General features: G+C 46.0%; 4 protein-coding genes across 5 annotated transcripts; 3 read left to right on the top strand and 1 right to left on the bottom strand.

Moving 5' to 3' along the window:
• The first annotated feature begins 15,240 nt into the window (after positions 1-15,240).
• Positions 15,241-17,832, top strand: LOC125528378 (tonoplast dicarboxylate transporter). The gene is made up of 6 exons (XM_048692860.2): positions 15,241-15,803; positions 15,885-16,383; positions 16,581-16,624; positions 16,763-16,858; positions 16,955-17,465; positions 17,571-17,832. The coding sequence occupies exons 1-6, from the start codon at positions 15,354-15,356 to the stop codon at positions 17,606-17,608; spliced, it is 1,638 nt and encodes a 545-aa protein (XP_048548817.2). The 5' UTR covers positions 15,241-15,353; the 3' UTR covers positions 17,609-17,832.
• Positions 17,833-26,133: 8,301 nt separating this feature from the next.
• LOC147959167 (uncharacterized) lies at positions 26,134-34,756 on the top strand. Its single transcript, XM_087535860.1, has one exon. It carries the CDS (start codon positions 34,210-34,212, stop codon positions 34,753-34,755), a length of 546 nt encoding a protein of 181 aa, XP_087391986.1. The 5' UTR covers positions 26,134-34,209; the 3' UTR covers position 34,756.
• An 8,502-nt stretch (positions 34,757-43,258) lies between these two features.
• Positions 43,259-49,614, bottom strand: LOC125527461 (uncharacterized). The gene is made up of 7 exons (XM_087538038.1): positions 46,926-49,614; positions 46,475-46,833; positions 46,319-46,392; positions 45,831-46,225; positions 45,198-45,312; positions 44,829-45,116; positions 43,259-44,750 (listed from the first exon to the last, which is right to left on the bottom strand). Exons 1-7 carry the CDS (start codon positions 47,919-47,921, stop codon positions 44,569-44,571), a joined length of 2,409 nt encoding a protein of 802 aa, XP_087394164.1. The 5' UTR covers positions 47,922-49,614; the 3' UTR covers positions 43,259-44,568.
• A 187-nt stretch (positions 49,615-49,801) lies between these two features.
• XYLT (beta-1,2-xylosyltransferase) lies at positions 49,802-55,461 on the top strand. Of its 2 annotated transcripts, XM_048692862.2 has the most exons (4): positions 49,802-50,604; positions 52,870-53,019; positions 54,302-55,048; positions 55,143-55,461. In XM_048692862.2, the coding sequence occupies exons 1-3, from the start codon at positions 49,945-49,947 to the stop codon at positions 55,022-55,024; spliced, it is 1,533 nt and encodes a 510-aa protein (XP_048548819.2). In that variant the 5' UTR covers positions 49,802-49,944; the 3' UTR covers positions 55,025-55,048; positions 55,143-55,461. The 2 variants fall into 2 exon arrangements, with proteins under 2 accessions (XP_048548819.2, XP_087394166.1); XM_087538040.1 differs by having other exon boundaries at positions 54,302-55,461.
• The last annotated feature ends 16,018 nt before the right edge of the window (positions 55,462-71,479 follow it).

The following is a 71,479-nucleotide window of genomic DNA, read 5'->3' as shown; positions in this document are numbered from 1 at the left end:
ACGGAGCTCACGAGATTTTCTACTTTAAGCTTTGTGTTGTGAAGTTTTCAAGTTTTGGGTAAAGATTTGGTGGATTATGGAACAAGGAGTGGAAAGAGCCTAAGCTTGGGTATTCCCATGGCACCCCCAAGATAATCTAAGGACACCTAAAAGCCAAAGCTTGGGAATGCCCCGGAAGGCATCCCCTCTTTCGTCTACTTCTATCGGTAACTTTACTTGGAGCTATATTTTTATTTACCACATGATATGTGTTTTGCTTGGAGCGTCTTGTATGATTTGAGTCTTTGCTTATTAGTTTACCACAATCATCCTTGCTGTACACACCTTTTGAGAGAGCCATATATGATTTGGAATTTGTTAGAATACTCTATGTGCTTCGCTTAAATCTTTTGAGTTATATAATTTTACTCTAGTGCTTCATTATATCTTTTAGAGCAAGGTGGTGGATTTGTTTTATAGAAACTATTGATCTCTCATGCTTCACTTATATTATTTTGAGAGTCTTAAATAGCATGGTAATTTTCTTAGAATCCTAATATGCTTGGTATGCAAGATTAATAATAAAAATCCTCTTATGACTGTGTTCAATACTATGATAAGTTTGATACTTGATAATTGTTTTGAGACATGGATATGGTGATATTAAAGTCATGCTAGTTGAGTAGTTGTAATTTGAGAAATACTTGTGTTGAAGCTTGTGATTCCCGTAGCATGCACGTATGGTGAACCGTTATGTGATGAAGTCGGAGCATGATTTATTTATTGATTGTCTTCCTTATGAGTGGCGGTCGGGGACGAGCGATGGTCTTTTCCTACAAATCTATCCCCCTAGGAGCATGCGCGTAATACTTTGCTTTGATAACTTGTAGATTTTTGCAATAAGTATATGAGTTCTTTATGAATAATGTTGAGTCCATGGGTTATACGCACTCTCACCCTTCCACCTTTGCTAGCCTCTCTAATACCGCGCACCTTTCGCCGGTATCATACACCTACCATATACCTTCCTCAAAACAGCCACCATACCTACCTATTATGGCATTTCCATAGCCATTCCGAGATATATTGCCATGCAACTTTCCACCGTTCCGTTTATTATGACACACTCCATCATTGTCATATTGCTTAGCATGATCATGTAGTTGACATAGTATTTGTGGCAAAGCCACCGTTCATAATTCTTTCATACTTGTCACTCATGAATCATTGCATATCCTGGTACACCGCCGGAGGCATTCACATAGAGTCATATTTTGTTCTAAGTATCGAGTTGTAATTGTTGAGTTGTAAGAAAAATAAAAGTGTGATGATCATCATTATTAGAGCATTGTCCCAGTGAGGAAAGGATGATGAAGACTATGATTCCCCCACAAGTCCGGATGAGACTCCGGACGAAAAAAAAATAAAAAAAAGAGAAAAGAAAAGAAGCCATAAAAAGAGAAAAGGCCCAAATCAAAAAACGAGAGAAAAAGAGAGAAGGGACAATGTTACTATCCTTTTACCACACTTGTGCTTCAAAGTAGCACCATGATCTTCATAGTAGAGAGTCTCTCATGTTATCACTTTCATATACTAGTGGGAATTTTTCATTATAGAACTTAGCTTGTATATTCCAATGATGGGCTTCCTCAAATTGCCCTAGGTCTTCATGAGAAAGCAAGTTGGATGCACACCCACTTAGTTTCTTTTTGAGATTTCATATACTTATAGCTCTAGTGCATCCGTTGCATGGCAATCCCTACTCACTCACATTGATATCTATTGATGGGCATCTCCATAGCCCGTTGATACGCCTAGTTGATGTGAGGCTATCTTCCCCTTTTTGTCTTCTCCACAACCACCACTCTATTCCACCCATAGTGCTATATTCATGGCTCACGCTCATGTATTGCGTGAAGATTGAAAAAGTTTTGAGAATGTCAAAAGTATGAAACAATTGCTTGGCTTGTCATCGGGGTTTTTCATGATTTAAATATTTTGTGTGGTGAAGATAGAGCATAGCCAGACTATATGATTTTGTAGGGATAACTTTCTTTAGCCATGTTATTTTGAGAAATCATAATTGCTTTGTTAGTATGCTTGAAGTATTATTATTTTTTATGTCAATATGAACTTTTGTCTTGAATCTTTCAGATCTAAATATTCATGCCACAATTAATAAGAATTACATTAAAATTATGCCAAGTAGCACTCCGCATCAAAAATTCTATTTTTATCATTTACCTACTCGAGGACGAGCAGGAATTAAGCTTGGGGATGCTTGATACGTCTCCAACGTATCTATAATTTTTGATTGCTCCATGCTATATTATCTACTGTTTTGGACATTATTGGGCTTTATTATCCACTTTTATATTATTTTTGGGACTAACCTATTAACCGGAGGCCCAGCCCAGAATTGCTGTTTTTTGCCTGTTTTAGGGTTTCGAAGAAAAGGAATATCAAATGGAGTCCAAAAGGAATGAAACCTTCGGGAACGTGATTTTCTCACTGAATACAACTCAGGAGACTTGGACCCTACGTCAAGCCAACTAACAGGAGGCCATGAGGTAGGGGGCGCGCCTGCCCCCCCCCCCCCCCGGCGCGCCCTCCACCCTCGTGGGCCCCCTGTTGCTCCACCGACGTACTTCTTCCTCCTATATATATCCACGTACCCCCAAACGATCAGATATGGAGCCAAAACCCTAATTCCACCGCCGTAACTTTCTGTATCCATGAGATCCAATCTTGGGGCCTGTTCCGGAGCTCCGCCAGAGGGGGCATCAATCACGGAAGGCTTCTACATCAACACCATAGCCTCTCCGATGAAGTGTGAGTAGTTTACTTCAGACCTGCGGGTCCATAGTTAGTAGCTAGATGGCTTCTTCTCTCTTTTTGTATCTCAATACAATGTTCTCCCCCTCTCTTGTGGAGATCTATTCGATGTAATCTTCTTTTTGTGGTGTGTTTGTTGAGACCGATGAATTGTGGGTTTATGATCAAGTCTATCTATGAATAATATTTGAATCTTCTCTGAATTCTTTTATGTATGATTGGTTATCTTTGCAAGTCTCTTCGAATTATCAGTTTGGTTTGGCCTGCTAGATTGATCTTTCTTGCAATGGGAGAAGTGCTTAGCTTTGGGTTCAATCTTGTGGTGTCCTTTCCCGGTGACAGTAAGGGCAGCAAGGCACGTATTGTATTGTTGCCATCGAGGATAACAAGATGGGATTTTCTTCATATTGCATGAGTCTATCCCTCTACATCATGTCATCTTGCTTAAGGTGTTTCTCTGTTTTTACTTAATACTCTAGATGCATACTGGATAGTGGTCGATGAGTGGAGTAATAGTAGTAGATGCAGGCAGGAGTCGGTCTACTTGTCTCGGACGTGATGCCTATATACATGATCATACCTAGATATTCTCATAACTATGCTCAATTCTGTCAATTGCTCAACAGTAATTTGTTCACCCACCGTAGAATACTTATGCTCTCGAGAGAAGCCACCAGTGAAACCTATGGCCTCCAGGTCTATCTTTATCATATCAATCTCCTACTACTTAGTTATTTACTTTGCTATTTACTTTGCCTTTATTTTACTTTGCATCTTTATCATAAAAATACCAAAAATATTATCTTTATCATATCTATCAGATCTCACTCTCGTAAGTGGCCCTATAGGGATTGACAACCCCTATTTGCGTTGGTTGCGAGGATTTATTTGTTTGTGCAGGTACGAGGGACTTGCGTGTAGCCTCCTACTGGATTGATACCTTGGTTCTCAAAAACTAAGGGAAATACTTACGCTACTTTGCTGCATCATCCCTTCCTCTTCGGGAAAAACCAACGCAGTGCTAAAAGAGGTAGCATAAGGTATTGCACTAGCACTAGCACCCATATCACATAAGCCATGATAACAATGATCTCCTATTTTAACAGAAATAACAGGCATGCCTACCATAGGTCTGTTTTTATCTTTAGCACAAGGTTTAGCCATTCTAGCACTCTCATCAAGGAAATGAATAACATGCCCATCAATATTATCAGACAAGAGATCTTTAACAATAGCAATATCAGGTTCAACTTTAATTTGCTCAGAAGATGTATAAGTTTTAATATTGCTTTTACGAACCACAGTTGAAGCTTTAGCATAATCCTTTATCCTAACAGGGAAAGGTGGTTTCTCGACATAAGCAGTAGGAACAATAGGATCATTATAAGCGATAGTCTTTTCTTCAACTTTAATAGGTGCAGATACTTTTACTTCTATGGGAGGATGATATTTAAACCACTTCTCCTTGGGGAGATCAACATAAGTAGCAAAAGATTCACAGAAAAAAGCTACTATCTCAGAGTCAAGTCCATATTTAGTGCTAAATTTACGGAAAACGTCGGTATCCATAAAAGATTTAACACAATCAAACTTAGGTGTCATACCTGACTCCTTACCTTCGTCGAGGTCCCAATCTTCAGAGTTGCGTTTAATTCTTTCCAATAAATCCCATTTGAATTCGATAGTCTTCATCATAAAAGAGCCAGCACAAGAAGTATCGAGCATGGTGCGATTGTTACCAGAAAGCCGAGCATATAAATTTTGAATAATCATCTCTCTTGAGAGCTCATGATTGGGGCATGAATATAACATTGATTTAAGCCTCCCCCAAGCTTGAGCGAAGCTTTCCCTTTCACGAGGCCAAAAATTATATATATAATTGCGATCACGATGAACAAGATGCATAGGATAAAACTTCTAATGAAATTCCAATTTCAATCGTTTGTAGTTCAATGACCCCGTATCATCACATAGCCTATACCATGTCAATGCATCTCCCTTCAAAGATAAAGGGAAGACCTTCTTCTTAACAACATCTCCGGGTACACCTGCAAGCTTAAATAATCCACAAACTTCATCCACATATATTAGGTGCTCATCAGGATGTAATGTTCCATCTCCTGCAAAAGGATTAGCTAGCAGTTTTTCTATCATACCCGAAGGAATTTCAAAGCAGACATTTTCATTTTCAGTAGGTTCAGTAGGTTGAGGAGCAACTCTTTGCTCTACTGGTCGGGGTGAAGATACCCCGAACAAGCCCCTCAGAGGATTACTTTCCATGGTAACAAGTGACAGTAAATTTCAGCACACTATATAAATTTTTCTTACCAAATTCCACCTACCAAAGGCACTTCACTCCCCGGCAACAGTGCCAGAAAAGAGTCTTGATGACCCACAAGTATAGGGGATCTATCGTAGTCCTTTCGATAAATAAGAGTGTCGAACCCAACGAGGAGCAGAAGGAAATGATAAGCGGTTTCCAGCAAGGTATTCTTTGCAAGTACTGAAATAAGTGGTAAGAGATAGTTTTGTGATGGGATAATTTGTAACGAGCAACAAGTAACAAAAGTAAATAAAGTGCAACAAGGTGTCCCAATCCTTTTTGTAGCAAAGGACAAGCCTGGACAATATATAGAGAAAAGCGCTCCCGAGGACACATGGGAATATCGTCAAGATAGTTTTCATCACGTTCATATGATTTGCGTTCGGTACTTTGATAATTTGGTATGTGGGTGGACCGGTGCTTGGGTACTGTCCTTACTTGGACAAGCATCCCACATATGATTAACCTCTATTGCAAGCATCCGCAACTACAACAAAAGTATTAAGGTAAACCTAACCATAGCATGAAACATATGGATCCAAATCAGCCCCTTACGAAGCAATGCATAAATTAGGGTTTAAGCTTCTGTCACTCTAGCAACCCATCATCTACTTATTACTTACCAATGCCTTACTCTAGGCCCAAATAATGGTGAAGTGTCATGTAGTCGATGTTCACATAACACCACTAGAGGAGAGACAACATACATCTCATCAAAAATCAAACGAATACCAAATTCACATGACTACTAATAGCAAGACTTCTCCCATGTCCTCAGGAACAAACGTAACTACTCACAAAGCATAATCATGTTCATAATCAGAGGGGTATTAATATGCATATAGGATCTGAACATATGATCTTCCACCAAATAAACCAACTAGCATCAACTACAAGGAGTAATTAACACTACTAGCAACCTACTAGTACCAATCCCGGACTTGGAGACAAGAATTGGATATAAGAGATGAACTGGGGTTTTGAGAGGAGATGGTGCTGATGAAGATGTTGATGGAGATTGCCCTCTCCTGATGAGAGGAGCATTGGTGATGACGATGGCGATGATTTCCCCCTCCCGGTGGGAAGTTTTCCCGACAAAATAGCTCTGCCAGAGCCCTAGATTGAATCCGCCAAGGTTCCGCCTCATGGCGGCGGAGTTTCGTCCGAAGAGATGGCTTATGATTTTTTTTCTCATCGAAATACTCCATATAGCAGAAGATGGCCATCAGAGGGCCACCAGGGGGCCCACGAGGTAGGGGGGCGCGCCCCCCACCCTCGTGGGCAGGGTGTGGCCCCCCTGGTGAACTTCTTGCGCTCAGTATTTTTTATATATTCTGAAAACGTCTCCCGTGAAGTTTCAGGACTTTTGGAGCTGTGCAGAATAGGTCTCTAATATTTGCTCCTTTTTCAGCCCAGAATCCCAACTGCCGGCATTCTCCCTCTTTATGTAAACCTTGTAAAATAAGAGAGAATAGGCATAAGTATTGTGACATAATGTGTAATAACAGCCCATAATGCAATAAATATCGATATAAAAGCATGATGCAAAATGGACGTATCAAGGGGGCACCTAGAAGACACAAGTTTCTCTTAACTGTGTGCGGTGCCCCCTCCATAGATTACACCTCAGATTATATAGTCGTGGTGCTTAGGCGAAGCCCTACGCGGATCACATCAACAACATCGTCACCACGCCGTCGTGCTGACGGAACTCTCCCTCGAGCATCTGCTGGATCAAGAGCTCATGGGACGTCATCATGCTGAATATGTGCTGAACACGGAGGTGTCATACATTCATTACTTGGATCGGTTGGATCTATGAAGACGTTCGACTACATCAACCGCGTTACTAAGGCCCTGTTTGGTTCGGCTGTGGATTTCTAAAAGAAGCTGTGAAAAATCTGCTGTGGAAAAACAGTTGTGGAAAATCTGATGTAAAATAGATGTAGGTCATTTGGCAAACCAGCTGATATAGCTTTTTCAGATTTTGGCCCGCATCGGAATCGGATTTTGGAAAGCACGTCCTGGGCTGCTTTCGCTTTTGGTTCAGATTTTGACAGCGGATTTCTGGAATCGGATTCTGCTGGGTTCGCCCTTTGGTTCAGATTCTGCTGCGCGGCAGCGGAATCCGTCGATAAAAGCTGAACCAAACAGGGCCTAAACGCTTCCGCTTTTGGTCTACGAGGGTACGTAGACACACAATCCCCTCTCCTTACTATGCATCTCCTAGATAGATCTTGTGTGATCATAGGCAAAAATTTTGAAATACTGCGTTCCCCAACAGTTGGGACTCCACAGCTTTGTTGTATCTTCTGCTATATGGATTGAGGTAATAGTTTTTACGTTACTCTATACATGTGATTTACCTCTGTTATAAATCCTCGAGTACTGTGTGTGTGAGCATACCGATCCAGGGATGACACTTAAGCACAGAGACTTCGATCCATTCGGGTCGGGTCGCTATAGAAGAAGGCCTTGGCGAGTCTAAGCCTATGAACGAAAGCAGCAAGGGTGTGTGGAGCGACTGATGTTGTTATGTTATGCTCCAACTTCAAGTATAAAGAGGGAGGCTAACTTCTGACGAGCGAGCGGAGCGAGGCAGGTCACCGGTAGGCTTGGACCGAAGCAGAGCATAGCGAGTCTGGAGTTAGCCCATGGGCCACCACCCCCGACAGAGACCGCGGTACGGATCAGTATTGACCTAGGTCACCTATGTTATATATACCTCTTGTAAGCCACCGCACAGGATAAGTTGATCAATTATAAATCCCCGGTGTGTGTAACCTCCCTGATATACTGAAGTTTGGCTAGCTGGCAACCGTAGTGTTGGAGGGGTTTTCCACTTTAAAATCTCATGTCCCCTGCTTGTTCTTCGTCGAGTTGATTTGCTTGTCGTATCTCTAACATATGCGGATGGGGTCGGCGGTTGAGGGAGGGTTGCCGACCAGAGCAGTATGAGCAAGAAGCTCGAGAAGGTTCAGGTTTGCCTCTACATCCTCTCTCTCGCCCCACTTTCTCTCATTGACTAGGGCGTCGGTTGTAGGGGCACCACTTTGTCTCATCAATTATATAGCCTCTAGCAATGCGATTTGATCTAAAGTGGTCACTGAGGCCTTTGTATTCTTTGATTTGTAGATTGGATACAAATGGTTCAGCAAAGAGGGAGTGTGCAACCGCAACAGAGATAAGGCCATGGAGCAAGAGTGTGTGGCTAGGCTGTGCAAATTTTCTCCCTTGAGGTATGCCTCCATCTCATTGGGACAAGGATTGACTTGTCTGCCACAGTTTTGCTTCGTTCATGTGTTGCATATATAGTCCTGATTCCGTAAAAAGAGAATATGCAGTCCCATCAAATATGTTCAGTTTGGAGGGCCCGATGGTGGTAGCTATCATGTTGTGTCTGTTCCATGATTTCTTCAAATGGTTCAGGTGTAAATCTAAGGCCATTTGCTGCCTCCTTTTTCTAGGTCTACCTTATGCAGAAATTCTCTCATTGTTCTACTTCTATCTTATAGAAAGCAAGTATTTTCTGTTGATGAGCTTGTAGTGGGAGGAACTAGGAAAGAAGCACAAACGACAAGCTGCTAATATATCTGTAATAAATTTGGTATGTGAGTTTTTGCCATATTCCATGCTCTCTTGAATCTGGAATCAATAGGTGTGCATTTTAACTCACAAATTTCTTTTGATGTGTTGTAGCATATAGCAGAGGGGTATGGTACTTGTTGTTGACATAAAGTTGTCCGCCTTCAAGATTTTTACTTTCTGATTATGAAAGTTGAAGCATAGTTGTCAACGGGGTTATGGTAATTGTTGTTCACTTAATGAATATAAATTAATAAATTTCATAAAGATGGCTGCTGAGTGGTAAAATTATTATTGTTTCACATTGAAGCCAAGGTCAACCTATGTGTTTTTGCATGTTCATCCATTCTAATGCGGTCTTTTGTGTGGATATGTTGCATGTTTTTAATTGAAGTGGGCTATGATTCATGATGCTAGATGTTTCGTTTTACTTCCTCTATGTATTGGCATGCTGTTTATTTGTTTGCTGATGGTATTGATAAACCCGTGTTCAGCCGGGGCATTGTGCTTTGTTCGTCCTCGTGTTTGTCACCTATTCTTTACCATGGCTCCCCTTTGTTCCATATGGTCTAGGAACTGCAAGGTTGCTACTTATCGTGGCCAAGTTTTTTACACGCGTAGCTAAATCCAAAGTTGTTTCCGTATTCAGAATAATATGAACAAAATTTAGTGGAACACAAGTGTGCAGGCTGCCAATTTAGTGCTCAGGTGCATCCACTCTTGATTTGTAGTTCATTGGTTAATTTAGAATCTAGAAATGAAGTCCTCTTTGCTTATGGATTCTCCACTTTTTCCAGGGGAATTGTTTTCTAAGTACATATGGAGACACTGATGTTTGACTTACAATGTTGTTTGACACATTGCTCTGCTTAAAGCTCTCACTGATGGATTTGCAGTATGCCTGAACTTGGACTCTGCCCAAACCAACAGAGTTGTGAATGAGCTCTGCTAGCTATGCTATATATATTTGACCATTTCTAGATTGTCTCAGCTCATGCCATGAGCTTGGGTAACGTGTCACTATAATGCGTAATGTCTATTACTTCGAAGCACATTCAACTCCCACAATCAGTAATCAACATGAAAACTTAAGAAACAAAAAGTTTGTTTGACAGAAATCAATGTTCAGGAAAGCATGAAGCATAAGCGAAGCGACAGGCTGACGCTTAGAGCAATGGGCTCTTAACCATTTTAAAAAATAGAACTGCAGGTTTTGGAGGTTGTTGACCAATAATTAACCTGAGTAGACGATGCAAGACCTTGGGAAAGTTGGTCACATATTTCCTGAATGTGTATTGGCCTGTGTTGTCGCGATAGCATAGAGTGGCAGTGTGAGTAATCCTTAAGCGCTAATATTGGCTCTCAAGTTTCTCCTACGTGTATATTCAGTTCTGAAACATGCACATACCAGAGGGAATCCATGGTAGAATAAACTGAGAACCAAAAATCTAAGCATCCTTTGAACCTACTAATGAACACTACCTGGGCACTATGCAAAGAGACAAAAGAAAAGGCATTAATAAATTTCTAGGTGTGCCAACTTTTAGTGTTATCCTTCATATGCCAATCTCTATACGCTCTAATTTAGCCAATACATACCAAATCATTTTAGTTTGACTTGTTTTAGTTTTGCATAAAGCAAGCAATTGACACAATGTTTGCCGCCGTATCTCGCTCATCGTCTTCTCTTTTTTCGGTAAGCTACCACGGCCACAACAACACGAACAAAACTATCCTTGGGCACATGAAAATACAAGAAAATACTGAACCTACTCTATAGTATAAGAGGGCTCAGTTATCACCTCAGCTCACCTGGGAAGCAACACTCTGGCAACATGTATGCCTTATTCTCCAAATATACAGATAGGAAAAGGCAAAGTTCAACAATGCCATAATAGTATTCATGGACATCACAAATCACTGGTCAGTGCAAAAACTATACAGAAAACAAAAAGGAACAAAACACAGACAGATTTTTACACCTAAATGGAATTGTCAAATGCAGAAATAACATGTGTCCATTTTTCTCCAAATGAACAGATAGGAAAAAGGCAGGTGGAAGTGTTAGAGTGTAGCATTTTTGTAAGCATAATCTATATCCATTCCTATTGGGAACATACCCATGTAGGTTTTTGTAAGCATGATACTGTAGGAGCATACTATTAGGACTTATGTAGATTGGCGATTCTAGACATTGGCATGGGAATGGTCTGCATCCTATATATGGTCTTAGTGCGTTTTAAAAAAGCACGTGTTAGATAACTGTCAGCACAACGGTTTCTAACCAATAGAAAGTTACTCCCGTTGGTATATATGAGGCAATGTCTAATATTTTCTTAGAATAATGGTTTTATTAATTGGATAATTATCACTTTCACGGTGCACCTACTTTCATAGATGTAAAATCTAGGACTCTCTATAATGTGCCTTCAATATCTATTCAACAGTTGAATAGCAAGATCAAATCATTCTCTTGAAGTTATTATATCATGCTCTCTAACTCCTTGACATTTAATTCCAGTTAAAAAAATCTTGTTCATAGCAAAAAATATATTTTATAGAAAAATAGCCCTTTATTCTGTTTATTATCTCTAGCTACTTCTACTATAGTCCTTGCTTAATACTGATGTTTGTTTTGTGATTGATCCAGGATATTTTGTGGCCCAAGTTCCCTACAGAATAATGCCCGGTCTAATTTCAACAGTGGGCATGACAACCTCAAACTTCTCTCTTCAATATTGAAGAAGTGGCTTACTCGGATCAATGGGCATGCACTTAGAAAAATAGGTAGAGAGTACGAGATATTCCTAGAGTAAATAAAGGGCATGGTGTGCTGATACATTAGATAGAAGCAAAATGTTATTTACTAAGCTCTTGTTGTTGTATCCTCAGACATTTTCTTCCACCTACCATACCCCAGTATTGAATATCTACTTTCCCACCATTGTACAGGAACTGATGTTACTATTTGTGCATACTCTTTGTCTTATGTGGGCTTTCTTTGAAAAAACACGCCTTTATATTACCCAAATAACATAACAAATTATGCATCCTCAAGTATAAATTTTAAGAGACGAGTCTTAATTTTTCATATAAATGGGTTACAATTTGTATGGATTCAAATCGGACTCTGTCATTTGGTGCACTAAATCTATGCATGCAGAGAAATCCGAGGTAATAGGAAGGGAGGAATCTCACCAGTTTCACAGCCGCAGAGTGTTCACTAGGTAGCATATGAGCCTTTCAAATACCCGTGCCTCCATATGTGCAAGAAGTTTTTCTTTTCATCCACATGCAAAATAAATTTTTAATAGAAACACGCCTGAAAAACCCTCCTTGGCAGGTTTATACATGTCGTAAAAATAAATTCTTTTTCATACATAAAACTCAGAATTCTTAGCGTGTGCATTTCCCAGAAATGAATACTAAAAAGATATCCTTCTTTCAAATTTTTTTACTAAAAAGATAAACATATTTACTACACAAGATGATTTAAACATGGGCTTTCTGGTACCAAAGAATGTGCATACGCATCCAGTTGTGAACAATAAAACACCATTTTTTTCTCCTAAGGAAAATTAGAAACCAACTAAACATAGATTTAATTTAAATAGGGCTTTCTCCTACCAAACTAAAATGTGTATATACATCGTCTGCCCCTAAAGGAAACTAAATCATGCCTTCTTTTTTCATCGTGAGCATTTGACATCCACACCTAAACCAGAAAAATTCATCGCCGACTTGTGGTTTGTATGCTTGAAAATAGCTTCTAAACTGAGCTTGAAAATTCTTATGTGTAGTGAAATTGTATCTAACACTTTGTAATGAACAAATGAAACACGTTTCAAATAACTCTTAGTCTAAATCGACACATCGTGCCATTTGACATCATAATCATAAATGGTTGCTAAAGAGTTTGATTTGATAAAGTGGTTGCATCCGCTGTTTCAAGTCTGGACTATTCCTCCGTGCTAAAACTTAATTTAATTTTCAAAACACTTCGTGTTTGAAATGGACATTGCGCTATATGGCGTAATGGGCCATTTGTGTTACCATGCATGCCTAGAAATCTAAAATAATAGGAAAGGAGAAATATCACCAGTTGAGTATGCTTCTCCTGCCCAAAGAAGGAACCGAGGAAGAAAAGAAATACATAGGCACCATGGATGCAGGCATTGCCACTTCATATTCTAATCCGGACGGGCCACACAAAGAATTGTTCCTGGACCAGGCTAGGTCTCCGGACGGCCCACACAAAGAATTGCTCCTGGACCGGGCTAGGTAACATATGGGCCTTTCAAATACCTATGCCTCCATATGCACAACACATAGAGTTTTTTTCGTGCACATGGAAAATAAAAGTTTAGTGCAAACACTGCTAAAATATACATCCTTAACTGGTGTATACATATTATGCAAACATGATTTTTTTTTCAAACTCAGATTTCTCAGCGCGATAACCATATTTTTCAACTAAAAATGCTTCCTTAGCTGGTCTATGCATGTTATAGAAATATGATTTGTTTTTTCAAACTCGGATTTCTTGGCGTGGTAAACATATTATCAATATAGTATGACTTAACACATGGGCTTTCTACTATCAATATCGAATATGTCCTCGCAAAATGAAACTATTTTCATCGAAAACATGGCTTTAGCAGATCTCTGCGCCATTTGACACAATCGGTCAACTAATATTTCAAAACAGGCGAAAGCCTGGAGACAATGTGTCAATTACATGAAGCTTGTAAGATGCACCAAGGTGCAAGGCCACAAGCAGCCTAGGGAGGAAAGAAAAGGAACAGGAGGAAGGGGAACGGAAATTAGGTTACAGCAGACCTATACAAGAATTAGCCATCAATCAAGTGAATCCAAGTTTACAGGTCATCCTTGTCTTGCTGCTTTCTAGCCATGTTGCTCCAAAGACGGATCATGTTCGCGGCATAAGACCTGATGTAAGACTCCATCCAACATTTAGAATTGAAAACACTATCATTCTGTGCATGCCACGGCGTGATGGCGCAAGCAAAAAAAAAGTAATGTTCCATTTACGCTTGAAAGCAAGCTGGTGAACAACATGCTCCACAAAATACATGATGTCAGGCGATAAGCATGCCAAAGGAGTGAGGAACACCTTGTTCCAAAGAGCAGGGGTTGTACGACAACGAAGCACCAAATGGTCAATAGATTCAGAACCAAATGGTCAATAGATTCAGAGGCCGGGCAAATATCATAGTCAGCATTTGGGGCAACCACCGACCAGCTTTTCCTGGCCATATTCTCTTTTGTATTGAGGCATCCCCAGAAGGCCAACCAAAGAAAAACCCTGTGCTTCAAAGGTATTAAGGAATTCCAGATCCAAAGCTCAAAGGCACAATTCACACCACGAAAGGTAAGCAGTCGTTAGAAATAGCTTGTGTTGACCTTATTACAGGTAACAGAGGGGGTGCGTGCATCTTTATGTGAGCTGACGGGAGCCATGGCCGCAATGAGCTGATTCAAGACCGGAAGTTCATCAACTGTCGTCTGGGAGAGGTTCCCAAACGCCTTGGGAGAACTGGAATTGGATGGAACGGTACTGATTTCTAGCAAACGAATATAACATGGGAGCACAGGCCTTAACCTTCAACATCTAACCACTGATCATGCCAAAAGGAATCAAGAGCACCGGAACCAATCGAGCAATGAGAAGAAATAATGGAGGGAGATGCAGTCCTTGAAACCCTTCCACAAGGCCGTGTTTCTGCTGCTAGCACCATGGGATAGAGAATCCTTACAGTACTTGGATAGGTTTGAGTCGAATACATGAGAGAAGCATTGTCTGACGGCCTGGACGGACTTATCATCAACTATACATGAGAGAAGCGCTTATAGTCACGATGAACCTAGAATCTCGGTGTGATACTCGTACTAGTGTGATTGCTTGTTATCCATGGATCTGGATCGATTGTGCGTCTCGGACTAATCAATCTAACACGACACACACGAATAATAGCCAGTGACGTGTTTTGCTCTGAATTTGTGGGTGGTCACGCGGTGATACGACATCCCTTTCAGCGAGTGACTTGGGCCCAGCCGAGCTTGTACTCCGTTGTAGGCCTAATTTGCTCGTTCGGACACGTGGTTTGAGCAGTGATAGGTAGTCCCGTAACACGTCCTGGTAACACAAATGTCAGGCCAGTACATGCATAGTTATCCCCCCCTCTTTGGAGGGGGTACACTGATTGGTTGCATGAATTGACGCCCACCCACCATTTGGGAGGTGGATCCAGATCGAGATCGTCGATGATGATGTCGTGACCATGCCCTATCAACCTCGTCGGGTCGGGTGCCTGTGGCGCGTATGGGGTGCTCACTTCACTGCCAAAAATATTTGTGCCATTCAGCGGTCGACAGTATCGTCACCTCCCGATTTCCTGGCCGTCGCGCCACCAGCTTCTCCACGCTGCCGTGGCCACCTGAACGATCGACCCCACCGTTCTCGCCATGCCCGGAACTAATCCGGTCGCCTAATCATCCACGGGGGATTTATCCTGGCCACTTGTCACGCCATTTCAAGCTTGGCCCTGCCTGCTATAAGGCCACACCGCAGACGACACGCACACGCCTCAGTAAAACGACGGCGAGGGCGATGGAGAAGCCAGCTCGCAGCTTCGGCGGGAGCTCGTCGGAGGACGCGGGGACGCCCCTGCTGCTGCCGGTGCACCGCGACGACGACGCCGCGACCACGGCGTCGTCGCGCCTGAGGGCTCTGCTCGCGCACAAGTACCCTGCGATCGCGTCGGGGCCCGTGGCGTGCGCGGCCATATGCGCGCTCGTGGACCTCGGCGGCGCGCACGGCGCGGCGCCGCGGAACATGCTGGGCGTGCTGGCGTGGGTGTTCCTGTGGTGGGCGACGGACGCCGTGCCCCTCGCCGTGGCGTCCATGGCGCCGCTCTTCCTGTTCCCGGCCTTGGGCATCTCCTCCGCCGACGCCGTCGCCAAGGCGTACATGGACGACGTCATCGCCCTCGTCCTCGGCAGCTTCATCCTCGCCCTCGCCATCGAGCGCTACCACATCCACCGCCGCCTCGCTCTCAATGTCAATAACCAACTTTTCCGACACGCACTCAGCTAGGAGTAGAATTCTTGACGCCTGAACTGATCAGCACGCATTGCGCAGATCACGCTGCGGTTCTGCGGGGACCCGGTGCGGCCGTCGCTGCTGCTGCTGGGGATCACCGGCACGACGGCGTTCGTCAGCATGTGGATCCACAACACGGCGTGCACGGTGATGATGATGCCTGTGGCGACGGGGATCCTGCAGCGGTTCCCGCGGGGCGGAGGCGCCGGCCAGGGGGAGGGGGAGGAGGAGCAGGAGGTGCGGCGCTTCTCCAAGGCGGTGGTGCTGGGCGTGGTGTACGCGTCGGCGGTGGGCGGGATGGCCACGCTGACGGGCACCGGAGTGAACATCATCCTGGTGGGGATGTGGTCGGCCTACTTCCCGGAGAAGGAGCCCATCACCTTCAGCTCGTGGATGAGCTTCGGCCTCCCGATGGCGCTGCTCATGTTCTTGGCGCTCTGGGTCACCCTCTGCTTCATGTACTGCTCCAACAACACCGGAAAGGCGCTCTCTGCCTACCTCGACGGAACCCACCTCAGAAGGGAGCTCAGCTTGTTAGGTACCTTTCCTTTCTTGTCTTCAGTAGCCATTTTTTATTCTCTCGCCTCATCTTCTTTCATTGTCCCTTTATAAAAGGCATATCCTCTCTCTAGTTGTTTGTCCAAGTTTCAGTTCCAGTAGTTTTAGCTCAAAACACAAATACATTGTCCAGGGCGATGCTTAGTTGTCTGATGGGGTTAGCCTCTTCTATGACAGGTCCAATGGCTTTCGCGGAGAAGATGGTCTTGGCTGTGTTTGGGGTAAATTCTACTACCAATCAGCTATTCTATGCCAATAGAAGTTTTAACTAGCAAAGAAGAGTGTGCTTTCTGCCACACAATGTGGACCTGCTACTTGGTCACAAGTCATTAACTCATCGAAATGGATAACCTTTGCAGGGTCTAATTGTGCTATGGATGACCAGGAACCTGACAGATGACATTCCTGGGTGGGGAGTTCTCTTCCACGATCAAGTTGGGGATGGAACAGTCACGGTAAGAGCACAAGATAATCATAAAGTTGCTGAGCTACTATACACAGTATGTATCACCTGATCTCATGGAGGAGCAAACAAATCGCTTGCGACGCAGATCATGATGGCCACGTTGCTGTTCATAATCCCGAGCGGGAAGAACGGGGGCGAGAAGCTCATGGACTGGAACAAGTGCAGGAAGATCCAGTGGAACATCGTGCTCCTCCTCGGCGCGGGCTTCGCCATCGCCGACGGCTTCAGGACCAGCGGCCTGACCGGCATCCTCTCGGACGGCCTCAGGTTCCTCGAGGGCGCGCCGACGCTGGTGATCGTGCCCGTGGCCTGCGTTTTCAGCGGGGTCATCACCGAGTTCATGTCCGACGACTCGACCACCACGCTGGTGCTGCCTCTGTTCGCTGAACTGGCCAAGTCCATCGAGGTGCACCCGGCGCTGCTTATGATCTCCGGCGCGGTCGGGGCCCAGCTGTCGTACTTGTTTCCCATCGGGTCGCCGTCGAATGTCGTCGGCTTCAGCACCGGCCACATCACCATCAAGGATCTGGTGGCCACTGGGCTGCCCCTCAAGGTCGTCGGAGTTGCAGCTCTGACGGTCTTGCTACCAACACTAGGTAATTAACAGCGCCTCCTGCACAAGCACCATGCCATCCATCGGTAACCAAGTGATGCCTTATTGCCCTCTCTTACATTTTTCTACTGTTAATTTGATCATGCAGGGTCAGTGATTTTTGGCATGGATAAAAGTCCTAGCTAGGGACATGGATCATGGATGCAAGTTGTGGAACCTTTCAACCATGGTCTGGCAGGATATTGAGGTTGAACATCAGTTTCAGCATGTCATGACTCATGACTGCACCTTGCTGCTGGTTCGGGATATGGTTTGTAACTTTGTATAGGATTAAGCAAACGGTTTTGTACAAGGTGTGTCTGTATAAATATATGTATTCGAAATATGTCCAATGTGATCATATTTTTGTATGGGCAACTGTGTCTATCAGGTAAGCTCCAATAATTCAGAGAACGGAAGAAATCCGAAAGCTAAGCTGATAGTAACAGTGGCAGCAATACATGAAGTATTCAGACAGTGCCATATTCAACCAAGACATTTTGCTTTCAAAACAATGGCTGCCACTTCTTCTTTTGAACTATGGCTGCCATTTGGTGTTGCGCTGGAGCCTAGAAGGGGAAATATACTCAATAGACTGGCCTTATCCACTCCACGCGCCAAACTGATTGTTCTTCACAGAATTTGTAATGAGATGCTTCGGAGATATTTGGATCTCAAATTGAATATATATAGGTGGTTCAAGAAAGAACGTTGTCAACCTACTGGTGGTGATAAGTGCACTCAACTATTTAGTGGTTCATTTTATAAACAGCTGTCCATCTCATATGGTGCCACTGATACACATTCTAGATTTTGACATCTGAAGACTGGAACCTCTTCTCCAAAGTAAACGCCTGTTGGATTTGGAAGCGCCAGGGAACACAATCATTAGGGGCGAAATTATACTTATCCATCATTTGAGTTAAGAACAGACAGGCCTTATCCACTCCACTTGGAGTAGCAGGTTGTTCTTCACAGAATATGTAATCAGATGCTTCAGAGATGTTGAATATCAACCAGAATATGTGGTGATTCAGGAAAGATGATAAACCTGACGTTGTCAATCTAACCTGTTGTGATAAGTACCATCAACTATTACTGGTTTGTTTTATACTCCCTCCATTCCTAAATATAAGTCTTTTTAGACATTCCAACAAGTGACTACATACGGAACAAAATGAGTGAATCTATACTCTAAAATATGTCTACATACATCCGTATGTTATAGTCCATTTGAAATGTCTAAAAAGACTTATATTTAGAAAAGGAGGGAGTACTATATTTGTGTTGGGAATTAGCACACAAATGCACTTGTGGTTAACTGAAAACTGCAGCGGAAACAAGTAATCTCAGCACCACATCATGTACTAATTCAAGGATCGTTGCTTAGCATGGAAGGAGACATATGCAGCAGCATACATGGAGGCAGAAAATGTTACTCGGCAGGCAAGACACTCCTCAGCCTAGTGTCTTGTGGTAGGAGTAAGTTTCTGGACAGCATCAAGCATCAACAAAGAGACACCAGATTTTTACGTGGAAAACCCCTCAACTTGAGGGGAAAAACCACGGGCAGAAGCCACCCAAATCCTCTTCCACTATTATCAAATGTGGGATACAACAAGTTCTTCTCTAGACAACACTAGAGGATCTCATACATCAAGATTTCTGAATCTTGGATGAACACAACAAGATTTGGGGCTCAAGAACTAGGGATTGGAACAATCTCACCAAAGATGGTGGAACCGAAGCTTGAAGGAGGCAAGGTAGTGGATCTGGACCATCACAACCTTGGGGAGGAGCTCCCTTGCTTCTTCCTTCAATCTTCCTCTTCCTCCCTTGCTCTATTGGTTTTCTCTCTTCTTCTCTCTTGGAGGATGAACTGATTTTCACTCTTGGTGGTGGCTGCTGGATGGAGGGTAAAGCATCCCCATCCACTCATGTGCAAAGTCCAAAATGACCCTAGGTCATAACCCTAATGGGTAGCGGGCTCATGCACCTCTTTGGGCTGCCTAAAAGGCCTCAAATGGTCATCTCCTCACAGCCCACATGAGGAGGATATCCCAATAAATCTCCCCCTCCGACTCATGAGGGGGGCACCGCCATGCCCGCTACCTTGCAACATGCTTGTAGCTTCTCATTTGGCAATATCTTGGTCATCATATCCGAACCATTGTCGTCGGTATGGATCTTCTCAAGTTTCAGCAACTTGGAACTCACAACATCTCGAATCCAATGGTACCTCACATCAATGTGCTTGGTTCGAGAGTGATAACTTGAATTCTTGGCAAGATGAATAGCACTCTAACTGTCACAAAACAGAACATACTTCTCTTGCTTCATGCCGAGCTCTTGCAAGAAGTTCTTCATCCACAAAACTTCCTTGCCAGCATCAACTACTGCAATGTACTCAACTTCTGTAGTTGATGTAGAAACACATTTCTGCAATCTTGATTGCCATGACACTGCTCCCCCTGCATAAGTCACCAGGTATCCGGATGTGGACTACCTACTATCCTTGTCACCTGCGTAATCTGCATCTGTATAGCCCTGCAATACAGGATCACCATTTTCAAAGCATAGACAAGATGTAGAAGTACCCTTGAGATACCTGAGAATCCACTTCACTGCTTCCCAGTGAGCTTTACCTGGATTTGTCATGAACCAGCTAACAACTCCAACTGCATAGGCAATGTCAGGCCTAGTGCATACCATGGCATACATCAAACTGCCCACAGCAGATTGGTAAGGTACTTTCCTCATTTCTTCTTTCTCCTTCTTGCTCGTAGGACATTTTTTTGAATTCAGTTCGTGATGGCCTGCAAGCGGAGAGATAACAGATTTTGCATCTTTCATATTGAACCTTTCAAGTACCTTCTCAATATATCTTTCCTGTGAGAGCCAAAGCAGCTTCTTTGATCTATCACGGGAGATCTTCATGCCAAGTATTTGCTTAGTAGGTCCTAAATCCTTCATGGAAAATGATTTACTCAATGCCTTCTTGAGGAGATCAATCCTCTTTGTGCCATTTCCAACAATCAGCATATCATCAACATACAACAAGAGAATAATGAAGTCACCCTCGGCGTACCTCTTCATAAAGACACAATGGTTAGATTGTGCTTTATGGTAACCAAGCCCAGTCATAAAAGACTCAAACTTCTTGTACCACTGCCGAGGAGCTTGCTTCAAGACATACAAGCTCTTCTTCAATTTGCAAACTAAGTGCTCCTTGCCTGCAACCATAAATCCCTCTGGCTGCTCCATGTATATCTGCTCCTCTAGGTCACCATGTAAGAATGCAGTCTTCACATCAAGTTGTTCAATTTCCAAGTCCATGGTGGCAGCCATGCCAAGCACAACTCGGATCGAAGACATCTTGACCACTGGAGAGAATATCTCACTATAATCAATGCTCTTTTTCTGACTGAATCCTTTCACAACCAATCTGGCCTTGTACCTTGCATGTGAGGTGTTTTCTTCAGTCTTCACTCTGTACACCCACTTGTTCTTGAGTGCTTTCTTGCCTTTTGGCAGTTTCACCAACTCAAAAGTATCATTTTCATACAGGGAATTCATCTCATCCTGCATGGCTTCTGACCATTCTTCCTTGTTCTCATCAGACATTGCCTCCTCATAGCATGAGGGCTCACCTGCATCTGTCATCAACACATATTGATGTGGTGGATATTTAGAAGAAGGAATGTGACCTCTTTCACTTCTTTGCTGCTGCACTGGTGGTGAATCAGGTGGATTTTCGTTGGCATCATCATTACCAACTTCATCATCATCATCACTTGATGGCTGCTCGCCACTTTGACTTGTACTGCCTTGATCAGTTGCATCTCCACTGTCTTCAGTGTCATCATCTCCCCCATGATTGTCATGCACGAGAGGAGGACGGATTGGATCCATATCAACCTAAGGTGTGCTGGTCATTGGCTTCTCTGGTTTCCCAATATCTTTTATTGTTTCATCTTCAATGAACACCACATCTTGACTCCTCACAATCTTTCAATTGGCTGGATCCCACAACCTGTAGCCAAACTCTTCACTTGGTTGGCTGAGGTAGATGCACTGCTTTGTCTTGCTATCAAGCTTGGATCTCTCGTCCCTTGGAACATGTACAAATGCCCTGCAACCAAAGACCTTCAAGTGCTTGTATGATACCTCCTTCCCTGACCAAACTCTTTGAGGAATATCACCTGCAAGAGGAACTGAGGGAGATAGGTTAACCACATACATAGCATTCATCAATGCTTCAGCCCAAAATGAATTAGGTAAATGAGCATGAGAGAGCATAGCTGTGACCCTCTCTGTGAGTGTCATGTTCATTCTCTCTGCAAGACCATTGAGCTGGGGTGTCTTTGGTGGACTCTTCTCAAGCCTGATGCCAACATTTCTGCAATACCTTTCAAAAGGACCTCTGTATTCACCACCATTGTCTGATCTCACACACTTCAATTTCCTGCCAGTTTCTCTTTCAACTTTGTCATGGAACTCCTTGAAGGCTTCAAGCGTCTGGTATTTGTGTTTCAGCACATACACAAAAACCTTTCTGGAATGGTCATCAATAAAAGTCACAAAGTATAAAGCTCCACCATGAGATTTTTCAGTCATGGAGCAAACATCAGTGTGCACAATATCAAGAACATTTTCTGCACGATGTGGAGGGAGTGTACGAAATGCAACCCTATGTTGTTTGCCAGCAAAACAATGTGCACAGGGTTTCAAGGATATACCTTTCAACTCAGGGAGGTACTTTATGTGAGCATGAGCGTGCATGCCCTTCTCACTCATATGCCCAAGCCTCTTGTGCCACAATTCAACCGAAGTGTCTTTTTCAACAATGTTCAACACCTCATTGCACAACTTGGTTTTAGTCACATAGAGATTACCTTGCTTACTTCCTCGAGCCACAATCAAAGAGCCTTTGGTGAGCTTCCACTTTCCTTCAATAACTAGGATGTTTGATATCATCAAGCTTGCCCACTAACAACAAATTCAGCCTTATGTCGGGAACATGCCTCACATCGTCGAGCACCAATCTGCAACCTGTGTTTGTTTCAATGCATATAGAGCCCTTGCCAACAATTGCTGACGAACCACTATTTCCCATCCTCACTTGGCCAGCAACACCACTAGTGTAAGATGTGAAATACTCCTTGTGTGATGTGATGTGGAAGGACGCACCTGAATCCACAACCCAACTCATGGCATCATCACGAACAGCACTATAGCAATCTTCATCTTCAATGACTAGATAGTCCTCATCTGTTGCGGTCATGGCTGAACTGCTCTCAGCCTTTTGCTCGGGTTTTTTTATGAGTTTCCCCTCTGCAAGCTCTCTTTTGTACTTCCTGCACTCGCTCTTTATGTGTCCCGGATTGCCACAATGAAAGCAAGTAATATCTTTTCTTTGTTTTGACTTTGATCTCCCCCTGGGTTTGCTTTTGCCTTGCTGAAATCTTGTATTGCTGCGTCCACGGTTCTCATTCTTCCCATGGGTTTCAGCCACATATGCATCAGAAGAAGAGGCATCACCCTTTTCCTTCTTTCTGGCTTCTTCATTCAGCATACTGTTCTTCACCATCTCCAAAGTCAGCTTCCCATCCGGAGCTGAATTGCTAAGTGACACAACAAGCGTGTTCCAACTATCAGGCATGGAACTCAGCAGCAACAATGCTTGCACCTCATCCTCAAAATTTATCTTCATGGCTGAAAGTTGATTTATATGGCATTGAAAGACATTTAAGTGCTCAATCACACTTGTGCCATCTCGGTACTCAAGCTTTGCAAGTCTTTTGATCACCGAGACTTTGTTCATTGATGTCTTCCTCTCATACATAGACTCCAACTTCTGCCACATCTCATAAGCATTTGTGTCATTTACAACATGGTGGAAAATATTGTGGTTGATGTACAACCGAATCATACCTACTGCCTTTCTGTGCAACACTCTCGATTCTTCTTCCGTGACACCTGTGGGTATCTTGTCTTTCACAATTGGCTCATACAAATCCTTGCAATAAAGGATGTCTTCCATCACGGGCTTCCATAATGAGTAATTGTAAGAATCAAGTTTTATCATGCCACTTGTAGTAGCGCTTTCTTCCAAAGCCATTGTGAGCAGCACTTCCAGCAACAATCAAGCAACTGGGATTTGCAACCTTCTAAGCAACCAAGGCTCTGATGCCACTCTGTTGGGAATTAGCACGGAAATGCACTTGTGGTTAACTGAAAACTACAGCGGAAACAAGTAATCTCAGCACCACATCATGTACTAATTCAAGAATCGTTGCTTAGCACGGAAGGAAACATATGCAACAACATATATGGAGGTAGAAAATGTTACTCAGCAGGCAAGACACTCCTCAGCCTAGTGTCTTGTGGTAGGAGTAAGTTTCTGGACAGCATCAAGCATCAACAAAGAGACACCAGATTTTTACGTGGAAAACCCCTCAACTTGAGGGGAAAAACCACGGGCCGAAGCCACCCAAATCCTATTCCACTATTATCAAATGTGGGATACAACAAGTTCTTCTCTAGACAACACTAGAGGATTTCATACATCAAGATTTCTGAATCTTGGATGAACACAACAAGATTTGGGGCTCAAGAACTAGGGATTGGAACAATCTCACCAAAGATGGTGGAACCGAAGCTTGAAGGAGGCAAGGTAGTGGATCTGGACCATCACAACCTTGGGGAGGAGCTCCCTTGCTTCTTCCTTCAATCTTCCTCTTCTTCCCTTGCTCTATTGGTTTTCTCTCTTCTTCTCTCTTGGAGGATGAACTGATTTTCGTCACTCTTGGTGGTGGCTGCTGGATGGAGGGTAAAGCATCCCCATCCACTCATGTGCAAAGTCCAAAATGACCCTAGGTCATAACCCTAATGGGTAGTGGGCTCATGCACCTCTTTGGGCTGCCTAAAAGGCCTCAAATGGTCATCTCCTCACAGCCCACATGAGGAGGATATCCCAACAATTTGTGTCCCTCTCATATGGTTCTAATAATGGAAATTCTAGATTTTGACATCTGGAGGCTAGAGCCACTACAAACAACTCAATCATTGGATTTGCAGAAGCTGCAAAATAAGTTACAGCCTGTTACATGGTTGGTGTTTATTTTTTCCTGATATGGCCTACATGGTTGTTGTTGCTAGTGCTCTGTTCGACTGAAAAGTCAGTTTTTGTTGGGATCCACACTTGTTTTGCTGATTCTAACCTCCACATATGCAGTCTTGATTCAAAATCTCTTGGATGAAACGCTCTACGCTTAGAGATCTGTGACACCCTTGGGGAAATATGTGATGATTCCCAGGAAAGTCTAGTCAGCGTGCTATCTCTACAAAAGAGCAGATGAAGAAGAGTACAAAGGTGTTCTATATCGTTGGATCAGTTAACATCTGCTCCTACGTTAGTACTCCCGCCGTTTCGAAATAGTTGTCGTGGTTTTAGTTGAAATTTGAACTAAATCACGACAAGTACTCCCTCCGTCCCAAAATTCTTGTCTTAGATTTGTCTAGATACAGATTCATCTGTATCTAGATAAACCTAAGACAAGAATTTTGGGACGGTGGGAGTATCCTTCAGGTACCAGCAATGTTACAACACTGGTTTTACCATAGATATTTAAGTGGAATAGTGACTTGCATAGCACGTGTTAACATGATATGCAGAGAGTTTCTACTCAAACAATTACACTCTGGATTCTAGACCACTGTAATTTGCACAAAGAGATTGATTATATGCATTACATCCTAACAAAAAGTTGAACTTCAAAGAATGCACCCTACAATCTTGAGAATTCAGAACTGTTGGAAATCAGCAAACCAACACCATTAGTTTCTGGAGAAGTAGATTAAGCTATATATTTATGGATATAAGTAAGTAAATTAATATGTCACTTGTCAGACCATCCTATCAATGCAAACTATGTTGTATCTGTTGGTTCATCATATTCAAATGAGTCGACTACGGGGCCGACGAGTTTCTGAAGACTAGTGTTGTGAACTGAATTTCTTTCCTACAAAACTAAACTAAACATAAAGGAAGCTCTCTTAATATTTGCAACTATAGTTTTGTGAACTTGGATTTAGGGAGGTACGGAAAGTTCACTAATATTATTGATGAAAGCATGCAAGTACGCCACATCCGACAAGTACATCAAGCATCCAGAAGGGACTCGGTATCAAGCATCCAGAAGGGCATCTGGATCACACTGTAATCTAATCGAGTTTATACTCGGTTGTGCTAGAACTTGCTTCCTCAAGTGGGGAACCTTGCAAGTGTTACCTCTTTTATGCTTCAATATCTCTCGCATGCATGCTTCTAGAGTAAGGATATCCGATTGCTTCTCTCAGCCAGGTACACCTTCACAACAATATTAGCCGGTCGACCGGGCGACATCTTATGAAAGAGAGATTGTATGATAAATTGCGGAGGCCAAGCTTATGAGGGTGTAGCGCCCAAGATGCGATTCTATCCCAATCACATGATGAACTCTTGATCGCGGCACAATCACATTTCGAGCGCATAGCAAGGTGGATATCATTACAATATACCATGTACTGAATAGATGAGAATACAAGATACAGGCTTACACTCACCACATGGTACAACATGAATACAACAGTTCATCAATACATAGCAATCATCATACAGAAGAGCAGGATCCGACTATGGATGAAATCAAACGAAAAAGAAGAACAATATCCACCCTGGTAATCCTAGGTCTCCCGACCCGGAACCTATCCCTTGATAGAAGAAGAAGAAGAAGAAGAACTCCAAAAGCAATCAATCATCGCACTCGTGTCATGTCATCGCATTACATGTACTTGCAACTGTTGTTGTAGTAATCTGTGAGCCACGGGGACTCAGCAATCCCATTACCATGGGTATCGAGACTAACAAAGCTTAAAGGGTATGAAAATGATAAGTGGTGAGGTTGCAGCAAGCGGCTAAGCATTGTATGGTGGCTAAATTACGAGTACAATAGTAAGATGAGAAACTACGCCAACGGTCGCACTAGTAATGATCAGTGATCCTGAACTACTTACGTTCAAGCATAACTCAACTGTGTTCTCTTCTCGAACTCACTCGAAAAGAGACAGTCACGGTTACGCACGCGGTTGGTGTATTTTAGTTGAGTTTATTTCAAGTCCACTACAACCGGATATTAACAAATTCCCATCTATCACATAACCGTGGGCACGGCTCTCGAAAATTAAAACCTTGCAGGGGTGTCCCAACTTAGCCCATGACAAGCTCACGATCCGCGGAGACAATCCTCCATCGTGGGACCCTCCGATCAAACTCGGAATCCCGGTGCACAAGACATTTCGATAATGGTAAAACAAGTCCAGCAAGACCACCCGGTGCGTCGATACCCCGATAGGAGCCGCGCGTATCTCGTTCTCAGGACAACACTGTCTATGCGAAGTGGACGGTAGCCAAAATACCATCGAGTTGCCCCGTGGTGGCACCGCCGACTGCTAGGTAGGTGGACCAACACTCATGAGGAGCACTGGCCCGGGGGGTTGATTAAGAGACCTCGGGTGCTGGCGGGTCCCTATGCAAGTTTTAGTTGTTATTACGCAAAAGGTAAAACCAATGTTGGGCCTTGCTGGAAGAGTTTTATTCAAAGTGAACTGTCAAGAGGAGCCCATAAACCCTCACCGTGTTAGGGACGCAAAATCAAGGAACATAACATCGGTATGACGGAAACTAGGGCGGCAAGAGTGGAACAAAACACCAGGCAAAAGGCCAAGCCTTCCACCCTTTACCAAGTATATAGATGCATTAATTAAATAAGACATATTGTGATATCCCATGATATCCATGTCCCAACATGGAACAACCTACAACTGCACCTGCAACTAGCAAAGCTATAGGAGGGGCTGAGCAGAGCGGTAACATAGCCAAACAACGGTTTGCTAGGATGGTGAAAAAGGTTATAGGCTGTCATGGCAATTTGGGAGGCTTGATAAACAAGCGGTAGGTAACGCGACGTAGCGATAGCATCGAGACCACTAGCATAGCAAAGATAGTAGTGAGATCCAAGGTGACGGTCATCTTGTCTGAAATCCCGCTAGGAAGAAGACCGAATCCATGAAGTAGACGAACCAACGTAGTCGAACGGATCCTCACAATCGCAACGTAACCGGAACTATCAAGGAGAAGGGCAACCGGAAAGAAGCAAACATCATGGTAAACAACCATCACATAAACATGGCATGATGCACAACCAAGTATGATGCATGTCCGGTTTAATGAGTCATGGCATGGCAAAGTGCAACAAACAATACTACAAATTAAGTGGAGCTCAATATGCAACGAGTTGCATATTGACGAAACACCACATTCGAATTATTTAGTTCGCTCTCGTTTATGTACCCAATAATATTAAATGTTTTTAAACATGGCAAGAGATGAAGCATAATAAAACTACCTATCTAGGCAAGTTTAAATGGGTCCGGAACAACAAACAACAAGTCTGGAAAAACCTTATATGCATATTTTGGATTTGGTACTGTTCTGCCCTAAATCATATTTTAGAGTTATTAAACATGCAAAGTAAGTGCACCATGTTAATGTAGACATTTTCCACCCCATTTACATATAAATATTATTAAATTCGGAGCTACGGTTATTTAGTTATGAAATAAATCATATTAGCATGTCATTATGCAAATTAAATGCAAACAACATGTTAAACATTTTAAACATGAATGGAAGTGGCATATTATGAAACTAGATGAAATTCTAAGCATTTTACATATTTAAAACATTTTAATCCGATGCACGGTTCGTGAGATATTAAATGCATGAAGTATGAGGGTTTTTCTGCAAATCTGTAATTCTCTAGATAATAGGAAATTCGCAGCACGCCAAAAAAACAGCAACAGGCCGAATCTGCAGGCTAGCCCAACAGTGCGCAGGGGGGCGCTGGATCTGATGCTCACCATGGGCTTGGCCCGGGTTGTGGAAGAGGCAGACCGGAAGGGCGAAGGGAGCTGGGCCCTGCCGTGCGGCTGGAAAGGAGGTTGACCCGCTCGGGCGGGTTGACGATGCGGTCAATGCGTGCGCGGTTGGACGAAACGAGCAAGGAGGCATGGGCTCGGTCAATGGGGCAGGTTGAATCGAGTGGGACTTGGCGCTGCGGTCTATGCTAGAAGCAGAGGAACGACGCGACGATGAGGGCGGCGCGCCGGCGCTCGATGCGGTCAATGGGGAAAACGGGAGCTCTGTTGCGTCTCCCTCGTGCTCGATGCAGAAGCAGAGGAAGAAGGCGCGGCGGCGCAGAAGCTTGGCGGACTGAGGCGAGCGGCACTGGGCGTCAGGAGGTGCGGGGAAGGCCGAGACGGTCCTGATCTGGGAGGACCCGAGGCGGACGAGCGGTTCCCGGTGGTGGCTTGAGCATCGGGCAGCCATGGAGCTCCATGTGCCCATGTGTTCCCTGTGAGAGAGAGGAAACAGGGAGATGAGAGGGAGAGAGAGAAAACAAAGGTAAGGGAGAAGAAACAAGGGCATGGGGTGAAGGGGCCGACCTGGAGCTGCTGCTGCGGTGGCGCTCGACAACGGCGGAAGGGCGGCTGCGCTCCGGTGGCTTGGACGTCGGTGGTGTGACGACGGGCGAGGACCAGGACGGATCGGGGAGGAGACAAGGAGGGCATAGGCGGTTGCCTCGATCCCATCTGGATCGAGCGCTGAGCGACTGCGCGCTGCCCTGCTGCTTGGGTGGCCGACGGAGGCGACAGGAGGAGGATTTTGGAGAGAGCTGGCGCCTTCGGGATTGGGTGGAGGAAGAAAACGAGAAGGGGGATCCCGAGGTGGATGGAGACCGAGTGGCGGCTGGTAGGGGAATCGGGTTAGGGAGGCTAGGTTTCCACATATGGAGGAGGAGCTGCTTAAATACGGAAGGGGGTAAAGGGAGGGGGTTTTAGGTGTCGATTGGACTGTTCGATCGAGATCGGACAGTTCAGGACGAAGGGTAGTGTATGTGGGCTAGGTGGGCTGTAGGGGTCCACAAAGTGGGAAGAGATGGAAGGAGGGTAGCCCGACAACAGTTTTCGGATGCGCCCTAAGGGGTCTGACAAAAGGCCACAGAGATAAGGGGATTTGATGGGCTCACAGAAGAGAGAGAAGAGAGCGGTCCAGTTGATCTAAGAGGAGGTCAACAGAGACAAGGAAGAAGCGACAACTAAAAGCGGATGCAAGTTTTGAAAACAATGACGGCAATAGAGTGCCGATGCAATGCGAATGATGCGATGATGAATGCAACAAACAAATAAAACACATGGCGACAACGAAACAACTGGAAGGCTTCTGGAGCGTCGGTGTCGGGTCGTCACAGAGGGGTGCCCAGCGGATGAAAGACCCAAATATTCCTTATTCTATAAGCATGCATGGAGAGGTATTGAAGCAGAAATGTGGAAATCTTTACAAGGTTTTCCACATGACGAAGCAAGTTCTATCGTGACTTGGTATACCCCTGATTATAAATTATAGTGTGATCCAGATATTGTAGTTGGTGACATCAAGCCCTTTCGGATTCTTGGTGTACTTGTGGGGTGTGGCGTGCTTTTTCTAGAGCGATGGCTCGAGGCGACCTGACTTTGAATTAAGAAAGACATCAACCAGCCAGGAATTCAACGAGCCACAACATTCAAACATAGAAAGAAAAGGAACACGGCGATGCAACCCCAAACGGCTTATAAACAGAGGTGAAGAAAAGCTAAGTAGCTACAAAAAGATAAGAAAAGGACTACAACTTGATGGCCTAGTAGAAGTCTTGAGGGGAGCCGTGCCGTCAGAAAGGACCCCGCCTTAGAATGCTCCCTGTTGGCAAAGAGAAGATGAGGTGCTAGACGCCTCCACCTCTGAAGGGGACCCCTATCCTCTCACCTGGATCGAAGGGCACCGCACTATTGGCAAGGTGGAGCTACACCCTCAAGAGAAAGCACAGGCACGAAACCTGCACATAGGAGAGAGACATGGTGAATGCAACGACTGCAAGAAGCAAACTTTTGAGGACACAACCCACTGCCCACGTCATGGAGCATGCCAAAGACTCTAGGTTTAGAACAGGAGTGCCCCAAGAAGACACGACAAAGAAAACACATTGACTATGATGAGATCTTTTCTCCGGTTGTGAAGATGACATCCATTAGAGTAATCCTTGGCAAGGCAACAAGTTTCAACTTGGAGTTGAGCAAATGGATGTGAAGACGACATTCCTTCATTGTGAATTCAAGGAAGAAATCTACATGGAGCAGACTAAGGGTTTCTTGTGGAAGGCAAAGATGACTATGTGTGCAAGCTGAAAAAAAGTCTTTATGACCTAAAACAAGCAAAGACAATGGTAGATGAAGTTTGAAACTGTCATAGGGGAGCAAGGCTACAAGATGTGTAGCTTGGACCATTTAAACTGTCATAGGGAGCAAAGCTACAAGAAGTGTATCTCAGACCATTTTGTGTTTATTTAGGGGTTCTCGGGCGATGATTTATCATATTGTTGCTCTATGTTGATGATATCCTAATTGTTGGCAAAAATATCCCTAGTATTGCTAAGTTGAAGGAGTTGAGCAAACATTTTGCTATGAAAGACTTAGGTACAACAAACAACATTCTCATGATGAGAATTGGGAGAGTCAGAAATTCCAGCAAGGTGTACTTATCTCAAGTGAAGTATATCGAGAAGGCACTTCTCAAGTTCAGGATGGACAATGCAAAAGTTCTGAGTTGTCCATTAGCAGCTCATTTCAAGTTGAGCACCAAGCAGTGTCCTTCCACTAACGAGAATAAAAAGGAAATGTAGAATGTTCCTTATGCTTCAACGGTTGGGAGTTTGATGTATGCTATGGTGTGCACAAGGCCTAACATTTGCTCATGCGGTTAGTACTGTGAGTAGATTTATGTCTAATCAAGGAAGACCTCATTGGGAAGTTGTGAAGTCGATTTTGAGATTTCTGCGGGGAAACACTAATATGAATCTTTGCTTTGGTGGTAGTGAGCTTAAGTTGTTTGCCTTTTTAGATAATGACATGGATAAAGATGTTGACAGAAGGAACTTCAGATTACTTGGTTACCTATGCAGCGAGAGTGTGTCATGGAAAATCCGGTTGTAAATGTGTGTGGTATTGAATAGAACTGAAGCAAACTCATTGCAGTAACAAAGGCGAGCAAAGAGTTATTGTGGCTGAAACGATTGGCTTATGAGCTTGGCGTGCCGTCGTAGCTAGCATGCATTCCCCACCGTCGCAGCCGAGGCCACCCCGCGATTGCATCGTGCAATGTACCATGTTCCCCGCCGTTGTAGCACCAGGCAGCCGCATTTCCAACACACAACAGTGACCGCCATCATAGCATCCCGACCGCCGTGGTGCACTCCGGTAGCTGCCGTCGTATGACCATGGCTGCCACGATTCCAACGTGCGGTGACTGCCATCGTAGCACCCCCGTCGCCGCGGTTCCAGCAAACCGAGGTGTCGGTCGTAGCTTGCCGTCGTGCCGGTTGCAGCATCGGGAGACTTTGGTTCCAGCTTGCTACCGTGCTAGTTCTAGTACCAGGCATGTCCGGCCGCATCATGTCGTTGTGCTGGTTCCAGCACCAGGCCATCACGGTAGCAGCTTCGCCATTGGCCAATTCCAGCATGATGTGGCGTTAGTTCCGACATATCGCAATGCTTGTTCCAGCATGCTAAAACGTCGGTTCCTGCATTGTCGGGTACCCATTCTAGCACATCAGGCACCGGTTCCAGCATGTCGGATATCCCTGTTCCCAGCATTCTTCGGCGCTGGTTCTAGCAAGTTGGGCACGGGCTTGCAGTTTTTGGTGCAGGTTGCCAAGCACCGCGTGCCACCGGTTCCAGCACCAGGCAGCAACATTTCCAACACACAGTGACCGCCATCATAACACCCCGACAGGCATGGTGCACTCCGGTAGCCGTCGTCGTATGGCCCTAGCCGTAACGATTCCAACGCGCGTTGACTGCCATCATAGCACCCCCGTTGTCGCGGTTCCAACAAATCGTGGTGTCAGTCGTAGCTTGCCGTCGTGTCGGTTGCAGCATCAGGAGACTTTGGTTCCAGCATGCCACCGTGTTGGTTCCAGCACCGAGCATCTCCGTCCGCAACATGACATTGTGCTGGTTCCAGCACCATGCCATCACGGTAGCAACTTCGCCGTTGGCCGATTCTAGCATGATGTGGCGTTAGTTCCAACTTGTCGTGACGCCCGTTTCCAGCATGCTGAAATACCGGTTCCAGCATTGTCGGGCGCCCATTCTAGCACATCAGGCACCAGTTCCAACATGTGGGACATTCTCCAGCATTGGTTCCAGCAAGTTGGACATGAGGTTGCAGTTTTCAGTGCAGGCAGCCGAAGCAACACATACCACCTGTTCCAGCACGTCGGGTACCCCCACCCCCCGTTCCAGAATTCACCGATGCCGATTCTAGTGGGAAACGGGTTTACAGCTTCCGGTGCAGGTTCACGTTGGGCACTAGGGGCGTGTTTGATTGCCGTAGCCAACAGTAGCTGCATTGCATAGCCTTCTCAACTCAGCCTGGCTATGCAAATGCAGCCTCAAATGCACCATCTACATGTTGTTTGGTTGCCCGCATGCCCTCTTGCCTGCATGGGCAGAACCACACTGCCTGGTGTTTGGATGTCTGTTGTTAGTGGACAAACCCAAGGCATGGTGTTTGGTTGTATGCAACGCCTGGTGTGTGGCAACCTCACACTTCGGCACAACCATGTAGCACACATCATAAGCAGAGCAGAGTATAAACAGAGGATCAACTACTTAAGGGCATATTGCAGATAAGCAGTACCACACTTCATAACGGTTCTACGCATAAACCATAAACATAAACAGTTCAAAGCGGACTCGATAGTACTTAGGGAGGCCCCGACCCTACTCCTTGGCGGCGAAGGCTTCGTCGTGCTTCCCGCACTTGTTGACGACCTCAATGCAATCGTCGTCAAAGATGATGACCTTGAGGGTGTCGGGAGTGAGGAGCTTGAACGTCACCATGTAGCCGATCTTGATGTGATGAACGGCTGCGTAGGTGGCCCAACCCTGATCCAGGGTCACCCTGCCGTTCATCAGCTTCACCGTCACTTTCCAGGAGCAGCTGGTGTTGTTTTTGAGCTTGAACTCCGTCGGCACCGTGACGAAGTGCTTGGTGAAGTCTAGGGGCATGGGGATTCACTCAAGCTTCGGTGCAAGGATGACCTTGCAGAAGTGAGTCGGGCCATCCTCCTGATGGTAGTGGCCATAGTTGCAGCGCTTGTTACTAGGGGGCTCCTCCATGCCCTCGTGGTCGCCACCCCCAGGCATCTTCAAGTCTTCCTCGGTGGTGGGCGGCAGCACAACCTCGTCGGGCATTGGGTGAAGGGGCTTCTTGCCCTTGTTGTCAATGGCCGGGAGCACCTCATTGCTCTCCTCGATCTGCACACAATTCATGGAGTTGGGCACAACACAAAGTTCATGGCTTATTGAAGAGCATGTTGTTAAAACAGCATGACTGCCACTCTTCTCCTTCTCTCCATCGCCCCTATATTTACTCACCCTGCCCAACACTACTTACCCACCCCCTCTCTTCTCTCACTGTCAACCTTCCTCCTCCCCAGCGCCATGAGCTCTAACTCCAGCTCCAACGCCAACCCCTTCCCTTGGGGTATTAGCTGGAGGGCCTTCTTCCTTGGGTGGTCGGCTGGTGACCACACAAGTTCGAGAACACCATGGAAGTGTGCTCGAACTTCGGCTCCATGCCTAACATGCAGAAGGAATCTAATGCAGTGCTCATGACGGCCACTGTAGAAGAGCTGAAGACGCTGATTCCTGACCTAGCAAAGGGCGCGATGGCAGTTGACATTATTCGTTGGGCCATGAAACAGGCCGTCTCCGACGACGCTAAACAGAGGAAGAAGTGGTGCAAGTACAAGAACTATTGGGCTCCTAATGACTGCCGTGCCGCAGTGTACTGGGAGACGGCTATCGCGCCGCCGGCGGTCATCGGTGGGGAGCCTAAGGAGGAGGAAGAAGCGATGCAGATGCCAGCGAGGGCGCCGGAGCCAGGCCGTCGTACCTGGCAGATCGACCTCGACTCCGCCGAGGACGACGACGACGACCCACCGGCCCGCACGACGATGAAGAAGAAGATGAAGGCCAATGGCTCAACCACCGCTCCGCACGCCGGTGACGGCCGCCGCGGTGAGCCGGTGTCCGTTGTGTACCCCCAATCCCCCTTCTGCATCCGCATCTACCTCTATTCCGATCTTGCATGAACTAGTTTGAAGTACTATGAACTCGTATGAACTGGTATGAACTACCCCTATGCTTATCTACCTCTATTCCCCATACCCCTCCGCCGTGGATCGAATCTATCGCCGAATCGAACGGGAAAAAGTTCTACATGTCGAACAGATAGAAGTGCTTACCGCCATTGCAGTGGGCCAACTGATGATCCGCTTGCCGGTGATGGAGTCCGGTGGTCTTCTTGCTCTGCTCCGATCCGCCGCCGCCGGTGAGAGTTGGGAGAGTGGGGAGAGGGAGCGGTAAGGGGCGGTGAGGCTAATATCTGCCGGCGCTTCGAGAAGCAACGCGGCTTCTCGAGTTTGGTCGCGCGCGTGCAGCTGCCGCCGCCCACGTGCACCGCTCGGGCCTAGCCCTAGAGAAACTGTCGATTCATGCGTTCCTAGGGAGCCAGGCCTAGGAGTGCTTTAAGGTTCGTACCATGCGGGCCGAACAGTGAAAGCAGGCAACCAATCGGCCCGTTTCTGTCCCGCGAGCCAGGCCAGGCCTCATGCAGGCTACCAAACACGTCCTAGGTTGTAGCTTCTCTCCCCGCCGGTGGTAGCTCGCCGTGCGGGCGGTCGCAGCGTCGTGCACCACCAGTCGCAACTCTCCCAATGCGGTTGGTTACTGCACCCCGTCAGGTCGTGGTGTTGGCATTTGTTGCTCGTAGCACCACCCCGGATGCAGTTCAGGACACCGCCTCTTGCCATCGCCGCCACAACTGTGATGGGGAGGAGCTGGCAGGAGCACTTGAACTCGGCTTGCAGTATCCCTCTAAATACCTTGCAACGGGGACGAGTGCCTCCCGCGCCAGGCGGCACGTGATGAAGCTACGTACCTAGGGTAGGGGCATGGACCTGTCCAAACTGACCTACCCAAGGACATCTCCAGAAGAAATCATCTTTCAATCGACTTGGACGTGTTCCACTCGACAGACTCGAAGATACTCGACCAAGAAGCAACCACTCGACCAAGACTAAGCCACTCGACAGTCAGGAGACCTAAAGGCACTCCGCATGCTAACGGTCGGTTATTAAGTAGCTTTTTTATGGTCATCATAGCACTTTATTACTAGCGTTACCAGTAACGCCCTGCCTTAATGTATGTTGAACCCTTTGTAACGTGGGCTGGCTGGGGTCCTGGCGCACTCTATATAAGCCACCCCCTCCTCCGAGACAAGGGTTCGCACCTCTGTAATTCATACACGCATAATCCAGTCGACCGCCTCCGGGCTCCGAGACGTAGGGCTATTACTTCCTCCGAGAAGGGCCTGAACTCATAAACCTTGCGTGCTTACAACTTCTCCATAGCTAAGATCTTGCCTCTCCATACTTACCCCCCTACACTACTGTCAGACTTAGAACCACGACAGTTGGCGCCCACCATGGGGCAGGTGTTTTAGCGTTTTGTTGGAGGAGTTGCAATCTTTTCCGACCCGAATCATCATGGTTTTCGGCGGAGTTTTGGTGGAGGGCCGCGAGATCCGTCTCGGCGCGCTCACGTTCATCGCCGACGACTCCGCTTGGCTTCAGGAGGCTCCGCTCGACGTGGACGCACTCCATGTCCGCGGGGCAACGCACTTTAGCGCGTGCGTCCGCGACGTTCTCCTGCGGCAACCGTCGACCCCCTACCGGTCGGCTCCTGTGTTGTCCTCCCTCCCTGTTTCCCGCCGACGCAAGCGCTTCGGTCGATCGAGACTTCAGCGGTGGGTGAGACACGCGGTGGCAGGCCAGTCGGCCACCCCTCAAGTCGCGGCAATCGAGCCCGACGAATCCCTCTACGTCATGTTCGACCTGTCGACTGGCTCCGCAGAGATCACATCCGAGTGCGATAGCAGCGATCCGGCGGTAGAGGTTCTGATGGTCGATGGACCGCCCAGTCCTCCCGGTTTTCCCCGCACCGACGGAGGCGCGGGTGGAGGCGACCCGTCGCGTCCCCATGAGGAATATCTTCCCGAGCCTCTCACGTTGCTGCAGAGAGAAGAACTTCGCCACCGGAACATGGATGCACTGCACACTCCTATCGTTGGAGAAACCCCGAGGCTCGTGCCTTGGAGGACGCGCGCCTGGCAAACTTGGTCGAGCGCACTCGACTGGAGAACCTCCAGCGAGCACTAGACGAGCGTGCGCGACAACGGGTTCCCAAATCCAGTCGACGTCAGCTCTTCCCGCCCCCGCAGGTATATCGAACTCCGATTCAGAATTTAGCAGCTGCAGCCCATATAGCAGAGTCGATTTAGCCTTCCCAGTCGGAGGCTGGCAGAGGCTTGCTGCAGATCAGAGCGTTACTCCGGGCAGCAGGAGACCAGAATTCCGCTGTTTCTCAGTCACGGAACAGGATTCACAGCAGATCCGTTGCCGCGGACACAGTCCAGTCGATTCATCGCCCAAGATCGCCCCCGAGGCGTGAGGGACGTGGGGACCGGCGTAATCAGTATGGGAACCGTGAGCAATATGATCACCGATTCGATCATGATGATCGACGTCGAGTACCCACCCCTCTCTCGAGGAGCGGGTCGTATGCGCCTCGACAACAGGATGACAGGCGCCCTCATAGTGTTGGGCGAAGGATTCCAGTCGACTCCATGGAGCCAGGCTTTGATGCGAGATCCATTCTCGTTCAAGGTTTGGTCGACAGGAACAGAGCTCACTGGGAAGGTCACGACAGAGATGCTCCTGCCAGCAGCAGAGCACATGTTTCGGGGCCAGAGTGCTTTAGTAGAGCCATCAGGGCCGCTGTGATTCCTCCCAACTTCAGGTTGGCGACTGGAGTCAGCAAGTTCACTGGCGAGTCCAAGCCCGATACTTGGCTTGAAGACTACCGAGTGGCCGTCCAGATTGGCGGCGGCAATGATGAAGTGGCCATGAAGCACCTGCCTCTCATGTTGGAGGGCTTGGCCAGAGCATGGCTGAACCAGTTAGCACCCAACAGCATTTACACTTGGGAAGATCTCGCCCGAGTGTTTGTCACCACATTTGAAGGAACATGCAAGCGACCGGCAGGGCTGACGGAACTGCGGTCTTGCGTGCAGAAGCCGAATGAAACCTTGAGGGATTACATCCAAAGATGGATCACGTTGCATCACACGGTAGAGAATGTGCCTGACCACCAAGCAGTCTGTGCCTTCAAAGAAGGCGTCAAGTACAGAGAACTGAATCTGAAATTCGGTCGGACCGGAGATATGTCTCTGAACCGGATGATGGAGATTGCCACCAAGTACGCTAATGGTGAAGATGAGGATCGACTCAGGAGTGGCAAGCTCAAATCAGTCGCCCAAGAAACCGGAGGAAATCCCAATCGGAAACAGAAGCGGAAAGCCGAGCCAGCTGCTCCTGGGGAAGCCTTAGCTGTAACCCAAGGAAAGTTTAAAGGGAAACCTAAAGGACCCTGGAACCCCAAGAAAGTTAAAGACCAGGACGGAAATGATGTGTTGGATTTGCCATGTCTCGTCCACACCAAGAAAGATGAAGAGGGTAATTTCATTTACCCGAAACATACCACTCGACAGTGTCGACTCTTGATCCAGCAGTTCCAGGGCAAGCAGCCCAAAGATAAGGAAAAGGAGTCGGACAAAGTTGAAGACAAGGAAGATAGTGACGACGGATACCCTCAGGTCAATTCCACTCTGATGATTTTTGCTGATGTTGAAAGCAAAAGTCGACTGAAAGTTATCAACCGAGAGGTGAATATGGTCGCTCCGGCGACACCCAGTTATCTGAAGTGGTCTCAGACTGCCATAACATTCGACCGGTCCAATCACCCAACGCACATTGCCACCCCTGGGAGGCAAGCTTTGGTGGTCGACCCAGTTGTTGAAGGCACTCGACTGACCAAAGTCTTGATGGATGGCGGCAGTGGTTTGAACATACTATATGCTGAGACATTGAAGGGGATGGGCATTCCGATGTCCAGACCCAGTGCCAGAAACATGAGTTTCCATGGAGTCATTCCTGGGAAGAAGGCTGAATCACTCAGCCAGATTGCTCTTGATGTGGTTTTCGGTGATTCCAAGAATTACCGCAAAGAAAAGTTGACATTTGAAGTTGTAGACTTCCAGAGTGCCTACCACGCTATTTTGGGCAGGCCGGCTTATGCATGCTTCATGCCCCGACCATGTTATGTGTATCTCAAATTGAAGATGCCTGGCCCCAAAGGTGTGATCACTATTACGGGCAATCGGAAGAAAGCGGAAGAATGTTTTAAGAAAGGTTCGAAGATCGCCGATGCTCAGATGGCAGTGGTGGGGTTGCAAGAATACTAGAAGACTGCAGACCCGAGTGATTTGTTGCGAGCCAAGAAGCCCGCTACAGAATCAGCTTTTCAGTCGACTGGCGATACGAAGGCAGCTCACATCCACCCGACCGACCCCAGCGCTGCTCCAACTCATATCTCAACAACACTCGACTCCAAATAGGAAGAAGCGCTCATTCAGTTCCTCCGTGAGAACTGGGACATTTTCGCATGGAAGCCTTTTGACATGCCAGATGTTCCCAGGGAGCTGGCTGAGCACCGCCTAAGAGTCGACTCAAAAGTAAAACCTGTCAAGGAACATCTCCGACGGTCCGCCGTCCAGAAGAGAAAGGCCATTGGCGAGGAGGTGGCTCGGCTCTTAGCAGCGGAGTTCATCCGAGAAATCTACCACTCCGAGTGGCTCGCCAACGTTGTTATGGTCCCCAAGAAGGACAAGTCACTTCGCATGTGCATTGACTTTAAACATATCAATCGGGCCTGCCCGAAAGATCATTTTCCTCTCCCCCGCATCGACCAGATAGTTGACTCGACTGCGGGATGTGAGCAACTGTCTTTCTTAGACGCCTATTCCGGGTACCATCAGATCCGTCTGTATGGACCTGACGAGATCAAAACAGCTTTCATCACTCCGTTCGGGTGCTTCTGTTATGTTACCATGCCGTTCGGCCTCAAGAATGCCGGAGCCACATTCATGAGGATGATTCAGAAGTGTTTGCTCACTCAAATCAGTCGGAATGTGGAAGCATACATGGATGATATTGTGGTCAAGTCACGGAAGGGTTCCGACCTGCTGACTGACCTTGCTGAAACCTTTGCCAACCTCGGGAGGTATGATATCAAGCTTAATCCATCAAAGTACACATTCGGAGTTCCTGGCGGAAAATTACTCGGTTTTCTCATTTCCGAACGGGGAATCGACGCCAATCCAGAAAAAGTCGGTACTATACTCCGAATGAAAAGTCCTCTGCGAGTGCACGACATCCAGAAGCTTACTGGTTGCTTGGCCGCCCTAAGTCGATTCATATCTCGTCTCGGTGAAAAGGCATTGCCTCTTTACCGATTGATGAAGAAGTCCGACAAGTTCGAGTGGACTCCTGAAGTTGATGCAGCGTTTGCAGAGCTCAAAGCTCTGCTCTCCACCCAGCCGGTGCTTGCTGCCCCAATCAGCAAGGAGCCTTTGCTGCTTTACATTGCAGCCACAGGACAAGTCGTCAGTACGGTACTTACGGTCGAGCGGGAAGAAGAAGGAAAAACCTTCAAAGTTCAGCGCCCAGTATATTATATTTCTGAAGTCTTGACCCCATCGAAGCAAAGATATCCTCATTATCAGAAGCTTGTATATGGGATTTATATGACCACAAAGAAAGTTGCTCACTACTTCTCCGATCATTCCATTACAGTCGTCAGCGACGCTCCATTGTCAGAGATCCTGCATAACAGGGATGCAACTGGTCGAGTGGCAAAATGGGCGATTGAACTCCTTCCTCTAGATATCAAGTTTGAGTTAAAGAAAGCTATCAAGTCCCAGGCAATCGCAGATTTCGTCGTCGAGTGGATTGAACAGCAACTGCCGACTCAGGTTCACTCGGAGCATTGGACCATGTTCTTCGACGGCTCCAAGATGCTGAATGGTTCCGGTGCCGGAGTGGTGTTGGTCTCCCCCAGAGGAGATAAACTCAGATATGTTCTTCAAATCCACTTTGATTCCTCCAATAACGAGGCAGAATACGAAGCACTTTTATATGGGTTGCGCATGGCCATTTCACTCGGCGTCCGTTGCCTCATGGTCTATGGCGACTCAGATTTGGTGGTTAATCAGGTGATGAAGGAATGGGACGTCAGAAGTCCAGCCATGACTGGTTATTGCAATGCAGTGAGAAAGCCGGAGAAGAAATTCAAGGGGTTAGAGCTTCATCACATACCCCGACTAAAAAATCAAGCAGCTGATGATCTGGCAAAAATAGGTTCCAAAAGAGAAGCCATTCCCAGCAATGTGTTTTTGGAACACATCCACACACCATCAGTTCAGGAGGATCCCTTCACTGAAGAGGCCCCGCAACCAAAAAGTGCCACGGATCCGACTGAAGTTGAAGTTCCAGCTGTGGTCGACCTGATCATGGAAGTCTTGGTCATCACTCCCGTCTGGACAATACCGTACATCGCGTACATCCTAAGGAAAGAACTCCCAGAGGACGAAGAAGAGGCTCGACAGATTGTCCATTGATCCAAGGCCTTTACAATCATAAAGGGAAAAGCGCGACTGGGGTCAGCCAGAAGTGTATTACACCAGAAAGTCATATGATCCTTGATGATATCCACTCGAGGACCTGTGGTCATCATGCGTCCTCTCAGACCATTGTGGCTAAAGCATACCGAGCGGGATTCTACTGGCCAAGAGCCAATGAGATGGCAAAAGAGATAGTCGACAAATGTGAAGGATGTCAGTATTACTCCAATATGTCGCACAAGCCCGCGTCAGCCCTGAAAACCATTCCACTCGTCTAGCCCTTCGCTGTTTGGGGGCTGGACATGGTTGGACCACTGAGAACGGGCAGGAGCGGCTTCACTCATGTGCTGGTAGCAGTCGACAAGTTCACCAAATGGATTGAAGCCAAGCCTATCAAGAATCTTGATGCTTGCACTGCTATCAGTTTCATCAGAGAGTTGATATTCAGATATGGAGTTCCGCACAGCATCATCACTGACAATGGGTCAAACTTCGATTCCGACAAATTCAGGGCCTTTTGCGCCTCTCAGGGCACTCGGGTCGACTATGCTTCGGTCGCTCACCCCCAGTCGAATGGGCAAGCAGAAAGGGAAAACGACCTAATTCTCAAAGGACTGAAACCCCGATTGATGCGCGGTCTCAAGCACGCAGTAGGTGCATGGGTCGACGAGCTTCCATCAGTCCTTTGGGGATTGAGGACAACCCCGAACCGATCGACCAGAAGAACCCCATTCTTTCTGGTCTATGGAGCCGAGGCAGTCTTGCCGAGTGACCTGCTTCACAACGCTCCCCGAGTCAAGCTCTACTCTGAAGATGAAGCAGAACAAGCCCGGCAGGACGCAGTCGACCTCCTGGAAGAAGAAAGAGAAATGGCCATGATCCGATCGACCATCTATCAGCAAGACTTGCGTCGATTCCATGTCAGAAACGTGAAGAGTCGAGCCTTCCAAGAAGGAGACTTAGTCCTCCGAGTGGATCAGCAGAAACCACACAAACTCGCTCCTACTTGGGAAGGCCCCTTCATAGTTACCAGAGTCCTCCACAATGGAGCATACCACCTCTACAATGTCGATCGCCAGATTGATGAGCCGCGAGCCTGGAATGCGGAGCTCCTCCGCCCCTTTTATACTTGAATTCTCACTCGGATGAGATGTAATAAGAAAAAACTCCTGTAGTTTATTTATCAAAGACAAGAGCGTTATAATTTTCCCAGTGATTATTATTGTTTTTGTTTGCGTGAGAAATTCCCCAGTGGGTGGCTTAGCTGCGAATCCGCTTCGCCTAAGTTTGTAAAAATAATTTCCTACCGAGTGGCGAGCCAGCCTCCCACTCGGGGGCTTAGCTGCGAATCCGTTTCGCCTAAGTATTTAAAAAATCCTACCGAGTGGAGAGCAACCCTCCCACTCGGGGGCTTAGCTGCGAATCCGTTTCGCCTAAGTATTTAAAAAATCCTACCGAGTGGAGAGCAACCCTCCCACTCGGGGGCTTAGCTGCAGTCCAGTACTCGCCTAAGTTCTCTCACTTAGAGACTTAGCTGCAGTCCGGCACTCGCCTAAGTTTGAAAAAATCCTACCGAGTGGAGAGCAACCCTCCCACTCGGGGGCTTAGTTGCAGTCCAGTACTCGCCTAAGTTCTCTCACTTAGAGAGTTAGCTGCAGTTCGGCACTCGCCTAAGTTTGAAAAAATCCTACCGAGTGGAGAGCAATCCTCTCACTCGGGGCTTAGCTGCAGTCCAGTACTCGCCTAAGTTCTCTCACTTGGAGACTTAGCTGCAGTCTGGCACTCGCCTAAGTTTGAAAAAATCCTACCGAGTGGAGAGCAACCCTCTCACTCGGGGGCTTAGCTGCAGTCCAGTACTCGCCTAAGTTCTCTCACTTAGAGACTTAGCTGCAGTCCGGCACTCGCCTAAGTTTGAAAAAATCCTACCGAGTGGAGAGAAATCCTCCCACTCGGGGGCTTAGCTGCAGTCCAGTACTCGTCTAAGTTCTCTCACTTGGAGACTTAGCTGCAGTCCGGCACTCGCCTAAGTATTTAAAAATCCTACCGAGTGGAGAGCAATCCTCCCACTCGGGGGCTTAGCTGCAGACCAGTACTCGCCTAAGTTCTCTCACTTGAAGACTTAGCTGCAGTCAGGCACTCGCCTAAGTTTGAAAAAATCCTACCGAGTGGAGAGCAGTCCTCCCACTCGGGGGCTTAGCCGCAGTCCAGTACTCGCCTAAGTTCTCCCACTTGAGGACTTAGCTGCAGTCAGGCACTCACCTAAGTTTGAAAAAAATCCTACCGAGTGGAGAGCAGCCCTCCCACTCGGGGGCTTAGCTGCAGTCCAGTACTCGCCTAAGTTCTCTCACTTGAGGACTTAGCTGTAGTCAGGCACTCGCCTAAGTTTGAAAAAATCCTATCGAGTGGAGAGCAGTCCTCCCATTCGGGGGCTTAGCTGCAGTCCAGTACTTGCCTAAGTTCTCTCACTTGAGGACTTAGCTGCAGTCAGGCACTCACTTAAGTACAAAACACATCCCACTCTGCAGTAACAAGGTGCAGGTCGACGGCCACCTCCTCCTTGGAGAGCTTCGCCACAAATACAACGTGCACTTCATCCTTCTCTGCAGTAACAAGGTGCAGGTCGACGGCCACCTCCTCCTTGGGGAGCTTCGCCACAAATACAACGTGCACTCCATCCTGCTCCGCAGTAACAAGGTCGATTGCCACCTCCTCCTTGGGGAGCTTCGCCACAAATACAACGAGCGCTCCATCGCCGATCCGCAAGGACGACGAGGGGCAGGTCGATTGCTACCTTCTCCTTCGGAGCTACGCCACAAATACAAAAAAGTTGTCTCGAATGAAGAACTATTTCCACTCGACAGGGGATTCATAAAGATATTCAACGATAAACCAAGTTCAGATAAATCCTAAAGGTTCCGGACCACAGATCAAAGTGCTCAGGCATTCAGCCCGAAAGAGTTTAACGGTTACAAAAACCACTCGGCATTCCAAGGCAAATTTAAGGTGAGGCAGAAAAGTTTGTTCACTCCGCAGGAGGAGGGCTGGCAGGCTCGACGAACTCATCCAGGTCGACGCCGTCGGCGATCTGAGTGGCTGCAGCGATGAAAGTCTCCATAAAAGTTCGGAAGCCATGCTTCTGGGTGTTGGCGACCTTGATTGCTGCCAGTTTGTCCTGTCGCACCTCCTTGCAGTGGACACGAACCAAAGACAGAGCCACATCAGCACCACACCGAGCAGAAGACTTCTTCCACTCCTGCACTCGGTCAGGGATTTCGTTAAGACGAGTCATCAGGGACTCAAGATCATTTTGGAGCGCGGCCTCTGGTCAAAGTGACGGGTCAATCCGTGACATGGCGACCTTCAGTCGAGCCAAGTAGTCCATGAGACCGTCGATGCGGGATTCCAGTCGGAGCAGATTCATGGCAGTTTCATCTTTCACGGGAGAATTGATTGGATCCAAACCAGGTTCGATACGCCCGGTCTCCTCCTCGAAGTTCTGGCAAAATTCTGCATCACGATCCAAGAATAATTCAATTTACATACGCCGAGTCGACACAAAAAAATCAGTCGAAACAAAATGTGCACCTTCAAGCTTGATGAACAACTTCTTGGCAAGGCTCCTCAGATAGCTCTCCAGATCGTCCCTCCTGCGAGCGATGCCTTCCATCTTCTCGCCCAGGTTGAGGTTCTCCTTCTTCCAGCGCGAGCACTCCTTGTTGGCTTCGTTCAGAGCAGATTTCAGCCTGGTATTCTCTTCTTCCAATTGGCCGACCGAAGCCAGCTTCTGTTCAGCCAGAGCGGTTATGTCGTCAGCTTCCTTGCGAGCAGCAGCCAAATCATGATCCTTCTTCGTCAGAGCTTCTCTCAGTTTTTCTGCGAAGAAACAATGCTTGGTTCAGAAAGAGCGGAAGGGTACTCAAGCCTAAGACAGACCAGTCGACAAACTCGTCTTACCAGTGGCGCCGTCCTTGACTTTTTGTAGTTCTGTCTTGGCCAGCTCCAAGTCAAGGTTCAGTTGGATCTGTTGTCTCTCCAAGTCAGCAAAGCGAGCTCCAAGATCACAAGATTTCTGAAATCAAAGAGGCGAACTTATTTTACAGCAAAAAACCGACAAGGACAATAAGTACTAAGACTACGGTCGACTGCCGCAGTCCACCATAGTCTCGAGGACTACACCCAGTGGGTGCACTTTGTGTGCCCCCACCGGTTCTGATCCCACTCGACCGGCCCGTCAGAGTCGAGTGCAGGGAGTAAAAAAGGGGGGGGAGAAAATAGAACTCAGACCACAGTCGACTGCCAGCAGTCGACCGTGGTCTCGGGGACTACACCCAGTGGGTGCACTTGACGTGCCCCCACTGGTTCTGATCCCACTCGACCAGACCGAGTGGAAGAGACAAACTACAAAGACTACAGTCGACTGCCAGCAGTCCACCGTAGTCTCGGGGACTACACCCAGTGGGTGCACTCAGCGTGCCCCTACTAGTTCAAAAATTCAATCGACACACCCAGTGGGTGTACAGATGCAAAGATTTTCAGAAAGAGTTTTCAGGTAGCATGTCCTAACAGAACAAGCAGCGACCAACTAACCTGAACGTTGCTCTGGAGAGCCGAGCTGGCATCGTAGGCAGCCTGGCTGGCGTCCCGCACCGTCTTCATCTGTTCCATCATAATGCCCGCCTGGCGTATGGCTTCCTTGGCAGCATTCACTTCGTCCTCTGGGACGTGATGGGTCGCAAAAACCGAAGGCGGGTCGACAGGGACCTGAGCAGTCGACGAAGAAGGCAAGGCACTCGACAAGGGCACGACGAAGGTAACAGAACCCCGATTGGCATCACCAGCGTCCTGAACGACTGGCTCCGTCCTCGGCGTCGATTGTGGCACCTCGCTTGCAGGAACTTGCCTATTTCTCCTCGTTAAAGGCCTCTCGGACTCTTCATCATCATCATCATCATCATCATCAGGGAGGTCAATAACGTTAGGGGCTGTTCAAAGTTCAATCGACAAAATCACATCACCCAATGGTACACATTGCAGTTGAATCGATCAAAATAAAGACAGAATGGCAGAAATCATACCCAGATTAGAAGTGACCGCATCCTCCATCACCTCATCATCATCCCTGTAAGCTGAGGTCCCGGAAGTAGCAGCGCTGCCAGTTCCCAAGTCCGTCCGGTTAAAACGAGAAAAACAAGCAGCATAGGGCGTCGAGTGAAGATAAAAAGAGAACTCACGCAGAAGCGACGGGGATGTCAATCTTAATCTTCGGCAACGCCTTCCGAAGCTTCGGCTCTGTGACTTTGGGATTCTTTGGCGCTTTCTCAGTCGGAGTTGGCGAAGAGGTCCGAGGACGCTTTGAAGACTGACCAGCTTGAGCAATCGCCTTTTCACGAGCGCTCCACCGTTCTTGGTCAAGTTTGGACCGCCTCTCCCTGCGAGGAGGCGACTCGACTTCTTCTTCGTCACTCGGGTCGTCGCTTTCTTCGTCCCCTCCACCGTCAGACTCCCACTCACCACTGTCGCCGCCGCTCGCCTCTCCTTCCGGGTCCTGCTCCTGTTCTCCGTTGGGCATTGAATACATTTCAATAATGGCCTGAAAGAATGCAGGGAGAACAAAGTCAGTCGACTCAGCATAGGCAGCCGCGCGAGTGGATTCAGATTACAAACAAAAACTCAGAATCGGACCTTCTCTGGTACATGAGACTGGTCAAATGGAGGAACTCTCCTGGCTCCCCTGGGGTTGTCCTTGTTTCCGGTCATGCCCGACAGCCACTTCTCCAGTGTGTCGTCATCGACCTCCTCCGGGTGAATCCGAGTGGAGTCTTCAAGACCCGAATACATCCACATCGGATGGTCTCGAGCTTGAAGAGGCTGGATGCGCCGCTGAAGGAAGACCTCCAGGAGATCCATGCCAGTGACCCCGTCACGGATAAGCTGGACCACTCGCTCGACCAGCATCCTCACCTGCGCTTTCTCCTCCGGGAGCACCTTCAAAGGGGATGGTTTCCTCACTCGGTCCATGGTAAAGGGAGGGAGGCCAGTCGACTGCCCTGGCATCGACTGGTCTTTACAGTAAAACCAGGTCGACTGCCATCCGCGAACTGAGTCGGGAAGAATCATGGCCGGAAAGGAGCTTTTCCCTCTCATCTGGATACCAAGACCCCCACATATCTGGATCACTTGAGTCCTCTCGTCACTCGGATTAGCCTTTTTCACTGTTTGGGAGCGACAAGTGAAAATATGCTTGAAAAGACCCCAGTGAGGCCGGCAACCCAGGAAATTCTCACATAAAGAAATGAAAGCGGCAAGATAAACAATTGTGTTGGGAGTAAAATGGTGGAGTTGTGCCCCAAAGAAGTTCAGAAATCCTCGAAAGAAAGGGTGAGGAGGCAAGGAAAATCCACGGTCGACGTGGGTGGCAAGAAGAACGCGCTCACCCTCCCAGGGTTGCGGCTCGGATTCCTTCCCCGGAAGCCGCGCCGAGTCATAGGGGATCAGCCCTCCTTCGGCCAGGTCGTCGAGGTCTTCTTGGGTGAGCTTCGAGTGGATCCAGTCACCTTGGATCCAGCCCTTCGGCAGGCCAGTTAGCGAGGAGGATCCGCCCCGACTGGTTGCCTTCCCCTTCGACCTCGCCGTCGCCTTCTTTGCCCGCTCCAGAGCCGCCGTCTTCTCCTTCCCCATCGTCGCCGGCGAGACGCGTACGGAACGGTGGTGCGAGGGCGAGAGCGAGCGCAGCAGAGAAGCGTGAAGAGGAGAAGAGATAATGGGGACGCACTGTTCGGGAGACCCCAGTCCAACGCCTTATATGAGGCCGCTTCCGAGTGGCTGACTGGTAGGCCCGGGCGGTTCTGTCAAATCCCGTAACAATCACGCGCGCGATACGTGGCGAAAAAGGTGGTGTGGGGATCGAGGCGGCTCCGCTCTATCCCATCCGATTACTGCGGCCTCCCCCGTCCCACGCGCTTCCCAAAATTCGGATCCCACGAAATCTGCGGGCAGCGAAACAACTTGTCAGACCAAAGATCTCCTCCGCACCGTCACTCGGAGCCTTTTAAATAAAGAAACTCACTCGACAAAAACCTAAGAATGGATCAAGGCGAATGGAAAGGAAGTCGCTGCCATCGCTCAGGTTCATTGATCCGAAACAAGAAATGCTCACGGCATGAAAAATGAGTCGGAGAAGTGCTCAATCCCTTTCCCACTCAAACCTCGATCCATTCGGGGGCTAATGATGAAGCTATGTACCTAGGGTAGGGGCATGGACCTGTCCAAACTGACCTACCCAAGGACATCTCCAGAAGAAATCATATTTCAATCGACTTGGAGGTGTTCCACTCGACAGACTCGAAGATACTCGACCAAGAAGCAACCACTCGACCAAGACCAAGCCACTCGACAATCAGGAGACCTAAAGGCACTCCGCATGCTAACGGTCGGTTATTAAGTAGCTTTTATGGTCATCATAGCACTTTATTACTAGCGTTACTAGTAACGCCCTGCCTTAATGTACGTTGAACCCTTTGTAACGTGGGCTGGCTAGGGTCCTGGCGCACTCTATATAAGCCACCCCCCTCCACCGAGACAAGGGTTCACACCCCTGTAATTCATACACGCATAATCCAGTCGACCGCCTCCGGACTCCGAGACGTAGGGCTATTACTTCCTCCGAGAAGGGCCTGAACTCATAAACCTTGCGTGCTTACAACTTCTCCATAGCTAAGATCTTGCCTCTCCATACTTACCCCCCTACACTACTGTCAGACTTAGAACCACGACAACACGCGCAGGGGAGATTGACTCCGGGTTGTCGGAGGCCAACTCCGATGAGACGTTGGGGGGAGGGGTTGGAGGGTTGTGGTGTGTGGCGCAGAGCGAGGCAGAGGAGCCATGGAAACACGTTAAGGGATAAGGTAGACTGAGGAGAGCGGGCGGTGTGGTGGGCCCCGACGACGGGAGCGACATGGCGCAGTGCGGAGCGACGGATCAACACGAATACGATGATACACGCCAGACCGACATATGCTATGGCTTGTCGCCCTGCTGGAATCATTAGCCTAGTTATAAATTATCGTAAATAATGCAAACTCTTTAAGAATAGTGGCTTAAAATTACTGGTATTTGGCTGACACATGCAAAGATTTAAGTTAGCTCTTCCATTTAAGTCGTAATTCTAACTGTACTAATCTGAGATCTCATCTCTATATTCTTGCACAACTGAACTTCAAATGAAAATTCTTGGAGGAACGTACCGGAGCAGTGGAATTGACACTTGCATACTTGTCCAGCGACGCTGGGCTTGATTGATCACATGGCGACGGCTAGGCGGCATCCACAGCAGGCGACCCAACTCGCACACTGGCCAGGTACGCCGTGCACCGACGGCACTCCGCAGTATCCAAGACCGGCTGGTCGCGCAGCCTCGATTGGCAAGAAGGCACGCCGTCGCCGGTCAGCCCACCGCTATGGCGATGCGATGTCTCCGGCGACAGCTCACCTGCGACTGGTAAAGGCATAGACCCAAAAGGCAAAAGCAGAATGTGTCACCGGATCGAGGCCGTCCAGAGAATGACCAACCACGCGAGCAACCATCTGATGCTACCCACCACGCGTAACGGCTTCCTCTTCCCCCCCATCGTCTCCGAGTACACACGGGCCCCGGATCTACGGAACCCCGACGGCGCGGAGGACACTCCGGCGGCCGGCGATGATGGCCGGGCGCAATCACCACCAAAGCCACGGCCAGAGGCTCCGCCGCCTCGTCCCGTGCATCCTCGTCGTCGTGTTCGCCGTCCACGCCGTCTCCTTCGCGCTCTACCTCCTCCTCCAGTCCAACCATCCTCCCCCGAACCCCGCCAAGCCCGAAGCTCAGACCCATGAGAGAGTCCGAGAGCCGTCTTACCAGAAGCCGTGGCCGCGCCTCCCGTCCTTCCTCCCCTGGACCGCCGACCCATCGCTGCCGCCGCGCTCCTGCGAGGCCTACTTCGGGAACGGCTTCTCCCATCTCGTGGAAGTCCTCCCGGAGGGGCGTGGGGGCGGCGGGTGGTTCCGGTGCCACCACAGCGAGACGCTGGGCAGCTCGATCTGCGAGGGCGCGCGGGTGCGGCTCGACCCGGCGCTCATCGCGATGTCGCGCGGCGGCGAGCCGATCGACCAGGTGATGGGCCGCAAGGAGGAGGAGGAGCTGCCCAGGTACGAATCCGGCGCGCTGGTGGTGGAGGGGGCGGCGGCGGGGAGGAGGGGGCCCTTGGTCGAGCCGGGGTTCCTCGACGCCCACGTGCCCACCAACGGGATCGGGACGCACACCATGAGAGCGCTGCTCGACTCCGCGCGTGTCGTGCCGCCCGGTGAGCTCCACTGCTCCCAGGTATTCCTTGCCGTGATAACTGACTTTGTTTCAGCAACCTATAACTGATATAAGGTGTGTTTGGTGATTGATTGGAAGTGAATTATTGCACAATCTATCTTCCTATAGAAAGTAATCTCACAAAATTGAAGAGTACGTCATTAATTGAATCTGCTGGATTAGCTCTCTTTGCTACTAGTATTAATTTCCTTTATTTATCAGTTTCCTAAACAAAGGGTAAATTGTGAGGAATTAGAGGATAGCTGGATATTCCTATCTGCAAAAAAGGCTTTGCAATCTTACTCTGGCTCACATAATATCCACCCCTTTTCACTCCACTCGTGCTTATGGGGTGAGTGGTGGATGGTGGCTAAATTGTGCATAAAAGAAAAGGATCTAAGCCATAGTCCCTCCACAGTAACTGCCAGCAACTTTTCTAAAACAACCTCTGACAACAAATCTTATTTGGAATCCTAAATCTTAAATGCTGCAAATTCAGTAGGAGTATCAAATATCACGAGTGGTGAGTATTCTCTCCCCTGTATGATGCGAACTCATTTTTACATTAAATGTAAATCAGATCCCTTATATGGTAAGAATAATTAGTACTAGATATGAAATAAAAAAGGTAATCCCATAATTACTGCATACATGCCAGTAATAAGAAGAAACATACAAATAAAGGAAATTGCTATCTGTGCTAGATGCAGACTGTGTGTGAAATAGAACGAATAATTTGTGGGAAGCTCAAAAAGGACCTTACATGAATTAAAGATAATTCAAGAAACCACAAATTGGGTTAAAGCGACTATGTTGTGTGGTAGTTCAAATAGGTCACTCATATTGAATTGCGATATTTCGTGATGCGTGTAGTGCCCCTATTTGGTAACTGCATACAAACTAGTCTTCAGCAAATTTGGATTATTTGGCTTACACATGTGCATGGATGCCAAAGTTTACTTCCTCAAGCAAATTTTTTTGCGGGAAAGGAACTTTCATTAATCAAGCAAGATGATTACATTCAGAATTGACTATGCTAGCTATCTCATCAGGGAAGTTTCGAAGCCAACATGCAGTTCGCTGCTGCGAACGACCCATACAAGCGAGGGTGTGACTCGCTTCATTTGCATGTCGGCTGATCTTAGCTAGACTAATGTTCCTTTCTTGAGTCAGAATCCTTCTGATCTCTCTTATATGGTGCACGTACCGTGATCTATCAACGTCTCTTGATTGAATCATTTGCAACAACTCAGCGCAGTCCATCTCCACTACCAGAGGTGAGTTTGTCCAGTGGAGAGCAAGCCGGAGCCCTTCATCCATCGCTGCCGCCTCCGCTTCCAGGGCATCAACACAGTTAAACAACATGCGTATGGCAGCAAAGATGACCGTACCTTTATGATCACGCAGGATCATCCTGGCTCCAGCCGTGCCATCTGTGTCTCTCTGTACATGCCACATATTAGATAGGAATGAATGACGATATGAAAGTAGTGAATCATAGCAGGCTGTATATGGACTTACACTCAATTCACATTTAAACAAATAATGACACATTACAGTTGCAGCTAACAAATTTTCAGTTATTGCATTTTGTCTTTAAAATGCCATTTATTTTTGTCATGGTAAGTAAGAGGTTGAACCTTGGGGTTATACAAACATAACAAACATATAGTCTGGGAAGCTGCAATCAGCAGTTTCAAATTCCTATCTTCCATGGAGTTGTAAGCCTATGTGCCAAAAAGTAAATTGGAGGGAGTAATCCGAGATGTTATCACTGAGCAATCAAACTGTTACATGTGTTAGTATTTCTAAGCAGTGTGTGGAGTTTTACCTTTTCCTTTCTATTCTCAGGTTGAATGGGTACTTCGTAAGAGCCTAGTTCTACTATTAGCATATATAAATATCGTGGTTATTCTCTTCGCTATTTGGTTCAGTTTCAGTTTATTGCAATTTTCTTGGTGTAAAACTGGGTGCAGCACAATTTGTGCTTCAGTTATGCTAATATACCAGTGATGCATGTCGGCGCACTTTAATATCAAGGAATGGTTAAAAAAACTAGTGGTGCCAATTTCCATGGTATTAAACTGTACCAATGTAGTGTCTCTCTTTGTGTTATACTCTTCATGAAGAAGCACATGGACTTCTTGACAAGCAGATATTTAACTTATTTCATGATTGTGACTATTATATGGCAGTACTTATTCGATTGTATTATTTTGAATAAATTCTTGAATTCTTCCTAATTTCTCTAGTTGCTTAGTGACTGTGTTGTAACACTTGGTGCAGTGGATTGAAGAACCGACACTTCTGGTCACACGATTTGAGTATGCAAACCTTTTCCACACAATCACAGACTGGTACAGTGCATATGTTAGTTCCAGAGTCACGAATTTACCTGATCGTCCTAATGTTGTTTTCGTGGATGGGCATTGCAAGGTATGTACTGTACTTAGAAACATTCTATGCTTATGACTCTTGGTACATTACATGAGATATGTTGCATTCGTCATGATTAATTAGTATGTTTGGACAGTAGTTTGGGTGGTAAAATATCAACTTGAGAGTTATGTGCCTGATCTGTAGTTTGTTAGTGTGTTCATATTCTTCACATAGATATCTTTGCTCGTTTGGTATCTGGGACCGTATCTGCTGCCCCTGTTAGGAGATCATTGCAATCTAAAACTCTTCCAAATCCTTTCCCTTTCTCTTAGTATTTCTGTTCTACATCTCCTATAGATACAAATTTCCTGAGAACTCTGTCCTGACACCTGATCCAAAGTTATGCCATTCATACAGCTCTATGCTTCCATGTCTGCCTGAGCTTGCATTTTCAATTGCTCTATCATGTTATTCTCTTTGTTCAGAATTATTATATGCAGCTTAAAGTGCGGTTTATGGTAACTACTAAAATTAAGCACTGCATGCAGTAAAATTTGAAGAAAGAATGGAACACTTGGCAGAGTTTGAGTTTTTTGACTCTAATGAGTTAAGCTTACCAAAATCAGTCAACCAGGGCTAACCATTCTGTGGCATGTCTCATCAATCATCTCACCATGTCACCACCTGTTCATGGAATAGTTAGAACAGTGTCATACTTTTGATAGTCGATGTGGGTGTGTGCTGTTTGTAACTCCTTATCAGAACATTTGAAGATAGGGTGGGATGGTGAAGAATGATGGTAGTTCTGTTTATAAGATGTGCAGCAGTGTTGTCATTATATTTACAGTATCATTTCCTTCCTACCAAAACTAACTTATGTTTCCCATTCAACACAAGAACATGAGCAGCCATCTGCTCAATTATGCCATTGTATTTGTAGAACTGCACGCACCAGCCAGTGGGCTATGCATTTATACGTGAACACTCCCCCTCACGTGTGGCCCCCTCAGGCCTAAACGTGGACCGAAAGTGGCCCGCAATTTTTTATTTTTAAATTGCACCAGCCGGGTCTTGAACTCAAGACCGCTTGGCTCTGATATCATGTAGAACTGCACGCACCAGCCAGTTCACCCAAAAGCTCCAACTGATGGGGAAAGGTGGGCTATGCATTTATACGTCAACAGTATTGATATCGAGATATCAACTGCTTGCATACTTTGTGAGTTTCTAGTGTATTTATCTGCTAATTAAGGAGTGAAATCATTCTTGTCCAAAATGATTCAGTTGATTTCCCCATGTATATTCTTGTTTGTAACAGATATGACCTGATATCCCGCAGGCACCACTGGAGCAAACATGGGAATCACTTTTTTCGAATGTGACCTATGCCAAGAGCTTCTCTGGCCCTGTTTGTTTCCGGCATGCAGTTCTTTCACCATTGGGCTATGAGACTGCTCTATTTAAGGGGCTTAGTGAAAGCTTCAGCTGTGAAGGAGCCTCTGCTCAGTCCCTTAGAAATAAACCAGACCACCAGAAAACTGCACGGTTGTCTGAATTTGGGGAGATGATTATAGCTTCTTTTGATCTTCTGGAGGATGGGATCGTGCCGCCTAAAAAAACATCAAACGGACTCAAGATTCTCTTTGTTCGGAGAGAAGACTACTTGGCCCACCCACGTCACAGTGGAAAGGTTGAATCTAGGCTAAGCAATGAGCAGGAGGTATTCGATGCAGTTGAGAAGTGGGCAAAAGGTCAGAAGTGCAAAATAACTGTCGTGAATGGTCTTTTTGCGCACATGAGCATGAAGGAGCAACTCCAGGCTATCCTGGAAGCTTCAGTCATAATAGGGGCTCATGGGGCTGGTCTGACACACCTGGTTTCAGCCACGCCAGACACAAAAGTTCTTGAGATAATCAGCAGCTTCTATAGACGCCCACATTTTGGCTTGATCTCACGCTGGAAGTCGTTAGAATATCATGCCATAAATCTCCCTGGATCATATGCAAGTATCCCAGATGTTACCAGTGAGTTAGGGAATATACTGAAAGGTCTCGGATGCTGAAACAGAGTGATTCTTGGCGTTGAGGTATTCGCCGTGAAAACCGCCACGAGCATTGTTGAGTGGATAATTCTGTTTAGTTCATATACACTGGTCACACTAGCCACGCCCATGCTTGCAGTTACAGTTGGAGAGCGCACTCTACTGGTCATTCATTCAGTCACGCCCGTGGTCTAGGAGCCACACAGCCCCAGTTCTTCGCAGAGGAATTTTCGGCTGCCAGATGTAAACCGATTTTCCGCTGACAAGCTACTGATGACACGAAGAAACCCAATTGACACTGTCCATTCCGTTCTCGACGTGTTCGCCGCGGTCCTGGGGATGGATCGAACTGTAATTGTAATTTTATCGTTTGGGCTTGGAAAGTTTTTGTGTTGCAATGCGAGTGTCGAGTGCCGCCTCCCGCTGCCCAGTTCCTGATGAACATTTATTCTTGTGCACGGTGTATGATGTGCCCATTATTTCTGCCAACGGACGCGTTGGCAGCGGCGGTGTATCATTTTGGAAGGTGGGATCGACGGTGCCGGGTCAGTCATAACGCGCTCGCCCGTGTACTTGCGTACCTTGTTCCTTTTGTCTGCTGCTGCTGCTGTAGCCCGCACTGTTGATGATACTAGTAGCCATTGTCTTCCTGGACGGTATCATTGCTGCCTGCCCGGCGTAGGCGCTGCTTCGACGTGTTAAATCGAAGCATCTGTGCTCCGGCATTTATCGCCCTCACCTACTGGCGGAGCTAGCGGCGTCTTGAATTTTTCGGAGGGAAGGTTGGAAGAAGGGCCTGCGTTGCTGTGCGTTTGGGCTGTGGGCACCGTGGGCATGTGTCTCGTATGAGTGAGAAGGGGGCACATGCCGTGCCGTGTTGCCGGCCGAGATTAGCTCGAAACCCTGGCCGGAATCATGGCTCTGCTCCCACGTCTATTGGGCTTGGGTCTGGGAGGGGTCGCATTGGGTTTCTTCCTGTTTTCCGTCTGGACCCGGCGTCTTGAGGAAGAAGCCGTGTGGAACTATATGGCCAGCTATAAAATCAGTGATCCTGGTTTTTTTTTGAAACACAGTACAGAAGCAAGCGCTTATATACACGCGCATACACTCATCCATATGAACGCACACACGCATACCTTATCCCTACAAGCGACCTGTTTGAAATATATCATTCTCAGTATATTTATCTCTTGAGGAACATGCATGAACATGTGCACGGCGATGATTACTAGCGCATGTGGTGAGCAAACAGTGTATGGCTGGTCATACGGGTCCAGATACGCGAGTTTGCTTGCTGCTTGCCCACGCGATCCTATGTGCTCGCGTGAACGGGTGGTCGATCTCATCATGGACATCACAATATTTACCTACCTCGAAGACATACATATATAACCACTAGCCGCGCGATATCGTCGTCGGGTCGAACGACATGGCCATCAAGTGATCGACGGCCATTAACTCCTGCACTGGGTGAAACACGGCAGAAAGCTCACATCACAACAGGCTTATGTGGTACACCCGACCGTGAGATCGATCGATGGGGACAGTCAACTATGCCGGCCCTGCCAAGTCTATCTAGAAATGAAATACGGTTACATACGTACATGCATGAATTCAAATGGAAATGCAATCACTCGCTTGATTAAACGATCGACGAACCGATTCCGAAGTAATCAACGAGAGGGAGAGCAACAATGCGTGGGGTGTTGGCTGAGAAGTTCTTGAAAGATATAAAGACTCGACGAGAGGAATGTTTTGGATGCGTGGCTTTAATCGTTTGTGCAGGTCGTACTACAGTGTATAGTGTATAGTGCCCCTACTAATACTACTTTTCGGTGTCTCTGATGGATGGCCGTGGCCGGACTTGAATGCCGTCGATCCAGTCTGCCCCTTCCGTGCAACCACAACACTATGTGTGCATCACGCCACCAGCCCCTTGTTCTCTGGCTACTATTCCAATTAAATGGGCTCACTGTGCGCAGTTTATGATTATACCTTGAACCCGCTCTGTCTGCCCTCCGGCCGGATCCTCTGTTGATCGCGCCACCACGGCCCAGCTTATGTCCCGTGCCCACTCTACCAACAGTGAGTGTCAGTGCATATCCCTTTTAGCTTGCAACGTTTTCGGAGTACGTACTATGAGAATGGAATTACCATATTTATCTGTCCTACAAAATGTGCAGGTTAATCTTTCCTTTGCGGAGAAGAAAGACAAAATATGCAAATTACGGGGGCAACTCTAGGATTTTTGTAAGGGTGAGGCTAGATCTCACGAATACAGTATTATTAAGTCTTACTATTAACAATCTAGTTTTTGTAAACATATTACAATCACAAATGCTCACATACACAAGCATACATTCATCCCTATGAACGTAGATACACACATCCTACCCTATAAGCATCTTCAAGATACTGAGCCGACATAATATGTTGAGATTGATTAACTCATCACAGGCGTCTCCTCTTAGTCGAGGAGAACATGTCCTCCCACTGAACGAAAAACTTGAACCCCGATGGGCTGGTTCCACCAGAAGGAATCTAACCATCTGAGTTATGCTCAATTCGCAACTCTATTATTATTGGGTGATATATATATATATATATATATATATATATATATATATATATATATATATATATATATATATGACTCCTCTTCTGTACTCTTGAAAGTATGTACTTCCATCCTCAATATACCTCATATACGCATTAATTATACCTCTTTATTATTCTCAATATACACATAAATTTTTTCATGAAACTCATTTTGGGTATTTAATAATTACTAATGAAGTATATTAAAAATAATAAAAAGGTATAAAAGATTCATCTATGTGGTATATCATATGGGGTTTTTCAGAAAGAAAAAGTTGCATGCATGACGCCGATGACTACAAATTAAGTTACAAGGACTGAGTGGTATACCACGTATGCAGTCTGCGGCGGCGTATTAGGATCTATGCCGATTGATTATTACTCCAGTTTTTGTACTACCGGAACAGTAGCACCGCCCCGACTGGCTAATGAATTGGAACAGTGGGCGGTTGGTCAAGACCACCATTCTCTACTGTACAAGCGAACAGCTCGGTCGCCCAGCTGCTTAATCTGAACATGCCGACCCTCATCGACGCCGGCCTCCTCCTGTGCCGAAATGGACACCGCATGTACACGCATAGTCCCCGCCTTGAATGCGGCTTACTAGCTAGCTAGCTAGCTGCTGAAAGCTACTCTGTTTGATGAACAATTCCTAGCTTCATTGTGTTTCTTTCTTCAGGTATGTATGTGTCCATGATCGAGTGAATGCACATCGCGTCGCGCCGCATGTGCATGCATATATGACACTGAAAGCCAAGTTATGATCATGTCGAGGGAGAGAGAGAGAGAGGGAGAGACATGTAAAACCAAAGGCTGCACTGGAGAGCATTTGTATCCTGCGTGGCTGCATATGTGAGGCATGCATCCATCCATGTGTGTAGTATTTGGTTCGAGTTTGGTTTGGCCGGGGCACCTCTGGAGAGAAGGCAACTAGTAGCAGTACGTACCACCGGTAATAATGCACTGGGAGTCATGCATGCGATCGACGGCCGGCATATTGCATGCATGCATGCATGCAGTAGTTTTCCTAAACGCGCAGCAGTGCAAAGGCTTACGTACGTGTGCTAGCTGCTATAGTTACGTGTTGCATCCATGTGCCTTGCCTAATACACGCAACTTCGAATCTCCCCAAAAGAATCGACGCACGAATACACTGTGATCGATGTGTGTGTGTTCCCTAGATTACAAAAGGCCGGCCGGCGGCTTTCATTGCCCTCCGGAAGCAACCATGAGTAATGGGTGATGCATTCGTCCTCCCTTGAGCAATATGGTAATGAACAGTGAGCACCGTGCATGCCGCAGAGTATTAATTGGTAAATTTCCCCTTCCATTGGCAAAAGGATCTTACATATAGTATTGGCAAAAGGAGCTTACTAGAAAGTGCTATTCTGATCTCGAGCTCACATGCACCCAGATGAACAGCAAAATAAAAAGATAATAAACTAATTCAAAGAATTCTGATTTTTTTGGTAAACATTGAAATTTTTTTGTATACTTAAATAACATTTGTGGAAGTCGTGGCAAATAAAAAAAAGTCACCAGTCCAAAATGTTTTTAAAACTAGTATTTTAGGAGTATCGATTTTGTTTTTTTGCCAAGACTTCTACGAATGTTATTTCATGATAAAAGTTTGCAACCATATAAAACATTTGTCAAAGTTTGCCAAAAAAATCAGAATTTTACAAAAAGTATTTACTATTTTTTTTGATTTTTCTGTTCATCCGAGAGCATATGAGCTCAGGAGCAGATACTCCATGCCCCTTACATAGAGTATAACAGAAAATATATAGGGGGTGTGGCAGCGGCAAGGTGTAACCGGCTGAAAGTTCATCTCTCATGTATCCCTATTTGGTTTTGGTGATTAATGGCAAACCAATTGAAAGGACTGTCACTTTATTAAGTTTATTTCACGAAACTAGTTCTTATGTTTAGTGTGGATATCAGTTGACCGCATGTCCTACTTTTCAAGATGGCTTCTACCTCAAGCTTTTAGATTGTAAATTTAGGGCGCTGATATCCAGGTATTGTCAGATCTAGGGATGCCTGGGAAGAAAGGTTTGTTCGATACGAAGGATCATTCTAAAGAAAGATTTAGTTCGCTAGAACAAACCACCCAGCACGATCCCAATGGCCTGACAAGCTACTTGATGGGCCTCCCTGCTTTAATCATTATGTCAAACAAAAGTTCTAGTTAATTGGTTTTTGCAAAACAAATCACCATTAAAAAATTATACAGAAAAGGCAGAGAAATGTATATTTACATTTGCCATGCTCTACTTTCTAAAAGTTGCCATGCTATAGTTAAAAGCCCCGCTATGTTTTAAATTTAAAAAAAATCAAAGAAGTTGCAAGACAAAGAGAAATCCCACGGTCTATAGAATAAAAATGTCATGATCTAAAAAGTTAAATTGACATGTTACCTATAGTAAAATGCCATGGTCTAATTAATAAAATGCCATGGTCTAACTGAAAAATTGTCATGGTCTAAATAATGAAACTGACATGCTAGCTACAAAAAACTACCATGATATAAATAATTAAATTGCCATGGTACCTACAAATAGAACTACCATGGTATAATTAGTAAATTTGCCCATGGACTAATTAAAAAAATGACATGGTCTAAATAATGAAATTATCATGCTACCTACAAAAACTACCATTGTCTAATTAATAAAATTGCAATGGTATAAATAATATAATTGCCAAGCTACATATAATAAACTTTAACATGGCAAGTTTATAAAATTTCTCCTATAAAAAACATGGCAACTTTGGGATTTGTAACGGGCACATGGCAAAAATTATAAAATCACACATGGCAAGGTTAAAAAATTGTGTTCTCTAAAATACATGGTGACTTTTGGGATTTGTAATGGGCACATAGCAAAAATTAGGGATTTTTGTTCTTTCAAAGATGGATTTTTTTGGAATTTCTAGACCTTTTCTCCTGAAATTTTCAATGAATTCAAAACATTTTATCTTTAAAAAATATAGCAAGTTTAACCACATATATTCACAACTCGCTTCCAGTTCAAGTGGTCCGTCCGCCCGTCCTTCCTTCAGAAGGTCGTGAGTTTGAGCCACCCCTCATGCACCTCTGCCAAATTTCTTTCTATAAACTTGAACGAGTGGGTGAGACCGAGAGAGGGTGATAGGGGAGAATCAAGGAGGGTACGTTCACCCTGGCAGTTGGTTAGAGCGAACGATTCAGCAAACTGACATGATAACAACCTTGCCCCGCGATTCATGCCAGGAGATCAAACGACAACCAACATGTTTGCTGGGACGACAAAAATATTGACTCCATCTAAATAACACTTCCCTATTTTTTTTAAAGACGAAGGAGCAAGTACCCCTCGGCATATTTTTATAGAAGTGGCGAGAAACACGATTGAAATATTTGCTCCCCGTGGGGATTGAACCCGACTGGCCTGGAACACAAGATAGTGCCCCTACCACTGAGCTAGCGGTCAATTATCATTTCCCTAAATTTATAGGTTGGATAACCATACTATCAAGAGGGGCACAAACAAAGGTAGTTTGGTTTGACTTCCAAGTCAAGTCCTCAAAGGAATCCACTTTATTAACTCCACCCTTATGATTTTTGTAAGCCATGGTACCATCGTGTTTTCCTACCCGGTACTACCGAGCCCATATAGAGTGAGCTAACTCTAAGTAGGAAACCCAGTTTTCTCAATGTAAGAATTCCAATCATTTCCTAGTGTCAGGATACCTTGGTAATGGTACTTTCGAGTAAGTTCCATTCCTGTAGAAAGAGCCACCCTTTGTCGTCCAGAAACTCCGCTTGTATTTATCTCTGCATTTCCATGTGTTGTGTTTTTAATAAGACTTTTGAGACATGTTTTGACAGTTCAAAGTTTGGAAGTGTTCAATAGACCATAGAATTATTTCTCCAATAATTCCGGGCTAGTGATTCATCTCAAACATATTTATATTTTTTTATTGTTTCAAACTATTATACTATCACTTATATATATTATAGCTATTTTATTATTTTTTATGGATTATCCGATTAATTTAGTGCCCAATGTCACTTCCAGTTTTCTGCTTGTTTTTGTTTCGCAAGAAATCAGTATCTAGGGAGGTCAAAATAACTTGCGAATTTAATGTTTTTTGGGCAACAAGAAACACACAAAGCTCAGACATCAAGAGGAGCTTCTAGGGGCCCACACGGGCACCCTAAGCGGCCTAGGGGGTGCCACCTGGCCGTGTGGGCCCCCCGCATCGCCTTGACCTAATTTCACCGCCATAATTTCCTATAAATACCAAAACCCTCCAACGTATTTTAAGAAGAATTTTATCGCAGATGCAAGTTTCTGTTTTGAGAAGATTCCATCTGAAAGCATTTTTCGGAGCTCCGCCGGAGGGGAAGCCATTGTTAGAGTCTTCTTATCAACCTTGGTTCTTCCATGATGATGTGTGAGCAGTTCCATCAGGACCTATGGGTCCATCGTAGTAGTAGCTAGACTCCCTCCTCTCTCTCTCTCTCTATTTGTATCTTCAATACCATGTACCCGTGAGCTTTCTCACATGATCGACATCAATTTGATGTAATCAGTGGTGTGTTTGTTGGGACATGATGATTTATCACTTTATGAATCAATTGAATCTTTTGAGATTTCATTTGTTGTATAATTAAATAGCTCTGCATGCTCTCCGATCTATCTATCTTCTTTGGCCAAGTTCGACGGGCTTTCTTCAGAGGGAGTGGTGCTTTCTAGTGGGTTCAATCTTGCTGTGATCTAACCCAGTGACAAAAAGGGCCAAGACACGTATTGTAATTGTTGTCACTAAGGGTAAACGATGTGGTTTTGTCATATTATTTGACTTCTTAATGTCTACATTATGTCATCTTGCTTATTGTGATACTCTGTTTCTTGCAAACTTAACACCTTGATATGCATGCATGATAGCGGTTTTGGGGTGGAGTCTTAGTAGTAGATGTAGTTTGATTAATGGTCTACTCTATCACATACGTAATGCCTATATGAAATTATACCATCGATGATCATAGTCATAAATATTGCAATCTTTTTGATTGCCCAACTATAATTTTCTTACCATGCTACTTGTTGTTATTGAGAGAGATGTCACTAGTGAACCTATGTCCCCGGGGTCTATTCTCCATTGCTTAATTCTTCTACACAATTGCCACTATTTTTCCGTTCTACTATTTGCTACTATCTATCTCTATCACTCGTGTTTTACCTTTAACTGTCAAGACAAGGGGATTGACATCCCTCTTGCTGTGTTGGGGACAAGCTTTGTTTGTCTTTTGTGTGCAGGTTCTATTGACTTGTGTAGGGGGAAAGTCGCAGGCACCAGTAGAGGTGGCCTCGGGAGCATCGACATACCACACATCGTGGACCTAGAGGAAATATTCGCGGTGTAGAAGGCCCAATCCAATCAGATGGCCTAGAGTGCGCCAGGCAGGCACCTATGGGAGGCGCGCGCGAACAAACAACGCGGAAGGCATTCGTGAGCTAGGATGTTCCCAGGAAACGCGTACTCCAGCATCCTAGTAGAGAAGTAGAAGCCAAAGAGGAGAAGCACCCCAACACCACTAAGAAAAACACAACAAAAGGACAACAACACAAACATATAGTAAAACTACAATACAACCACCCCATTACATTGATATTCGTTATTGTCAAACAATGCAACATTTAGCTAGACTTCAAGCTTGATGGCGGTCACTCAGTCATGGATCAATTGGTGGGGAAGAGGCGGAAATTCTAAACACGTGTCTAGCGAATCCAATAGCGGAGTGGGATTGGATAGACATTAATGCTCCCGCAACCTTCAATTTCGTGGAGAGCCCGAATTTCAAAAGATCGGACTTAAGCTTGATCTTTTCACAATGTGTGCCCCCTCCCCTAGAGCGACCTAGATGCAAGAATCGATTGGCCGGGTACGGTTGGCTGGTCGGGCAGGATCCCGACCAGTCGCATTGATGGTGCTCACGAGGGTCTACATCTTTGTGCCTGGGAGCCCTCGAGGACAATTTGTTCTCTTCCTTCGATTTCAAGAAAACAAAGCCAAGGCCATCTTCCAAATGCCCTGGGGATTCTGCTTCCTATGCCGCTCACACTCATCTTCTTCTTCATCTTGCGCTGCTCCTCCTGTTTGTCAACTTCATCATTTGGCAGCGACATCACACCAGCAACATTAAGCGCACTGGAGTCCCTGTACACAACATTGTAGGAGCTTCTCATCCTCACACTGTGCTGGTCATGCACTGGACGAGTTGGACGCCCCTGTCACACAATCAAAGCTTGCTCGTCAAGAAGCCTAGTGAGTGAGCGAGCGGGAGGCACCAAGCAAAAGTCATTGCCGGAGGGAAACTTACCATAATTGAGTTCCTGGATGCCTCGGCTTCCCCCTTGTAGCTGGTCATCATCGGAATGGCCTCCTCCATCGGCTTCAGCTTCGCAGTCGACTTGGTAGTTCATTGCGGCTTGAACTACGTCGGTATTTCCCCAAAGAGGAAGAGATGATGCAGCACGATGACGGTAGGTATTTCCCTTAGTGATGAGACCAAGGTTATCGGACCAGTAGGATAATCACACAACACTACGTAAACAGTACCTGCACACAAAGAACAAATACTTGCAACCCAACGTGTTAAAGGGGTTGTCAATCCCTTTCGGGTAACGGTGCCAGAAATTGTTGAGTTGATGGGATATAAAAATATGATAGATTGGATATATAGATCGCGAGTAAATGCAAAAATAAAATAAAGTGCATCAAGGTATTTTTGGGTTTTTGGAAATATAGATCTAAAAATAAAAGCGAATAAAAATAGATCTCGAAGGCAAATATAATAAAGAAGAGACCCGGGGGCCGTGGATTTAACTAGTGGCTTCTCTCGAGAAAACTAGCATATGGTGGGTAAAAAAATTACTAATGGGTAATTGATAGAACTTCAAATAATCATGATGATATCCAGTCAATGATCATTATATAGGCAACATGTCCAAGATTAGCAGACCGACTCGTGCCTGCATCTACTAGTATTACTCCACACATTGACCGCTATCCAACATGCATCTAGTGTATTAAGTTCATGGAGAAATGGAGTAATGTAATAAGAATGATGACATGATGTAGACAAGATCTATTTATGTAGAAATAGACCCCATCTTGTTATCCTTGATAGCAACAATACATACGTGTCGTTTCCCCTTCTATCACTACGATCACCGTAAGATCGAACCCATCACAAAGCACCTCTTCCCATGGCAAGAAAAATCGATCTAGTCGGCCTAACTGAACCAAAGATTTGAAGAATAAATACGAGGCTATAAGTAATCATGCATATAAGAGATCAAAAGACTCAAATAACTTTCATGGATAAAAACATAGATCTGATCATAAACTCAAAGTTCATCGGATCCCAACAAACACACGCAAAAAGAGTTACATCAAATAGATCTCCAAGAGACCATTGTATTAAGAATCAAAAGAGAAAGAGACCCATCTAGCTACTGCCTACGGACTCGTAGTTCTACAATAAACTAGCCACGCATCATCAGAGAGGCACCAATGAGGATGATGAACCCCTCTGTGATGGTGTCTAGATTGGATCTGTGGTTTCTGGAACTTGCGGCGGCTGGAATTGATTTTTGTCGACTCCCTTAGGGTTTCTAGAATACGGAGGTATTTATAGAGCAAAGAGGCGGTGCGGGATGCCACTGAGGTGGGCACAACCGACCTGGGCGCGCCTGGGCTCCTAGGCGCGCTGCTAGGTTGTGCTCCCCTCGGAGCCCCCCTCTGGTACTTTTTTGGCCCAACAGGTGTCTTCTAGTCCAGAAAAAATCTTCAAAAAGTTTCGCTGTGTTTGGACTCCGTTTGGTATTGATTTTCTGCGAAGTAAAAAACAAGCAAAAACATCAACTGGCACTGGGCACTATGTCAATAGGTTAGTCCCAAAAAATGATACAAAGGTGCTATACAATTATTGTAAAACATCCAAGAATGATAATATAACAGCATGGAACAATAAAAAATTATAGATACATTGGAGACGTATCAGCATCCCCAAGCTTAATTCCTGCCGTCCTCGAGTAGGTAAATGATAAAAACTGAATTTTTGATGTGGCATGTTGCCTAACATGTTCATCACATATTATTTTCTTTATAGCATGGACATTTGGACTTTTATATGATTCAAAGCAATAGTCTAGTTTTGAAATGAAGATTTCAATACTCAAGCATATCAACAAGCAACCATGTCTTTCAAAATATCAACACTAAAGCAAGTTATCCCTAGCCCATTATGCTTAGTCATTGATCCATTCATGAAACATACACGCATATTAGCTACACCCAATGCTCAAGTACGGTCATAGTGCCCCTTAGTTGGTGCTTTACAAGAGAAGATGGAGACTCAAAATAAAAATTGCATAAAGTAAAAGAAAGGCCCTTCGTAGAGGGAAGTAGGGATTTGTAGAGGTGCCAGAGCTCAAAGCGAAAAAGATAGAGATAAAAACATTTTGGGTGGCATGCGTTTCCTATCAACGAAAACGATTGAGTAGTTCCCAATACTTTCCATGCTAGATATATCATAGGCGGTTCCCAAAGAGAAAATAAAGTTTATTCATTTTTCCACCATACTTTCACATTCCATGGCTAACCGAATCCACGAGTGCCGTCCATACCAACACTTTCCAAGGAATTTATTATTTGACAACATAAAGTAAATTCGTTTTTCATTTCAGGACAGGGAATCCCTAATACCATTGTCACACTCTCGTGCAATGCCTAGTGAATAAACACTCATCTAAGAATAACACATCTAGCATGAAATATATCAGCCACCCCTACCGTTTCATGAGCGGTAAGAGCACACAAAAGAGAAATTTATTTTGAAAATTAGAGATAGCACAAACAAATTTGCTTAGAACGCAAAAGAATAGCGCATATAGGTAGGTATATGATAACCCAAAAGTATAGGGCCACAACAGTTTTCGAGGGTAGAGTATTCAACCCAAATTTATAGATTCGACACAAGGGGAGCCAAAGAATATTTGCAAGTATTAGCAACTGAGTTGTCAATTCAATCACACCTAGAGATTAATTATCTGCAGCAAAGTGATCAGTAGCGCAGTAATATGATAGTTCTGATAGTAGTAGCGATAGCAATTGTAACAGTAACAGTGATAGCGGTAGTTTTGCAGCAAGTGCAACAGTAACAATAGTAGTAGTAACTTAGCAAACACAATATAAGAGAAATTCGTAGGCATTGGATCGATAATTTGTTGGATGATATTCATCATGTGACAGTCATAACCTAGGGCGATACGACACTAGCTCCAGTTCATAAATATAATGTAGGCATGTATTTCGTAAATAGTTATACGTGCTTATGGAAAGAACTTGCATGACATCTTTTGTCCTACCCTCCTATGTCAGCGGGGTCCTATTGGAAAGTAAGGGATATTAAGGCCTCCTTTTAATAGAGAACCAGAACAAAGCATTAACACACGGTGGATACATGAACTCCTCAAACTACGGTCATCACCGGGAGTGGTCCCGACTATTGTCACTCCGGGGTTGCCGGATCATAACACGTAGTAGGTGACTATAACTTGCAAGATCGGATCTAGAACATAGATATAATGGTGATAACATAAACGGTTCAGATCTGAAATCATGGCACCCGGTCCCAAAGTGACAAGCATTAAGCATGGCAAAGTCATAGCAACATCAATCTCAGAACATAGTGGATACTAGGGATCAAGCCCTAACAAAACTAACTAGATTACATGATGAATCTCATCCAACTCCTCACCGACCAGTGAGCCTACGAAGTAATTACTCACTCCCGATGGGGAGCATCATGGAATTGGCGATGGAGAAGGGTTGGTGATGAAGAAGATCGAAGATCCCCCTCTCCAGAGCCCCAAACGGACTCCAGATCGGGCCTCCCGATGAAGAACAGGAGGTGACGGTGGCTCCATCTCGTGGAACGTGATAATTCTTTCTCCCTGACTTTTTTCTGGAAAAATAGGATTTTATAGCATAGGTTTCAGGGTCTGCGGGGCCACCAGGTAAGGACAACCCACCTAGGCGCGCCTAGGGGCACGCGCGCGCTGGTGGGTTTTGCCCACTCAGTGCCCCCCTCCGGTGGTTCTTGGCTGTAGAAAAAAAATTCTCTTTTATTGTATAAAAATTCCTCGCAAAGTTTCATTCCAATCCGTGAACTTTTATTTTTGCACAAAAAACAACACCGTGGTAGTTCTGCTGAAAACAGCGTCAGTCCGGGTTAGTTTCATTCAAATCATGCAAATTGGATTCCAAAACAAGAGGAAAAGCATTAGGAGAAGTAGATACGATGGATACGTATCAACTCCCCCAAGCTTAAACCTTTGCTTGTCCTCAAGCAATTCAGTTGATAAACTGAAAGTGAAAAAGAAAAACTTTTACGAACTCTTTTGCTCTTGTTTGCATAAATAAGCTTAAATAGCACCCAGGTTTTCAGCCAAGATTATACCTAAGCATGTCAACAATAACTCTTAAAAATTATATTAACTCATATCAATGACATAATCAGCTAGCGAGCAATAATAAGATATCTCAAACAACAACACGTTATCAAAATAACCATGATATAATATGACAATAGTGGTATATCGCTAGCCCTTTTTGAGACCACAAAACATAAATGCAGAGCACCTCCAAAGTTCAAGCAGCGACTACACATTGTAATTCATGGTAGAAAAGATCCAGTCATGAGGCACCCAACATTAGCTACACATAATGCATCAGCATGACAACGGTGTTCTCAGGTTCTGGCCCTTATTTTAGAAGGTGATGACACAACATAAAGGTAAATAGATAATTCCTTCGCAGAGGCAAGCGGTGATTTGCAGAGGTGCCAGAGCTCAAGTTTTTAAGATAGAAGTAAATGATATTTTGAGAAATGCACCTTCTTGTTTACTTCGCGACCATCAGTTATCTATATCTTCCATGCTAAACACGCTAGTGGCAGTTCCCAAGCGATAAAGTAAAGGTTACGACTCTGTAGGAGTTTTTGTTTGATTATTTGAAAGGTTAACTCTTTTTGTAGTTTAGGACTGGGCATCCCTATTACCGCCCTTTTCTCGTGCGATGGTGAGTGAATAAACACTCATCCTGAGAATAACCCGCTTTGCATGGAAGATACAGACTACCTCCTGTCGCTCCATGATATGTCTCCAACGTATCTATAATTTTTGATTGGTCCATGCTATATTATCTACTGTTTTGGACATTATTGGGCTTTATTATCCACTTTTATATTATTTTTGGGACTAACCTGTTGAAGGAAATATGCCCTAGAGGCAATAATAAAGTTATTATTTATTTCCTTATATCATGATAAATGTTTATTATTCATGCTAGAATTGTATTAACCGGAAACATAATACATGTGTGAATACATAGACAAAAACAGAGAGTCACTAGTATGCCTCTACTTGACTAGCTCGTTAATCAAAGATGGTTATGTTTCCTAACCATAGACATGAGTTATCATTTGATTAACGGGATCACATCATTAGGAGAATGATGTGATTGACTTGACCCATTCCGTTAGCTTAGCACTTGATCGTTTAGTTTGTTTCTATTGCTTTCTTCATAACTTATACATGTTCCTATGACTATGAGATTATGCAACTCCCGTTTACCGGAGGAACACTTTGTGTGCTACCAAACGTCACAATGTAACTGGGTGATTATAAAGGTGCTCTATAGGTGTCTCCGAAGGTACTTGTTGGGTTGGCGTATTTCGAGATTAGGATTTGTCACTCCGATTGTCGGAGAGGTATCTCTGGGCCCTCTCGGTAATGCACATCACTCAAGACTTGCAAGCATTGCAACTAATAAGTTAGTTGCAGGATGATGTATTACGGAACGAGTAAAGAGACTTGCCGGTAACGAGATTGAACTAGGTATTGAGATATCGATGATCGAATCTCGGGCAAGTAACATACCGATGACAAAGGGAACAACGTATGTTGTTATGCGGTCTGACCGATAAAGATCTTCGTAGAATATGTAGGAGCCAATATGAGCATCCAGGTTCCGCTATTGGTTATTGACCGGAGACATGTCTCGGTCATGTCTACATAGTTCTCGAACCCGTAGGGTCCGCACGCTTAAAGTTCGGTGACGATCATAATTAGGGTTTTTGTGTTTTGATGTACCAAAGGTTGTTCGGAGTCCCGGATGTGATCACGGACATGACGAGGAGTCTCGAAATGGTAGATACATAAATATTGATATATTGGAAGCCTGTATTTTGATATCGGAAACGTTCCGGGTGAAATCGGGATTTTATCGGAGTACCCGAACCCCCCCCGGGGGTTATTGGGCCTACATGGGCCATAAGGGAGAAGAGGAGGGCCGGCCAGGGCAGGCCGCGCGCCCCCTCCCCCTAGTCCGAATAGGACAAGGAAGGGGGGGCGGCGCCCCCCTTTCCTCTTTCTCCCTTCCTCCTTCCTTTTCCAACAAGGCAAGAGGGGGGAGTCCTACTCCCGGTTGGAGTAGGACTCCTCCAGGCGCACCCATAGGGCCGGCCGCACCTCCCCCTCTCCCTCCTTTATATACTGAGGCAAGGGGGAACCCCATGACACACAAGTTGATCGTGATCGTTCCTTAGCCGTGTGCGGTGCCCCCTTCCACCATATTCACCTCGGTCATATCGTAGCGGTGCTTAGGCGAAGCCCTGCGTCGGTAGAACATCATCACCGTCATCAAGCCGTCGTGCTGACGAAACTCTCCCTCAACGTTTTGCTGGATCAGAAGTCGAGGGACGTCACCGAGTTGAACGTGTGCAGAACTCGGAGGTGCCGTACGTTCGGTACTTGGATCGGTCGGATCGGGAAGACGTACGACTACTTCCTCTACGTTGTGTCAACACTTCCGTTGCCGGTCTACGAGGGTACGTAGACAACACTCTCCCCTCTCGTTGCTATGCATCACCATGATCTTGCGTGTGCGTAGGAATTTTTTTGAAATTACTACGTTCCCCAACACCTATTAACCGGAGGCCCAGCCCACAATTGTTATTTTTGCCTGTTTTAGGGTTTCGAAGAAAAGGAATATCAAACGGAGTCCAAACGGAATGAAACCTTCGGGAACGTGATTTTCTCACTGAATACAACTCATGAGACTTGGACCCTACATCAAGCAACTAACAGGAGGCCACGAGGTAGGGGGCGCGCCTGCCCCCCCAGGCGCGCCCTCCACCCTCGTGGGCCCCCTGTTGCTCCACCGACGTACTTCTTCCTCCTATATATACCCACATACCCCCAAACGATCAGATACAGAGCCAAAACCCTAATTCCACCGCCGTAACTTTATGTATCCACGAGATCCCATCTTGGGGCCTGTTCCGGAGCTCCGCCGGAGGGGGCATCGATCATGGAGGGCTTCTACATCAACACCATAGCCTCTCCGATGAAGTGTGAGTAGTTTACTCTAGACCTACGGGTCCATAGTTAGTAGCTAGATGGCTTCTTCTCTCTTTTTGGATCTCAATACAATGTTCTCCCCCTCTCTTGTGGAGATCTATTCGTTGTAATCTTCTTTTTGCGGTGTGTTTGTTGATACCGATGAATTGTGGGTTTATGATCAAGTCTATCTATGAATAATATTTGAATCTTCTCTGAATTCTTTTATGTATGATTGGTTATCTTTGCAAGTCTCTTCGAATTATCAGTTTGGTTTGGCCTACTAGATTGATCTTTCTTGCAATGGGAGAAGTGCTTAGCTTTGGGTTCAATCTTGCGGTGTCCTTTCCCGGTGACAGTAAGGGTAGCAAGGCACGTATTGTATTGTTGCCATCGAGGATAAGAAGATGGGGTTTTC

The sequence above is a fragment of the Triticum urartu genome, chromosome 7A (genome assembly GCF_056163025.1).
Source record: "Triticum urartu cultivar PI428250 chromosome 7A, HENAU_Tu73, whole genome shotgun sequence".
Lineage (NCBI taxonomy): Eukaryota > Viridiplantae > Streptophyta > Magnoliopsida > Poales > Poaceae > Triticum > Triticum urartu.
The sequence above is the reverse complement of the archived record's forward strand: the minus strand, read 5'-3'. Positions and strand labels throughout refer to the sequence as shown.

What these genes read in the sequence shown, in the direction of transcription:
- LOC125528378 (XM_048692860.2), top strand. Translation starts at nt 15,354, where the DNA reads ATGGAGAAGCCAGCTCGCAGCTTCGGCGGGAGCTCGTCGGAGGACGCG. An exon ending in TTGGGGATGGAACAGTCACG is followed by an intron (nt 16,859 to 16,954) that starts GTAAGAGCACAA and finishes CTTGCGACGCAG; the next exon opens with ATCATGATGGCCACGTTGCT. An exon ending in GGTCTTGCTACCAACACTAG is followed by an intron (nt 17,466 to 17,570) that starts GTAATTAACAGC and finishes TTGATCATGCAG; the next exon opens with GGTCAGTGATTTTTGGCATG.
- LOC147959167 (XM_087535860.1), top strand. Translation starts at nt 34,210, where the DNA reads ATGGAAGTGTGCTCGAACTTCGGCTCCATGCCTAACATGCAGAAGGAA.
- LOC125527461 (XM_087538038.1), bottom strand. Translation starts at nt 47,921, where the DNA reads ATGGGGAAGGAGAAGACGGCGGCTCTGGAGCGGGCAAAGAAGGCGACG. An exon ending in AGTCTCATGTACCAGAGAAG is followed by an intron (nt 46,834 to 46,925) that starts GTCCGATTCTGA and finishes GCATTCTTTCAG; the next exon opens with GCCATTATTGAAATGTATTC. An exon ending in TGCGGTCACTTCTAATCTGG is followed by an intron (nt 46,226 to 46,318) that starts GTATGATTTCTG and finishes AACTTTGAACAG; the next exon opens with CCCCTAACGTTATTGACCTC.
- XYLT (XM_048692862.2), top strand. Translation starts at nt 49,945, where the DNA reads ATGATGGCCGGGCGCAATCACCACCAAAGCCACGGCCAGAGGCTCCGC. An exon ending in GTGAGCTCCACTGCTCCCAG is followed by an intron (nt 50,605 to 52,869) that starts GTATTCCTTGCC and finishes CACTTGGTGCAG; the next exon opens with TGGATTGAAGAACCGACACT. An exon ending in TCGTGGATGGGCATTGCAAG is followed by an intron (nt 53,020 to 54,301) that starts GTATGTACTGTA and finishes GATATCCCGCAG; the next exon opens with GCACCACTGGAGCAAACATG.